Raw genomic sequence first — 55,096 nt, forward strand, 5'->3', positions numbered from 1 at the left:
CTTTTACTGAAAATAGTAAAGCTTACAAATCTTTTAATGCCAGTGTCTTATAGGTTCTTTGTAGAGCTATCAATTTTAGCACATGGCACACATGCACAGGCACACACACACAAAGAAACAAGCACACACACACACACACACACAAGCACACACACACAAACAAACAAGCCAAGTTCACACACACACAAACAAGCACACACACACACACAAACAAGCCAAGTTCACACACACACAAACAAGCCAAGTTCACACACACACCACACACCACACACACACACACACACACACACACACACCACACAACACACACACACAACAAGCACACATACACAAGCTCACAAACAAACCCACACACACACACCTATGGCATAGGAAGATGCTCAGCTTTAAGGAAAGGAATCAAACTACATACTGACTGAACCTCAATCACTTTCTTTCCTCCTTGGCTGCCTCATTCGTCCCTATATCGTCCCTATTAATGGCGCACACACACACATGAAATAACCGTCATTTCTCTTGCTTGCTTGTTGGGTATGAGGGTCAGCATGAGGTGAACCAGAGCGTCTCCGCACATCAATGCTGACCCTCACACCCAACACACAAATACATTGTCACATTTTGATCAACGGTTTTCACTAACTTGTCAACAAACTGAGGACGACCTGGGCAATTAAAAGAAGAAACTTTCTTAGAAGTTAGGTTATTATGAATCGTTTCATTGTAAAATGTGTTTAAAGTGTAAGCTTTTTTTAAAAAAAATCATTTTAACACTAAAATCTTTGTTGCCCCCAAAATATATATTAAAAAATTGTAGTTTTTGTTAGCAGTTTTTTTCTGAAGTTTTAAGTCTAATGTATTGAAAGTATTCTTGATATTGTAAAAACACGTTTTTTAATAATATTTTTCGAGCAAAATTTTACTCATTTTCTTAGTGAGAATATTACTTACCAATATTAATGATCTTGAAGCACATCTCTTACAATTTCTTTCCATGTTTACTGGTCGCATAAAATAATAACTAGAAAATTTATATAATTATCACACCACACAGGCACCACGTTCACATACTTTCATTAAATTTAAACAACGATCGTTTTACGTATGGCCGTCCCTGCCCAAAGGGACAATATAAATATAGACATTAGTCAATAAAGAACAGCAAATATCAAATCAACAAATATCGAAACAGGCCACACTTCTATCGCGACGGTCACACAACACTATTGCAGCTCACTAGCATGTTTTCTGTGTTTGCAAATATTGTCAACTCTTTGCCGCCTTGCATAAATACACTGTTGTGCTGAAGGTTTAGACATTAAGTTTGTTTGCTTACACTTGACGAGTATTGTCACAGACTTATTCTGTTGCGACCCGTTGCCTTCACACCTGACGACTGGCCAGTCATCTTCACACCGGGCAGTAAGAGAGTAGCTAAGGTGTCGTTCAGAACTAGTGGAGTTCAGCTTAGTTCCATTTTTATCCAGCAAATAGAAGTGAGCTGGGGGATTGCCCTTCTCAAAGAAGCAGGAAACATTGACCACCTGGCCCTTATCGATGATGACATTATCGCCCCCGTCCACAGTCAGACTCGTGACATTGGGTGGGTCTGCACACATACAAATACTACAGAAGAATATGACAGAGGGAAAAAGAATAAAACAGTAATATGTTGTGATCATTTATGTCTTTTTATCTGTTTAATAAATGTCAGATGCATTGAATTTCCGCCAACCACACACCTTGTCTATGTAAAGATTCTTATAAGTGTAAAACTGTTTGGATGATTACTATGACGATGTATTATTGCAGTTAAATTATTCATATTTTTGTAGGTGTACATGATTTGTTGTGCACATAGTTTCGTGTTACTAATATTCTTGATTAATTATTGTTAATTTAGGAATGAAGGCCGAATGCGTCGTAAGCACTGTAACAAAAGCATGTGTATAAATGTAATGCACAAGTGTCAGGTTTCATGAGCATTACTCATAACAACAGTCCTCACAATCCTAGCTCATCTTCAAACTTCCCTACTTGTCTTCGTCTCGATACTCACGATACCCTTGGGTCTCATTGCTCTATTCCACTTTGCTTTTTTTTAAATTTATTTTTTATTAGTTATGTCAAGGACCAGTTCGTGCCTCCGTGATTTTTAGATTATTTTAAACCCATTGCGACTGACGGACTGGAAGTGTACGTTGAATGTATGGGAGAATGAATGTGAACATTAGATGGGAAAGAGTTAACTGTGACACAAAGCGGCTGGTGAACCCCCATCACCAGTAGGTTTTGGGGGAGACGAGATATGACATTTACTCAGGCCTTGGATACCGAAGGAAGAAGACCTGCCTGAGTCACGACATGTAAATCTCGCTAGTTGAGATCATAGTAGAGCAGGGGTGTGTCCATCGATGATGGATGCGGCGCGATAAACTTGTGAATAAACCTCACCTATGCACGGTTTTTATTATATGGGGTGTTTGTGCTGAAGCCCTTCTGAAGGAGGAAGAATAACCTCCCCAGACTATCCCTTGGTCGCCTTTGGTCCAACACCCCGCAGCACGTGGGCTAGGAGCACCGTTAGCCCCGTGACGTCACCGTGGAATACCTCTGCTGTGACCACGGACACCACCTGACGTCACGGCCAGTGTGTATACGGCGTTCGCGTGTCGTCAACCGCTGAGTCACGCGGGGGAATCCTTACCCGCCCACCCCATCGGGGAAGGATTAACCGATTCTATGTGAAGTGTATTTATGTGATGTGGATTCTAGTTGACTGGAAATGCGTACAGCGACAACCCCAAGATAGTGGGGCTATGAACTGTAAACAACGATTGCTAGAGCGGTTATAAGGCAGGTAATTGAACCGAAACATTAGAACTGGAACCTTATTACTCAACAGTAGAAGAGAGTACGAGGAGTGTCAAATCTTCATACTTCATACTTTACTGAGATTGATCGTGGGAAGTATTCCGGATGTAAACATTGCATATATCGTTCAGATTTTCGTCGCCAGTGTTAGCGTAAATTGTTATGAATAAGTATTTTTGTCGTAGTCTGTTAAGTCCTGAGCAACTCGATAACAAAATTAACATGATGTGGACAGCCTCAGGCAATCGTTTTGTCGTTTGTTGAAAGAACGCGCACGTGTCTGGTTCGAGTGTGTTGTTTGAACCATCCGTGCAGTGACAATTTATCTTTAATCAGTTATAGATGCTGTTATCTCCATCCTTCGTATGTTGTTCAAGTCTCGTTCTTGCCACAAGGACTAAAAGTACAATCCTTTGTGCGCGAGCGCTATAAAAATCATGAGTTGATATTATTTTTCTTCAGATATCGTTTACCTCCCAGTGACACGTCACGTTTAGAGTAGGTCACTAGTAGCGTTTAATACAGCAGCCGACTAAATTGTAAAAGGAAATTCTAAGTTCCCTACGGGAGTAAAACTTCTTAGGGAGTTCGTCACCTTGATGACTTTATTCAGCAAACTGCTACAAACATAGACGGAGCAAAACAATAGATAACACTAAGTGCATATAAATCTACAGCATCTTAAAAGATCTTAGGTATTAGAGATGTAAAGATCACTATCTTCACAACCGTGCGCAAAAAAGTGTGAAAAATGAAAATAAGTATGCATTGTGGTCTCATTCTCTCGTTACAGTTCCCCAAAGTGTGTCAGCTGCAACATGTAGGCTATTTAGTCCATAAAAAATATGTTTAAGTTTAGATAGGACTAAAACACGACTATCTCCACATCAAAGCAGCTTTGCCGACTGGTTCAAATGACAGCTGAAGTTTAACACGAATGTGCCCTCTCCCCAAAACTGGTTTATGATATATATCAGGCCTTCTGCTTACGCAAAAATTGCGTACAGTACGCATTAAAAGTTCGGAGGACCCTTTCAATTTTCGTCAGTGGGGTCCCCTTCAAATTTGGGCAAAGAACAGGGACCCCTTAAAAATCTGAAGAAGGGGTCCCTGGGACCCCAAAGTATTTAGCCTTAGCAGAAGCCCTGCTTCCATAAGAGATTCACAAGAAGTAATAGCGGATTTTTTTGTTAAAAGAGTTGATAGCTTAAAGTTTGATGATGGCAGGAATGGGTTAGCTAGCAAAGAAAAAAAAGTTAATATTGACAGAAGGCTTGAAAGCCATCGTCATAGAGTAGTATAAAAATAAAAGCGCAAACGTAAAGACCAGTAAAACTAATGGTATTTGTATGAATATCAAAGCTAAGAGCAAGAATAAAGATAGACTAGGATAGACAGGGATGCCCAACCTACGGCCCGCGACGCGGTGCCATCCGGCCCGCGAAACTTCTGCCCACAGTGCAGGAAATCCTCATGTTAGTAATATAAAAAAAACGAAAAAAAAAAGAAAAAATGGAAGAAGAAGAAGTATTTATCCCTACGTAGGGGCGTTTCCCAATCTTTTTTTCGATGGACGAACATTTCGATTCAGTGCTCCGACTTGGTGTCTCTACGATGAGGCCGGACATTCAGAGGTTGGTTTCGGGTAAACAACTTCAAATATCCCACTAATTACTACATAATTAATGGTAAGTACAACTTGTTTCTAATAAAAAAAATGGTATCTGCTCTATTTTTTTTCTTTTTTATATTTTTGCGGTGAAGTGGCCCGCGATACGGCTGTCCGAAATGGATATGGCCCGCAGGCCGAAAAAGGTTGGGCATCACTGGATTAGGAGAATATACAGAAACATTGTCTGCCATCGTTAACCTATACAATCGAAAGTATTCCAAAAGTTACCAAACATTATATTTGATGAAACACAAATATGTGAAACAAACTAATCGCTACATCTTAATAAATTTCTTAGTACTGATCTTTTGTACCTACTAAAGGTTGCACTAATTTATAAATATTAAAATAATGTAGTTGAATGTTTTTTATTACTTACACAACACCTCAACACGTATCAGTCGGGTAGGTTTGGGATCCCCACCTCTGCCAGTGGAGATTATCATCGCACTCAGTGACCTGGTGACGACCTGAGAGATGTAGATGTCTAAAGCCACCAGAGAGCTGCTCACGTGTCGTTGTTCCCAGTAGCAGGTGACTCCTGTCCTCCCACTCACGTCCTTCTTAAACTCTTTGATATCGTTTTCGCCGTAAATAAATATACATGCAGTTCTCAAATAGTTTCCTTCACAAACCTGATAATCAGCGTTAAACGTGTCTGTAACATCAGGACTTGCAGTAATGTTGATGGTGTAGTTGATATTGATAGAACTATTTTCTTCTTTACTCAGGCTTTCGTCAAAGTTAGGAAACCCACCTAAAAAAATATTATTTTTTCAGAAAAATGTTAAGATTAGGAAAGAATATCTGCTTCAGTAAATGTCAAGTGGTAATTTAAAAATTATATTTTTGTGTACAATACATTAAGAATAACAACAGTACGGACGACATAGCAGTAGATAAAGTTATAAAGCATGGGTAACAGTAAGTAGTTTGGGTCATGGAGATAAAGCAATGCGCATAGCTCCGTGACTTTTGCGTTATGACTATTTCATTTACAAGACAATGTTAGTACATAACTTTAAACTGTTCCTCTCAATCTTTTACCCCGATTGGTACCTGACCTTTACTCATCGTGATTCGTTTCGTATGTAGTCATGTATTTCAAACGAATATAAAGCCTCGTACGCTAATTGCCTTTGTTTGATGACAATTGTTTGATGACTACTGTTCCCCAGAGCGTAAGAGATTTATTTTATTTATTTCTGTATTTGTAAAGGACGTAGAGCATAAAGTTGTGAAACAGTGACACTACTAAGCAGATATACGTATGGTATTGGCATTGTCCTTTTCCAATAATAGTTTGAATTTCACATCTCGTGCATCATATGCCTATGGGGATACATAATACAGATAGCTGTTTGATAGCCTATAAACACTGCAAATAATGTCATGACCTAACCTTTTCAGGACCAAGGGACATATTTCTCTCGTACTTTTAAATGAACCCCAAATGTGATTCAAAGAACTTAGAACAGTCAAAATTTGTATGTTGCTTCTTTATTCTTTGTTTATTTACCTTTTGAATAGATACAACCCTAAATGGAAACCGAAAGGAAGAACCCAAAGTCTTTGAGATATTTTTAAAATCCTGCGATTTATGGTTTGATAGCTTTATTTGTTGAGCAAAGTGAATTGTATCTGTAGCAGAAGGGAAGTCTTTCTAAACTGATGCCTAAGAAATCTTATCTGTGCTTTAGTGGGAATGAATTTTGTAATGGGATATCATGCTGTTCCATTCTTGATAGACTACTGGTCCACTGAACCGAATCTTTAGGTGTCATAATTTATTAGTGTGATGCCTTTGAATCGCTTTGAAAGTATGAAGGAATGCCTTACATTTTGAAAACAAATTCTGAAAAGATGTTTCCGAGAACAGATCCCGACTTTAATAGAGCTTCTTAAAATTCTGCCTCTGATCACTCATTTCAATCAATACTTCCAAAATGCACGTAATCCACGCAAACAACAGTTAGTTGATGAACACATGATAAAATTCTGGTGGAAGAAAGTCATGAAGCAATACAAAAATAAACCAATAAAGATGTGATAAAGATTTGAAATGAAAGTGAATCTACCAAGAAGATTATATTGTCATAGTCACTACTTACATGTCAGCAAAAGCACTCCTTTCGTCAGCGTGGAAAGAACCACAAATGTACAGGAAACTTTCATAAGCGTGTTCATGCTTAGGACTAGTTATTGTACACCAGTGTCAATGAAGTTATAACCGGAAAATTAACTCAGGATGACAAAGATCGCCTTAATATCCCGCAATCATAAGTTTCAGTTTCCGTGTATATTTTGGTACAGATTAACCACGTTGTGGTCAGTGTGGAATAAGGATTTGCCAGCTGTAAAGTCGTCTGTGCCTGTACTTCTTTTATTCTTAAAGTGTAAGAACACTGTTACAAGACAAAGAAAGAAAGAGAGCACGCGTTGCCTCTATGCTTGATTGCACCGTTAAAAACTCAATCTTATTTTTAACTTCATATATATTTTTGTTAGATTTGCTCTAGTTCTACAGGCTAGAATGATTTTTCTAGTAGTTACTGGATTACGTAGATACTTTTTTCTGTAAGTATCGAGGTAGGTGTTTTTTAATGATCGCCTGGTCAGTCACTGTAGATTATATTTGATTCTTACAGTTTTAATTTCCATTATTACTATTGAAAGTAAGGCGGAAAACCTTAATGTGAGGGTTTTAATTGTTTCCAGTTTTATATACAGGTCATACGATGTTTACCTATTATGTATGATCTAAAAATGATTTAAAACTGTTTTTTTCTGTACAGAAGAAAAGGTTATTATATGTTCCACAACGAGTTAATTAATTGTAGCTCATAGCATACACCTAGTGCAAGTATACACGTAGTGCAAGAATAAAAAAAATTAGTTTGTGCTCATTTATTCAGTATTTTAAAACTTTCGGGAATGATTTACAATGTAAACAATATTACAGAAGACGAGCTGTTCATAAAGCCAAACTCGTATTTTTATGTGTTTCATCACTGGTTCTGATCAACTCCTAATAGAAGAAAAAATTCCTATCGATAAAGCGCTGCTCATGGGAATTACCGATTTAATGAAGCAGATGCTTATGAAGGACGAACTATTCAGATGGGCCTAGGCTTTATTTTCTAGACTAGAAAAGACTCTGGAAACGCTAACTGATGCAGGCTTTTAAAAACAACTTCACGTCTACACATGGATATGACTTATTTTCGATTTTTAATATGTTCTTACTGGGTAGTATAAACACATGATATTGGTTCTGCGTTTCTCGTAGAAGATAATTGTTTATGCATGAAAGGTATTTCGGGAATACAACGGGATTTTCCGATTAAATTACGTAGAATCACGAACAATTATCCCTGGACTGCTGGCAGACTATTTTTTTTTCCCTCCAGTTAACTGCTAAAACGAGGCATGAGACAAGAAAACCTCCGGCTTATTCACATTTCAGATTAACTACTAAAACGAGACATGAGGCAAGAAAGCTTCTGGTTTAGTCACATTCTTTGTTGTGGCTCGCCGAGACTAACAGCGGATCACTTCGCAAGAGGCTAAGTGTTGGTCTTGGCAGACAGACAGCAGTCCTCCATACACGTCTTTGAGTAGAAGCTTATGAAAGATGGGCCTAGGCTTTATTTTATGGACTGGGCGATTGCGCTTCAAAAGGTAACTGACACAGGCTTTTAATGATAACTTCACATCTAGTGTGTTGTTATTAGTAATATTATTCTTTGTATGGTATATACTAATTGCTATAATTCTAGTCGTTTCGGTAATGTTTAGTAAAATTCATGGTTTGAGCTAAAAATAATTAATAGCTAATAACTCTCTGCTACTCTCTCGCCGTCTCCATATATTTGTCATATTTTATAAAATCCCATATTGTTGTGCCTCAAAAGTCAACCTAAACAAATTTTATATTTATTTACGACAAAAAGTGTGTTCCCACTAAAACATTACATTATTTTAATTAACTATTTTTGGAATAATACTTATGATATACTTGAAAAACCTTATCAATGTTATCTGCACAAAGAGAGGATGTTTACATTGATGACATGAGCCACTAACATATGTGTGAATACGTGTGTCATGTTAACAGTAATTTAATATGTCATGTTAAAAGATATACGGTCTTTGACGCCTATAACCTTTAATTTAGGAAAATTATTTTGTTAGATTTGCAAGACTTTTACACTGACTGGAACAAGAATACCTAGTGACTGAAGTTTAGAGTATTATTCGATTAGTCATTAGTGAGTGCTTTGTTGTGCTTGACTCTAAGCTTCATTAATATTTTGTTTGATCTTTAACTATGAAGTGGAACTTTTTTCAGGACTGTGTTGAAAATAAGATATCTTAGTCCAGGGCTTCTGCTAAGGCTAAATTCTTTGGGGTCCCAGGGACCCCTTCTTCAGATTTTTAAGGGGTCCCTGTTCTTCGCCCAAATTTGAAGGGGACCCCATTGACGAAAATTGAAGGGGTCCTCCGAACTTTTAATGCGTACTGTACGCAATTTTTTGCGTAAGCAGAAGCCCTGCAGTCTTAGATAATAATAAGGATTTTTGATGTATTTTTATTAGTTTCTGTAGTATAGTTGATAAAGAAAAACAAAAAAGACATTTTCTGAAGAAAAAAACGCGCAAATGTTTAGGCGTCTAAGTGTCTGTGACATCAACAAAAAAAAATGGTGCAGGAGAAGGGAAAGAATCCAAGTCGCTGGTTTCAGTTTCGAATTCCTTTGTCTTCCCTCTCACTAGCATCCATAACTGCCTTCAAGGAATGTTTGTTTCCTCCATCCCAAGTTACATTTTTTTTTTTTGGTCAGAGGTGTCAATTACTAACTCTGACTGTTCATTTATAGTATTTCTGTATTTTTCTCCTAATGTTTCCCAAGGTAATATATGAGACATTGCTGACATCAATCCCGCCTACTCAGAGCGCATAAAGCATCTTCACCTGACAGGTCAAACTGGTGACTCAACATAAGCTGAAGCTTCACACGACTGTCTTGTGATTAGATGTCCGTTTTCTGACAGGTAGCATTCTTTGTATATATAGGTTAGCCTTTCTTCACAACCTTTGTAATTTATTATGGTATTTACCATGGTCATTGTTGTTTAAACATATCTAACAAATGTTTTTATTACATATCGGAAATGCCTAAGTCTCTCTTTACCGAAATATACAACACTGACTAACCATCAAGTTTGAAGTAAACCCACAATTGCTTTTAAAAAGGGTTTTACTGTTTTACTAAAACTCTCCGCTTACTGTGATTTCAGTAAGATCATTTCTAAGCATTAAAAGACATGAAAACAGATTTACCTTTTAACATCAAGCTGATTTTCGGAACGTAATATTTTTATCTTATCAGTAAACTATTGTTATTATGAGTGAGCGATGTTCAACATGGCTGACGGCCATGCTCCTGTCTATGGGAGAGAAAATTTACCCTAAAACTACTTCAATCGATGTTGAAGATGTTTGAAAAATAGTAAAAACAAAAATCAGGGAATGTACAAATGAAAGATTTCTGCACCCACTGTTTTACAAAAGAATAACCGATTGTGAGACGTGGTGAGTTCTGCTTCTGCCGACTTCTTAAACAACTCTAAGCTTTGATGAACACAGGCCAGGTTATGGCCTCAATGAAACAAAAGGACAAAAAAAAAAAGAAAAAAAGAAAGAAGGCTTCAAGTTCTGAAGAAAGTGCGATGGAAAGCTCCGAAACAACGGACGGAGAAGAGAGAACAGGCCGTCTTCGTGAGAGATCGGATAGTAATTCCAAAAAAGGTAGGCCGTCCCAGTCTAGAGACAGGCAACAAACGCTACTTACACAGGCCTTTGTCGTCAAACAAGGCGACAATGCTGCTATTGTATAAAGACTTGAGGCCTTACAGAAAACTACCGATTCGATGAAACAACTGATAGAAAACAGCAGATGTTCACTTGCTGAGCAAATTGATAAAAAAATAAAAATTCTTACAAGCACTTTGTTTGAATTAAGAACAGAAGTTGATCATCTAAAAAAAATCTTAGAACAAACTCAAAAACAAGTAAAAAGCTTGGAGGAAGAATCACAAAGTTTGAGAATACAATGTGCAGAGCAGAAGGAACAAATCAACGTGCTGGAACAGTACTCACGACGTGAATCCATACGTGTGTTAGGGATACAGGGAGACAGAAAAGAAGAAACACCTGCAGACTGTGAAAAAAAATTACTGCATATGATTCTGCATGTGCTTGGTTTGACAGATATTGATAGTGCCAAAATTTCAACACTTCATCGAATGGGGAGAGTGACGAAAACAAACCTCGACCAGTGATCATAAAATTCGTGTCGCGCAAGGACAGAGATCAGGTCATCAAAACAAAAAACAGACTTAAGGGCTCAAATGTTGTCATCACAGAAGACCTGACTAAATTAAATTTACAAAGACTAAATCGTCTGCGGCAACACGATGGAGTGTTAGATGCCTGGTCAGCGGCAGGAGGTCGTTTATTCGTTAAACTGATAGACCTATCAATAATGGAAATCAAAAACGGTGACACAAACCCTGTAGAGAAGAAACTGGTGGGGGTTATAAGAGAGCAACAGCGACAAAGCAGGGAGCCAAACAGACAACAGCGATATCGTCAGGGGGAGCAACGACGGCAGCAAGACCAAAGACAACATCATCTGAGGTCAGGACGGATGGGGGACGACCGTCATGGGGCCTCACCGTCACGTTCCCACTTCTCCCCTACCACCTATTCGACGCCTTCAACTACCTGGATACATGCGCCGAAACCTGTGTTAGAGACAGATATGGTCCTCCATCAGCATGACGCTAACAAGGAACAACAGCCTTCCACAAGTGATGTGAGCAACATTGATATGCAAAACACAAGCAGAACATTGGATAATCCACTTGTGTAATCCGCTTGTGATATTCGGTATGTATAAACTGATAATTCATGGATATATTTGATTTCCCCTCGAAACCAGTGTGTACTTGTAAGTAACTTTCATATATATATATGTTCTGTACTCTTTGAGACCTTAATAAGGGGAGTGAAGAAGCTAGTAGGAATACGTAGAGCCAAGGATGGGTTACCTTCTTTTTTAAAAAAAAAATAACCCACCCTTTGAGACAGTTATTAGCGCATTTAAATTCTAAACTTCACGAACTTTTACTACTTAGAATTGAGTGTGCTTTCTTTCCCCCCTCCCATGTACTCGCATCAAGAAAAAGTACGCAGCCGTAAATAAAGGTAGCGCTTGTACACAGCAAAAAACTCACCGACGTAAACATAGATGCACAGTGGGACTTTTATGTCATCCCTTTCTGTAACAGTATACATCATCGACATCAATACATCTGTGAATACCGCTCATGGCAAAATGTTGTGGCCTTGCTGCGCCACCGTGCCAGCCTTTTTGTTTGTTGTTACATGTTGTTTCTCTGTACTTTGTTACTTTTTACTTTCGGAAGAGGAAACAGTGTAATTATGACTCTTTGGGCAGTCTAGTTTTTTTGGTTTTTTTTTCTTCTCAAATTAGAAATAATGGATAAGTTAACTATATGTTCTATGAGTTTCTTGATGGATCTAAAGAATCTTTTGAAGCAACTGTTTGGGAATTGGAGAAGTTTGCTCTGTTTTCAGGTCTCAATATTAACTTTGAAAAAACTGCTGCAATTTGGATTGGTATTAATCGAGGCTGCTTGACACGCTATATGACTCAATTAAAAATTCAATGGAATCCTGAAACATTTACAGTCCTTGGTATTACTTTTTCTCTAGACCTTGAAGCTGTGATAAATATTAACTACCAAAAGAATTTTACTAAAATGCACAGGATTATGATGGAATGGAAGGCGAGAGATCTCACACCAATAGGAAGAAACGCTGTATTCAAATCCCTTATACTGTCTTTATTTACTCATCTATTTATTACTCTTCCCTGTCCTGGTAAGAATATTCTTAAGAAAATTAGTCAGTCAGCCTTTGAGTTCATTTGGAAGAAGAAAATTCACAAAATTAAAAAAACCACTGTTATCAGGAAATACTCAGAAGGGGGACTAAAGCTGACATGGATAAGGAAGATTTGTACATCAAATGCAGGCTGGAAGTGCCTTTTGAATTCAATTCATCCACAGATTTTAAATTTTCAACAGTATGGAGGATACTTTCTGGAAAATATTACTGAAACAAATGTGTTTTGGAAAGATTTATTCGCTATTTTGTCAGACTTTTGCATTAGATTTACCCCCTTGTCACTTACAGAATTTCTGCATGAACCGTTATTTTTTAATACTTTTCTGTCAAAAAATGATACACAAAAAGCAGTAGAAAAATGGTTAAACTGTAATATTATGAAAATTGGGGATTTACTTGATAATAATGGAATATATATGAAATTTGAAATATTCCAACAAATACATGGCAAAAATATAAACTTTCTTGAGTATTACAGTAGAATCCTGGCCATTGTCAAATATAAAAGAAAGATTGGTCACTTATGGAAACAATCAGACAGAAATACTACAGGCTATGCACCACTGTTAGCCATAACCAAGCATAAAAAAGACACAAAAGGTATAAATAATAAACTGTTATGTTCACAGACGCCTCCGACATGCATTAGAAAATGGGAAAAAGTTTTTCCAGACCTTCAGTGGGGACAAATATTTGATCAATATTTATTGTTACAATGGATACAAAACTTCAGTGGTTTCAATATCGTATTCTGCATCGTGTTTTAGCTACAAACACACTATTATATCAAATAAAACTAAGAGATTCAGATCTTTGTTGAAAAATTTTGGAAGGATCTCTTTACTAAGTTATAAGAAAAATGTGCTCATTGCGAGCAGATAGAAGTAAAGAAACAGCTAATACTATTTGGAGTCCAAAATGAGCTTATGACAGATAATATATTCAGCCTTATTCTAATTATGGCAAAGTTTTATATTTACCGGTGCAAATGTTTCAATATTCATCTAAGTGTGAACTCATTTGTATTGGAAATAAAGAAAAGATATCATGTAGAAAAATATTACTACACAATAAATAGTAAGCCAGAATGTTTTTCGCTAAAATGGATACCATATAAGCAGCTTCTCTTCACACATTGAATGTTTTTGTCTGTGCATTTTTTTAAAGTGAGAATGCATTTACATTGTGGTCCAATGAGGAGCCTGCGAATCCTGTTCTTTTCCACATTCCTCTTCCTCTATTTTCTCTTTTGTGTTTGTGTTTTGTGACAATCCATAGTTTTTTTGTTTTTTTTTAATGTGCATAATGTGTAATACTATTTAATGTCTATTAATTTAGTATTTGTTATTTAATCTTCTAAACACATGTACATTACAATAAGTCAAGATCATTACCTTTTATGTAAGTTTTCGTAGCATCATTATCATTTCCATTGCTTTATTTGTAAACATATTTCAAGCATGACGGTGCAAGTGATTATTCGTATGATGAGGATCATGTGTAAATTTGTATTTAGATTTCAGAATATTTGTCTACTTTCATTTCTTGTCCTTATATTTGTCAAGACAAAGCATTGCTATTTTGAAACTTGTGCTACTAGGTGCTATTGATGTTTTTTTTTATCAAATTATGCAATTATTCCCCTTTTTCCTTAGTAAATTACACTTATGGTATAGATTGTGCATGATGCCAAATTGACATGTTTTAAACACATACACATATGCACTCACCTCCTCAATCACACACATATTCTATTCTATTCTGCTTCTATCTCTATTGCTATGTACAAATGATAAATAGACAATACATATATATTTAAAAAGAAAAAAAGGAGAGAGAAAGGGGAAGAAAAGGGGAAAAGGAGAAAGAGAAAGGAAAAGGAAATTCAAATTTTCTTATTTGTGAAATACAGGTGGTTGTGACATCATAGATTCAGTCAATGACAGAACCACATATATAGCACTGTAATAATAACTTTTTTCCTCTAAAAGGTATATAAATTTAAGAATTGTGTAAAATTGATGTTATGTTGTTTTTTTTTGTTTGTTTTTTTTGTGGTGAATTAGTAGGGATTAGGATGTGTAGTCTCTAGGGAATGTCAGTGGTAGCTGACATTGTAATAGTTGTATGCTCAATGGCATGGAAAATGTTTATGTCTTGTTTAAGACCCACCTTCATTGTTATGTTTATTTTTGTTGGTGTAAATCATAATAAAAAAAACTATTGTTATTATGATAAAACTAATAGCCAACTAATATTCATAACAGACTTTAAGTGTTTGTGTATATTGCAGCTATTCCCACCATGAGCTGTGAAATTAGGAACGAAAAGTGTCCGTTTCAAATACACTGCTCATTTCCCACGGCTGCTAATGATACACGACCTTTTGCTCTTTACTTTTATTCTTCCCAGGGACGTCAAGGTAACGAATCGGATATCTTTGTGCCTCACTGACCATCTATCTGATCCTCATCCATGCTTCTACTAAAATAATCAATTTTTAATTAGATCAACTTTTTTATTTCTACCCATAGCCGTAACAAAAAATTCCTCTTAAATGAGACTTCAAAAGGCCAATAGACTAACACATCAAACGCTAAATAAAGTTTAAAGCTCCTGGCAAGTTCATAAAACATATATCTATCATCAGTTTGTGATAAAGTACTCAATTTCTTCTTCTTCTGGGCGCGAGGGACGACAGTTTCGCTCAAATCTTCCGGCGTCTGTAAGACCCGGCTCTCAGAAGATGTTACATCGGCGACAAGTACAAATTCAAACATTGCTGCACAGACCAATCTAAAACTTCTACTAAAAATATATGATAAAGTAAAATATTAATCAGTGCTCTATCACCAAAGAACATAATAAATCCGATATGTGTTTTTAGCGTGGACAGTCAAATAATATCAATGAATAACAAATAATAAGTAAGTAAAAGGAATGAGACAACTTATAAGGCTAGTAGCCATTTTCCTTTAAAAATGTTTTTCATCAAGGTAATGTTTGCTTTTTTAATTTGACTTTGTCAGGACATGTACAGATTTTATAACTGACACCGACATTATCACAGATTCAGCTGCAAATGATACAGTCCCTCGATATTTCTTTCTAGCAAAATACAAGTGTAGACGTAAAAAATTGGTAATAGTAAATGATTCTGTTTTTGTGTGAGAGAGATAGTGAGACATTAAATTATACATCCTGGGTGTATGATGTATTCTACTTTTTAAGTATGTTTAAGTTGTGCTTAAATTGTCTTAAATTGTAAGAGATTAATAATAATTTCATACAGTACTTATATGTTGGGTAGTCTTCCTGGAATTTGTTCTTCCCATTTGAACTCAGGTGAAAGCACTGTAGTGCATGCTCGTAAGCAGAAACAGGAGTAACAAAATTGTATACTTCTTTTTTGTCTTTTAATTAATAATCAGCTAAACATTAAAGTGTCAATTCATTCTTCGTTGTCTGCTTTTTGTGCTTTCTTAGCATCTTCATCTAGAATCTGGGATTCTGAGATCCCACATTCCTCAGGTCCAAACCTAGCTAAATTCTTCAAGACTATGCAAACTGTACTGTTAATTTTTGCTATTGGAGAGATATTGAGTGAAATCATTCAAGGTGTTTGAAACATCAATAAGATCGTCAGGCATAGCGTGGGTGGGATCACAGGAAGTGACGTAGCACGTTCATCGCTCGCGGGAGAGGGGACTTTACAGGAACTGTTGTTACATATTCAAATCGCCCACTTAAAAAAACTAGTTAGTAAATTGCATTTCAGGTACCGCAATGTACAGAATATAATTATATTGTCTTTTTCTACCAGACCAGTAGTGTGTGTAAAACTCAGACATCAGGGAAATGTCACACACCTTATTGAAAAGTCTCAAATTGAAGAGAGTACTCTAAATTTTATGTTTTCATGTTGTTTTCATCTACTTGATAAACAATCTAGACTGTCTACTTTAATCGTTAACCATCTAAAATTCTTTTAATAAAATTTTTTTTTTTTTTGATTTCTTCCGCAGAACGAGTGCTGGTCTGTGGGTACAACGGATACCCTACATGCTTTCCCAAAAAAAGATTCGAGATAACACATGAAGGTTTTAACGATGTCACCATCACAGTTCCTGACACATTTGCAACAAGCAAAGGTTTATTTGGTTGCCAGAAAGGAGACATTCATATGGTTAAAAATTGTCTGTACAATCCTCCAGGTAAGATTTTCACAGGCTGTAAAATATGGTTTGGGAACACAACGATACAACTTTAAATGGCCAACAGACTAACACCCCAAACACTAAAGTTTGAAGCCCCTGGCAAGTCAATCAGAGTAGAATCTTCAAGGGTGAATCGTTATTACTCACCACGAACAACAGAGATCAATACATATTTATAGCTATAAAAATATAATTTTACATTGTGGGAATATAATCTAAACAAGAGAAAAGAACGAACTGTAATATCATTAGAAAAAAATGGGCGCAACAGAAAAAGGCGAGAATCTTTTAATGACTATTAGTTGATATTCTGCTTACCGATGCCTTGTTACTGGTAAGAAAATACGTTTATTTAAGAACGGAGTACGCAGTAAATTAATCCATACCAAATTACTTTTTTCAAGTTTCTTTAACACTTAATCAAAAAGAAACATCAATCACTAGAATGTCGTAACTTTTAATACTATTGTTAGTAGTCATTAGTCTGATGACAGAAAGAATATAATCTTTTTGTTAAATACAAATTTATTGAACTGTTTACGTTGATTCGTTCATCATGACAAATAATTTGCATCACTCATAAAATTATCAACTGACATGACACGAAATAAAGATTAGCACTTTTTTTTACTCAGACATGAGAAAATCTTTAATCCCTGACGCAATGAATATAAAAGTAATATCCCAAGCTCTCCGTGATTTGTGATGTTCACACATTTTGATGCCTTGTACTCTTTTCTGAATTATAAATTTTTTTAGAGTATCTTTTACAACTCAAAAACCATATTATTATTCTACACATATTTCTGAGTCTAATGTCCTAGGCATAATTTTCGCTGTCAAGCAATGCCATCAAAAGATATCTGGAACTATGTTAACTATACAGTGTTGGGCTTTCTTTGATTTACCGATATATCCTCCTTCGCTGTGATATATAATTTTTATCTTGTAATTATTTTTAAAATCATAGGTCAAGAAAGTCAACTGTCCAGCTTTTCTCTTTTTTTGCGTTTTTTGTTGTTGTTATTTTGTTTTGTTTTTTTGTCTATGATTTTAGAATTCCATTTAATGAATTATGGTAATCTTTTTTTTTTAGATATGGTTTTTAAATGTCTCTTTGTTGTAAAGCTTATAGCTTACTTTTAATGTGAAGTTTTACACACTTGTTAAAAATGCAAGAGCTTTCTTTTAATTTCCTAATTCTTGTAGATTATTTGCACAAAATTGCCTTTCGATCTGACATTGCCTAAAGTTCTCCCTTTTTGAGGTAAGAACTATCACAATTTTGGCAACAGAAAATGGGTATTTTTTCCGTAGTCAGCTGTCTAAATCCGTAACTGCTACAAAAAATGCGTGGCGCGATGTACGTCTGTGTTGTGTATATGTGTCACCTTTTATTTACAAATGGTTTTGTGAACACGCAATAGTAAAATGGCGCTTGGTCAGATAAACCTTGCTTACTATCGAACAAACCAAAGTAGCTGATTGGTTGACTTGTCAAGCTGTTAAAGAGAAGTAATCCCTGCTAGAACAAATCCTGAATATACCAGGAGTTTCCTCCCTTTGGTTTTTATGTTTTTAACGCTTTCTTTACGCAAGGCTAAAGGCAGGGTAAAATATGAAGTGTGTTACACGTGAAAGCCCAGCCCTTTGTTATGTGGCCTCTTTTTAAGATCTGATATATATCTGACGGCAAAAGAACTTTACTACGTGGTCAAGTGACGTCTGTTCTCTAATAATAAAGCATTAACTATGCGGATACAAAGAAGTGAAGAAGCATACATCATGTTATTTTTTGTTTTATACCATTGTAATGAAACCAGTTTTCCCATTTAGCTTAATACCCGGATCTAGTATTATGTATTGTTAATTTTTTCAGAAATCTGCAATACTATTAGCAGCACTGAATCTGGAATCGGTCATGGGACGACTACAAAAGGTAGGTACATATTAATAAAATTAATTTCTTATGTCTCTTGATGGTTTATGAAACAATGCCAAGACAACGAGTTCTTTCTTCAAAGCATGACTTCATTATCTGGAAGGCTGTCTAAACATTCCAACTCTGCTTACAACTTCTTGCTCTTTTCAAAAAATATTTCTTTTATTACTGAATTCATGCACAAGGGAACAGATTAAGCACTATTCACCATTAACTAGATAAATAAATAAATCACATCACAGACTTTATATGTTTCTGCTTATTAGACAAGGTTTATTCATCTGTAGTTGTGTTCTGCTGTTTCACATCACCGCCTCATCTTCGTGCTTTGTTTTTTTTTTTTTCACTGGACTGGGACTTCCTGTGCAGTGCACTGTGGTAACGGGGAAGCTCGCTGTACTAGTGTATTGTTATCACTGTACAACACCTTCAGTCCTGCTCATGCTGGAGGAACGCGCTTTATTAATACGCCTATTTTAAACATTTTGTCATCAACATACTATGTACATATTCAATTGTGTACAAAGTGACAAGCTCAAAATTAACTCTTTATTAAAAACTGTTAACTAAAGTGTAAAACATTACCATAGACAGACATAACATACTGTGCAATCAAAACGGAATTATTATTATGACAATTTATCTGATAAGCTAGGAACACATTTTATTCTCCCCCTTCCTCTTGTTCTCTCCCCTTTGCCCAATACTCTCCTTAGGTCAAATGTGTGTGTTAACAGTGTGCACAACGTGATAAAAAGACTTCTATGTATGAACAAGATAACACATTCATGTAAAGTTTTAAATACGTTTGATTTAATAAAATCCTGACTCATTATGTATACCAGTCACGGTGTACATGTTCTTTTCGTTCTCTACCAAAATACCTCCCGATAATACGTAACGATTTCTGTTTTTTCAAATGGTGCTTAAACTTTATGTTGTTTATGACACGTTGAGTTAGAGCACGCACTCACATACACGTCCACACACACCAACATGCCATTATTAACACGTGTTTATACAAAACAGGCAGCTGATGGTCGGTAGTCAATGCATTGACGTGTTCATGTGGAGACGCATGTGATACACCTCAAACTGATATTGATGAACATTGCTCTTTCTCCTCACTAATATTAATAGATGGTTTTTTTTCATTAAAGAGATAATGCAACTAATTTAACATTACACGTTTCAATCTATGACATTTGCGTCTATTTTTAGGCATTGACTTCCCTTTCACCACTGAGCAGGTCGGAAATAAAGGCAAGCAGTTCTAGTAATAATAATAACAACAATAACAATAATGGGTATTTGTAATGCGCAGCACCACCACCAAGGCAGATCGCACTCTCACTGAATTATTTTGGTTGAGATGAACATAGCATCATAATATGCAGAACGACAAATGTAACATGTTTATCAAGAGACATGTCAGCAGACATGTAACATAAGTTACGTGTTGAAGTAGCAAAAGGAACATTGGTATCGCCTGCCTGAATAGAAAAAGCAGTGATGGGTAAACTCTGGCTCTCCTATTTTTAAAAAAAATTAAAGCTTTTGTTTTTCCGTCATTTTCTTTTATTTTGTGGGTAATGCATAGTCTAATATCAGAAATACGGTCTTGGATGCTTCGGATAGCTGTGTGTATCTGAGAAGGAGAAGAGCTGATATACAGCTGAGTGTCATCAGCAAAGGATTGGTCAGATATAGAGTGAGATTAAATTAGAGTAGTAAGTGGTTTCATGTACATGATAAAGAGTATGGGACCAAGTACAGAACCTTTGGGGACCCCTGAGCGTATAGAGGTTGGTGGAGACACGTAGTCATGCAGTATAACTGAGTTTTATCAGAGAGATGTGACTGAAATCAGTCAAGTGTGGACCTGAGATGCCATAGAGAATAATTAATCTATGAATGAGAGTAGTGTGGTCTATAGTGTCAAAAAAATTAGACAGGTCTAAGATGGGGAGAAATGAGATGTCACCTCTATCAAGAACTGACAAAATGTCGTTTGTCACCTTGAGCAGAGCAGTCTCAGTGCTATGAAAAAGGCGATAAGTGGACTTTGATGGAGAAGCAAATTTTCAGAGTTAAGATAGCATAAAAATTGCTTGAGAACTATTTTCGCGAAGATTTCGAAAAGAAATGTCGTTTGAGACTAGGCGGTAATTGTTTCACTAAGGCTGTTTTGAAGGTAGTTGAGAAGATGCCAGAGGACAAGCTGTCATTTACTACTTTTTTGAGGGCAGAAAGTAGGACGTTGAGAGAGTCTACCAGTAATAGGGTTGGATTTGGGTACAGTGGACAAGTTGTGGGTTTTGAATGGAGTATGATGGTCCTAAGCTCACTTTCCGAGATCAGATGAAAAGAAGAGAAAGAGAACTTTGGCCTTGCCAGATTGTCGACGTGGGTAGCAAGAGCTGAAGGGTGCACAGGCAGTTGATCATTTTTAAGCCAACTGTGAGCTTAGGAGGTTTTGCCAATGGTATTGCGACATTTATTGCTGATGACCTTGTGCTGAACTGCTTTTTAAAATAATTAGTCAGCATAATGATGAATAACACATTACTACAAAGGTTTAAAAACGCAAACCGTAGATTTAACCAGATAATAGGTAGATAAAACTAGGTGAGCAAATACTTTCATTCCTGCTTTAGGTTTTGGATACCACATTAGGTTAATTGAAGGATTTTCTTAAAAAAAAATGGATACTAAGTCCAGAAGAGTTAATTTAGCAACTTGTTAAACTAAGAAAAAAATCAAAAGTACTTGCTTTTTACTGATATAAACCTTACAAAGTAAATCTAAAAAGTATGTGTTTATAGGCATTTGTCACAAGTACATGTACAGTAAACAATAAAATGAACTATTTAGAGGCTTTTTTTTCATTCCAGAGGTCTTTAAGAAAATGTTTTGCATTTTTTGGTTTGTTTTTGATGTGTGAGATTTTCTTCTGGAGCTCTAACTTTTATGACGATATGTGTTTCTGTTCTTTCAGGTATCGACCCTGCAGTTCTTGCTGGTGGAATTCTAGGATTAATCGCCGTCATTGCGCTCACTATCATTATCATCGTCTGTCTGCTGCTCAAGAAATACAGACCTAAGAGTACGACTGCATTTTCCCCACTTGATATTATGAAATCACAGTTTAAATGAAAACAGGAGTAAAAAAATTGGTTTCTTTATGATCGGGTCAATTTAATTTTTAAATAATAGTTTAACATCAGTAGATAATTATGTTTAATTTTCAATATAAGTCATGAAACATCAGCATTCTCATCTGTCATTAGAAAAGCATTGAAATACCTGCTGGGCAGGAGAGTTTAGTTGGGTACTATTAGTATTTTTAACAGGGAGTCAGTTAAGCAAATCTCTCATGTCTTCTCCTCAGAGAAACATCGCTACGGTTGTTGTGTTCAATAAGCAATTTTTCCCCAAAAAATGAAACAGCTGATTTTGGAATACAGATTTACAGATTTGAACTTTATTTAGAAGCTTTGATTTAAGGTAAAAATAAATAAAAAGGTCTATACCAAAATTCACTCGAGAGAGTGGTAAAAAAAAGCAAAGATCTAATCTGTTTACATCTTTGAACAAAAATAATCCAGTGGCATTTGTAGTCAGCAGCCAAGGTCTTTAGGTAATGACAGCAAATACAAACTTCATCTGAATGTCGAAGAGACCATTCAGCAACATTACATAGTGTGCTGGTCTGTTTTCTTTTACCACGGATAGCATTCTTTCTCTTTAAATTTAGCTTATTAAGATGCTAATAATAGCAATACCACCCTTTTCTCACTTTCTTTTTCTCCAATAATCTAAGAACGATTAAGAAAACATCATTAGTATGGTTACCATTTCTTTTCGTCCTAAAATACCACCGAAATATGTTTTTCTGATACTTTACCGTCTGTTTGCAATGGTTTTGGCCTACGAATGGGGTTAATTCTTATTAATTATGGTTAAAAACCATGCACATATAATTTCTTAATTCAACTAAACTTTAAATAATGGATAAGAGAAAAGCATATACCTTTCTAAATCTTTAGCACAAAGATCATGCTGCACATTTAGTCTTCAAGTAGCCACACATTAGTAACTAATGTAGGAATTGTATTTTGAAAAAAAATTTAACATTGAAATGATTTTTTTTTAGGTTGTAGCCGTTTCAAGCAACGTCTAATGTAAGTTGATTGCTTTCGTGTCTAGTTAACTGAAATTTATGTATAATGACCACAATAAAAATGTGATTTTACAATAATTGTACACGTGTATGCCACTCAGTAATTAAGCCTCTGTATTAGACAGTTTTTCATCAGATTTCTGATAAATCGACTAAAGTGTGACGTGACCCTGGTTTGACTACAATAGTATTTTATTTTAAATGAAAAAAGACAGAAAATGGTACAAAGGCGACATCTAAAATAGCATTACACTAGAGCAAATCAGTGAAGTACAACCAACCTCAAGGTGTCTAACAATGTCTATCAACCCAGTTCTCCCAACAAGCGACTTTTTTCTCCTCTCTAAACTCACATTCTAAACGAACGTCTAATCAAAGTGTGAAGAAGTCCTGATCAAGATGGGACAGTGCCAAAGTTATTTCTCCAGGTGCATAACACCATATACATGTATCTATACCCTTTAGCCAGTACTCTGTACACTCAATCATTCCAAATGACATAAATCGTAGCATATCATTTTTCACTAGCGCTGAAACATGTTCAGTAACCATACATCTTGCTTTATTTAGATGCGCCGATCCTACACCAGTCATCCCTATCGAGGAATACAACAAACCTTGTCTTGAGAAAGAAAACACAGACAACCATGTAAACCAAACGACGACCGACCCTGCATCATTTAGCTTCAATGGAGGCATTGTGGAAACAAAGAAAGTGTTCAATGGGTATGGAAAAACACTGTTTACAAATGGTTTAAATATATTGTAAAAAATTTGAATAATAAACGAAAGGGTTACCTACCTTGTCGTAAATTGTCCTTAAATAATGCGGAACTATAGATACAATATCTCTATTGTGTGCTTGCTTGTGTGCTAGAGCGCATCAGTTTGTGTGTATTAGAATATATTGATGAATGCAGGTACGCTTTATAAAAACTTTCTTAATATAATTAATTCTCTAGGGACGTAAGAGGTAAGAATATAAAAAGACTGTACTCTTCAGATGATAGATCTCGGTTGTTAGCCATCTTAAAATACAATGTAAATAATTGTTGGGATTATAAACAACTTGCAAAGTTATAGGTGCTCACCAACGTAGATAGCAAATACATCACAGCAAATATCCAGTTTTTGTTTCTCTCTTTCTTTTCAACACCAAATTGTTCTCAAACTAATCTCATTTTTCTTACTCACACTTTACCTTTGTCGTCTTCTTGCTTTCCTTCTAGCCCATAAGCTTTTAAAGTCTATTCATTTTGTTTTTAAATTGTTTTATCTCTTATAGGGATAACTTACCGACCATCAATGAAGACATGCCAACCGTGGACCAGGAGCACACATCTACTGACAACCAGAGCAATTGCGCTTTATCTGGGTTGCAACCGCAGCCTTCTCCATCCGTCAGTAGGTCATCTTTGTCAGGGAGTAATTCATCAAATGCGCCTCTCCTTCCAACATCAACTGCTAGTCGATCCCATCATAAACATTCCCGTAAAACATGTGACAGAGTTGGGAAAAATATTAAAAAGTATGTCCGAGGTGGGGAGGGAGTGTAAATAACACATTAGCGAACTTGATATTTTGTTCCAATGATAATTTAGGAACGCCTCTCCATCTTGCAATGTCTTTCATCACTTTGCTTTCTGATTTGAAGAACTGAATGATCTGAAAAATTACGCCGGAAAGACTATTTTAATAGATTAAGTTGTAAAAAGTAAAGCGGATTGCATAGAGGTATTTTGATGTTCAATTTTCCCGGAGAAAAAAGATTCAGTGATATATGAGGCTAATGGATGAATATTTTTTACCCAGAGAAAAACATTCTGTGACAAAACAGTACTTGGGAAAAGACGGCACACCTATTATCTTGAACAACGTTTTCAGCCGTGATGTCAGTTCTTCTTTACAAAGAAACTGAAACTATCCTGAGTACTTCCTACTGCGTTTATCTAGTCACTGTTTGACAAAATTGGTAAAGCACTTTTGATTGTAGAAATGACTCACTGTTTACAACCTCTTGAGATCCTCTGTTACAGATGTCAGATATGCATAAGTTGCAGGAAGATTTTATTACATATGTAAATATTTGAAATCTTGATTTTTAGCATGGTGCAGACGATTGTATTTCACCACATGATCGTTTCTCTGCCGTCTGTTCTTAAACCTGACTTTATCGCCTGATATGTGTACTTGATATGTTTGAGAGAACAGACTTCCTACTTTATCTCTCATACAATATCTTATACAGACTCTTGACCAGAGCCGTGGGCGGGCAATATACGGTACACTGGTGATGAGGTTAACCTGTAAAAAATGTCAGAATCGTCTGGTTTACTGAGTGCCCCAGGTAAAAGAGTGACTGTGATAAGAATCCCTCATGTCTTCTGGGCTAGGCATGTTCCAATTATTGCACTTAACACATTTTTCCTAGAATTTCTTATGTTTATGCTTTCCAAAATCCAACCTCTCTTCCATGGTCGTGAGATGTGGAAACGGGCAGAGTAAGGATTTTTATCTGAAATAAATGGCTAACGGGGCTCTGGTGAAACTTCTTCTGGCCTAGAAATCCAGGACTGGATCTCAAAATGCTCAGAGAACAAACAGGAGAAGAAAAAAGACGAATTAGGACGGAAATTGTCTGTCTCGGCTTAAGTAAAGAGGCAGAGATAGCATGGTTCACGTAAAAACATGACATATATCAATTTTGTAAATTTTAGACTGTATATTTCTTTGTCACTAGCATGTGGCACAGAGAAGGACAAATATTAACGGATAAATGAATCAAGGAAATGCATTTCAACTATGTACTAACATAGTTTGGAGTGGGAGAAAGCAAAACGCAGTCCAAAGTGTAGCCTGGAAACTAAAATGTATGTGCATGTATCTTTGAATCAAGCCCAATGAACTGCTCTTTGCCAACCACAAGAGTCTGATCAACAAGAAGCCACAATACCATGTAAAAGTGTGAGCAAGGAATGTGATTCCAATGACATAAAGATCAGCATAGAAAACGTTTCAGTAGATTACTAGAAACTTTGGACTTAAACATCAACGGCATGCTATTCAAACAAATGTCACAGTAAAACTATTTTACATTCATAATTATTACAGAATGGCAGGACAGAGAGACAAATACCGAATCAAAAAAAAGCAAACAATGTTAGAGACTTTTTTAATCCCTTCAGAATCTTTAGTCCCTTCTAAGAGGCACATAATCTTACCTACTCTCACATTTCTGTGCTAGAATACTTGCCAAGAGAAAAAAACAACAACAGGCAGAATGAGGTACCTCAAAAAATAGCAGATGATATTAGACGAAATAGAGACAAGGTGTGGGCCACACCACTCCCTATTAACATCCAGCAGTCAAGAGGTTAACTGGTAGTATACAACCTAGCTCTCAGGGACAAAACTCAAAAGAGATTTGTTTTCGGAACTAAATGACTACCCAACAGATGCTGGATTGACCAGGATTCTCTACATTGCCCTTCACCAAGCCTCTGGCTTCTCCACTTACCTACGACACCCCAGTCCACGTTAAAAAATAAAGAAAGCAGAAGATTGACAACTCCTTTTAAACCTACCAAATCCAGTAAATGTTGTCTAATTCCTTTTTTACATTTTGAATGGATAACATTTTTGTTAAGTAATTCAATTTAAGTAATTGTTATTGACTGGGGCTGCAGGAAAAATGTCCTTAAGTGGAGTTTTTGCAGGCTAACAAGATCACCGGCATAGTCAAAATCCGTCAGGTCGGTGAAAAAAAGAAACATTACTGTGCGCGAGAGATCGTGCGATTGAAAATTACATTAAGAAGAAAAACAAAGATTCTTGACTATCAAAAAACAAGGCATGCATAGTCTTGTGACTGGATTCATCTCTCAGGTTTATGAAAGATATTCTGTTTCCATTTTAACTGATGGGGATGAGGAATGGTGTCTTCCACCGAGCCAGCATCTAAACTTTTATGAGGGCAAGGCAGCCAGTCCTGTAAACAGATGCCACATGTAAAGAGAGAACAGCGTGCCCGAGACAAGAACTGAACCCAGAGCAACCAGCCCTCACTGTATTGGTGACAGACGCTAACCGTTGTACCTCGAGACAGCCCATTGCCACTGACAGCACCTTATCCTACATTTAATGTAGCACATGCTTTTATGATATCATATATACCAATTATTTATTCAGCACTAGGAGATAAATATGATTTCTTTTGTTGTGAAATTTTTAAATGTTTGTTGTAACATTTGTGATAGGATTTTGCAGTCCTTTTCTTCACAATGCATTTACTTTTCACTTTGTATTCTGTTAGTTACTGGCACAGCGTAAAACTCCAACTAACTTTTTTTTCACAATACTGACATGTATAACGCACACAATCATACATATAAATAGTTGGAGATTTAAGCAACATACAAATATCATAGTATAAACATAAGATAATAGAACATACGAACAGGGCAATCTACTATAATATAAAAAGTTTTATTACAAATAGTACCTTTATTTAACCAATCACATGACTAAATGAAAATAGCAATTTCGCAAAAGATGTTTGTGTGCTATTGTACACACCTTGTATTTTATAGCATTATATCTTTGCGGTTTGTTTCTTTAGTAGACTGACTCCATCTTCTTCTACAGTGTGTAATGTGTACAGTCTTTTTATGGGGAAGCGCTCATGATTGTACAGTTGAGAAGTGAACTCTCATGAGTGTACAGTATTTTGGGTCTGATTACTACTGGCGAAAGGTGCTATACAAATGAAATTATTATTGTATTAAATATAACTGCTGTTTGTATTGCCCATGTATTCTATAGCCTGAAGCTTAGTGATTAAGTGTGCTATATGTATCATAGTGTGTCACTATTAGCTCGTGTATTAATGTTATATCTTCAGTTAGCATAGACAGGGAAAACCGTTTTGCTTGAGAGGCTGTAGATATGTGTGTTGGAATGGGATGGAGGTCATTCATGTTTGGTTTTTATGCATGTAGGTACATGCCAAAATAACCATACATATATGAATGTACAATGTTTTTTAATATTATATAGATCATAGATCACAGAATCAAACAAATCCATGATGATTTAAAATCAACTGTATTCAGATATCACACAACAGAAGGAACTATTAAAAGAAGACTGGATTCATATTTTGATTGTGATGTAGATAATGTGAGATCAACACGCAACTCAGAATAACTTCTATACAGAACGATTAATAAAGATGATAGAAGTCTAAGAAAAAACAATGCCAGCTATTTTGTAATATACTACGGAATAATGGTAAGTAATACGACGGATAATCCTTTTGAAAATCTTTTTACGAGATTTGTAATGTTGAATCACATCTCATGGGTGTTAGATACTCCCTGGAATCCTTGGATAGACCTTATGTTCTCCATGTTGACATCTAAAAGGTGCATCCTTGGTTCACAAAAACACGGGGCCTTGGATTGATTTAGCCCATTAATATTAGTATTGTCTTCTGTTGGCTTACTCTGATTGTCTTAAGTGTGGTTTTGTATGTCATAGTGATGTTGACATAACATTCTGAGTGAAAGGGGAGATTGGTTGATTAACAGTAGATACGGCTGAATATATTCCGGCCAAGAAAATGGAGATAAATTGAAGACATGTACATTTTGTAGATATGAACAGCATTGCTTAAGTTTTTAAAATGTTCAACATAATTACAATCTGCAAATTTGTTCTGGAAATTAGTACAGGATAAGATTGTATACCTGCTTTTCTCGTAATAAATGTCAGCCAAAAGAAAATGAATCTCGAAATAAAATTCTGAAAGATCTTATGCACATTTTGTTATAAAGTTTGTATAATGTCTGAAAAAAACTAAGGAGTGTGAGAGAAGATGACAAATACTCTTTTGCCTATATATTACTTTAATGGACACCTCACCTAGAGGTAAATTAGGTTGTGGTTGGGCTAACAACCCGACCATGTAAATAGTTACTGTTACAGAAACCGCAAGCACGATAACTGTAAATCTGGAGCCTCGACTGGAAGATCCCTCTTCGGAGGGGCTTTTGACGCGTGCTGGTGAAAGCCCTCGGGAAGCCAGCTCGCCGACCCATCTTCTCACGGCCAAGGCAAAAACCAGGATAGGGACCTCCGAACCCTAAACGAGAGAGGAAAAGCAGCTCAGACAGCACAGGAGATGAAGAACTATAACATCAAGCTCCTCGGCCTGTGCGAGACACGGTGGAATGGCAATGGTCAGACCAGACTTTCGTCAGGGGAAACTATTATCTACTCTGGACATGAAGACCCTGACCATGACCACACACAAGGAGTAGCAGTACTCATGACACCAGAGGCTGCAAGAGCGCTAGTAGCATGGGAACCGGTCTCCCCACGACTCATGTCAGCCAGGTTCAACTCCAAAAGGAGAAAGATCACCATCATCCAGTGCTATGCACCTACCAACGCAGCTACAGAAGAGGAAAAAGAAGACTTTTACGACTCCCTACAAGAGCTGGTTGTTCGTACTCCAAAACGAGACCTGAAGATCATAATGGGCGACATGAATGCAAAAGTTGGAAATGACAACACAGACAAAGAACACGTAATGGGAAAGCACGGTTTGGGCAACTGCTACGAAAATGGGGAGCTGCTTACAGACTTCTGCCTGTTCGACGACCTTGTAATTGGAGGCACAGTTTGTCCACACAAAGCCATCCACAAGACCACCTAGACTTCACCCGATGGACATACAGAAAACCAGATCGATCACATTACCATTAATCGCCAGTTTAGAAGAAGCCTGCTGGATGTCAGAGTAACGCGAGATGCAAATGTAGCCACAGACCACCACCCACTGGAAGGACTCCTGGAAGAAACAGTGGCTAACCACTGGACAGGATTACAAGAGACGTAGAAGACTGCATGCACACATGTTCTGGGGAAAAAAGGAAAACAGCACAAGGAATGGCTGACTTTAGGGACCTGGCAAAAGATAGAGAAAAGGAAAGAGCTGAAGCAGAACATCAACCAATGTCAGGACCAGCAGGAAAAAGAAGAGCTCAGAGCAAAATACTGGGAGATAAACAGAAAAGTGAAGAAGAGCGCAAGGGACGACAAGAGACAGTTCGCACACAGGATGGCAGAAGTGGCAGAACAAGCAGTTTTGAGAAATAACACAAAGAGACTATACGAAATCACAAGAATTCTGTCAGGAAGGAAAAACACCAATGCGTGCAGGCCAATACAGAATAAGAATGGCAGCGTCATCACCGGGGATGCAGAACAAAGATCACGATGGGTGGAGCATTTTGATGAAATACTTAACCAACCACCACCAACAAACACTTTGGACTTTCCCCCAGCTGCAGAACAGCTCCAAGTAAATACCAACCCGCCAACCAAGACAGAAATCCTCGAAGCCATCAAGTCCCTGAATTCTGGAAAGGCGGCAGGCCCTGATGGCATTCCTGCAGAAGCACTCAAGGCGGACCCAACAGCCGCAGCAGAGATGCTACATCCCCTGCTGAAGAAAATTTGGGAGCAGGAGCAAGTTCCAGCAGACTGGAAGCTTGGCTACCTAGTGAAGTTACCCAAAAAAGGTGACCTGACACAGTGCAGCAATTGGCGAGGGATTACGCTGTTGTCCATTCCAAGCAAGATGTTGACCATAATCATCCTGGAGCGACTGAAAACTGCCCTAGATAGGAGACTTCGGCAAGAACAGGCAGGCTTTCGGCAGGGAAAATCATGTACCGACCAAATCGCTACTCTGCGAATTATTATCGAACAGTCCATCGAATGGCAGTCACCACTATACATAACCTTTGTAGATTTTGAGAAGGCCTTTGACTCCGTAGACAGAGAAACCATCTGGAAACTGATGCAGCACTACGGATTTCCTCAAAAGTTCATTGCCATCATCCAGCAGTTGTATGAGAACTCGACATGCCTGGTGATACACAAGGGAAAGCTGTCTGACCCCTTCGCAGTGAGGACTGGAGTGAGGCAAGGTTGTCTGCTCTCACCGACAATCTTCCTGATCGTCATAGACTGGATCATGAGAAGAACAACCTCTACCAGCAACACGGGCGTTCAGTGGACCTTCGCCAGGCAGCTTGAGGATCTTGACTTTGCAGATGACATCAGCCTGTTGTCCCACAAGCAACAACACGCACAGACAAAGCTCACTCGGCTCGCAGAAGAAGCAGCAATAACTGGCCTGAGCATCAACATCAAGAAGACGGAGGTAATGCGGGTCAGCACAAAGCAAGAAGCCCCACTCCAACTACATGGAGAATGTCTGACCGTTTCACCTACCTTGGCAGCATAGTCAGCAGCAAAGACGGAGGTACAGATGAAGATGTCAGAAGCCGAATAAACAAAGCCAGGCTTGCATTCCACTCCCTAAGACCTATCTGGCACTCCAAGGCTTTGTCTCTACACACCAAGATCCGCATCTATAATACAAATGTAAAGTCCGTCCTTCTGTAAGGATCTGAGACATGGCGGGTGACAAATGCCATCACCATCAAGATACAGACATTCATCAATAAATGTCTGCGCCGCATTCTTAACATCCGATGGCCTGCGAAGATCTCCAATACCGCCCTGTAGGAGAGAACCAACCAAAACCCTGCCAGCCTAGACATCAAGAAGCGAAAGTGGGGCTGGACTGGCCACACCCTACGAAAGCCAGCCGACAATATAACGCGACAAGCTCTGGGCTGGAACCCACAGGGGAGACGCAAGGTTGGGAGACCCAGACAGACGTGGAGGAGATCAGTCCACAGAGAGGCAGAGACAGCTGGCATGACATGGTCACGACTACAAGGGGATGCCCAGGACCGGGTCCGATGGCGGTGTGTGGTTGCGGCCCTATGCTCCACTGGGGGCGAATAGGAACGAAGAAGAAGAAGATTACTTTAATAGAGGGAGTACACTTTGTGTCCACACACCCTGTAAATGAAACCATAGCTACATCTAGTTGGATGTCATGTACTCCCCCTGTTAAAGAAATACAGAGGTGTACTAAAAAAAGTATACCTACATATAAACATACAGGACCGTGTAACGTTTTTGAGAAGAGTGTTTAAATGTGTCTGCGAGCGCGCGTAAACATCTTCATGTAAACCACGCTCGCCGCACTCTTTTACCTTTTTCAGCAAAAAGGTCCGGCCAACGATTAACACATTTAATGTTTAGGACATTAAATGGTGATGAAATGTGAATGAAACAAAATAAAATAGCAGTTCTCCCTTCACCGCCCAACCCACTCCTATGGTTGTCTGACGAGCTGGAGAGATGACCGACTGGACCAGCAGATTAAACCCGACGAGTTATATCACGAAGTTCGTGAGTCAAAGGTGGTTAATGCCACATCACTTGTATCGGCGAAGCTGAGATATTCCAATGGAATCAATACCTACACCACGTCCACGGTGGCCAATACCATATCACTTGTATGGGTGACGACGATACACTCCCATCGAATCCATACACCTCAGAATACTAGTGATATATTCCACAGGAGAACGTTGTATATAACGTTGAAGGCAGTTCACACAATGTTTACTCTCTACAGAGCTCTTGACTCTCACTGCTCGGTCTCGACTGTCACGAGAAACGTTAGATCCCGTGTGCGGACGTTTCGGAGCCGGAAGTTTTGCCGACTGGACGTTTCGCCGCCGGACGTTTCGCCGCATTATGTCAAAGAGAGAGAGAGAGAGCTTACTTACTTCTCAAAGAATGAAAGTAACTACTAGATTACACAATAATTCTTTATTTCAAACAAATTTTACACACAGACTTCACAGACAGTTCACTTTGATTGTCACAGATTATGCGCAACCAGCTTTGAGAAAAAAACATTGATACAATGGCGAGAGAAAGTGTGTGAGCTAACGGTTCACATGAGGAAGGATAGTGAAAGAGAGTTCACTGATACATTGATACAATGGCGAGAGAAATGTGTGAGCTAAGGGGCGTCACACACTTGACTTCGGCTAAAGGTCCCGCGTGAAATGCCGAAATGAAGTGCCCCGCGCCGAAACGTCCTGCGGCGAAACGTCCGGTCGGCAAAACGTCCGGCTCCGAAACGTCCGGAGGCGAAACGTCCGTCGGCGAAAAGTCCGTGTACCTTAGATCCACTTAGATCAACTTCACTGGTTCTTTTCCTCTGTTGACCAATCAGGTCCTTCGCGACCAGGTAACTAGGACGACCTGTTCACAGTCTCTCTTGGAGACTGTGCCGACCAATCATGAGTACAATGTTGCAGGGTCGGCGTGGCTTTCCCTCCATTGACTACCGTCGTCATAGTTACGCTGTGCCAAGCTCACTTACGTCAACTTCATACATGACGTGAAAGACCGCGTGCGCGACTGCCCTCCCCTGACATCAAAGGGAATTAAACACAATAAGAATCTAATTAGATTCGCCTGAATCGCGAATCGTTACAGACCGACACAATGCTAATCTGAAAATCAACTCGTAAGATTTGTTCCACATGCCATCATGTCAGTTTGTGTGTTTTAAAGCTAAGCAATAAACTCTGGTGTAGTTCTAACAATAAACTTTCAGCATAAAAAACAATTGGCCTGTACTCAGATCTTCTTCATTTGTCCTTTTGCATGTACCAGATCTTACACTTATATAACAGTTCCTTCACTATTCACAAACATTTCTTCAACAGTCAGACCTCAAACAGGGAAACGCTCTTTGACACTTGTTTTAAATTTATAAATCATTCATTACAACAAAACAGTAATCACGACCATTGCCTTTTAGCTTGTCTGTAACAGGCTGTACAGTGGCTGAGAAGATCTTTTCCCTCCAGAAAATTATAGAATATATTATTTTAATATTTTGTTTTTATTCCAGTGGCTCGGGCGAACTCGTGATTGTTTAACTAGGTCTGAGTTGATCAGTCCATCAACATCCCATTACATAGAAAAAACAGGAGAAGAAAACAGACGAATCAGGACGGAAATTGTCATTTTTTGGCTGAAATAAAGAGTCAGAGATAGCATGGTTCACGTAAAAACATGACATCCATTTTGGAAATTTGAGACTGTTTATTTTTTGGTCACTAACATCTGGCACAGAGATGGACAAATATTAACAGATAAATGAATCAAGGAAATGCATTTCAACTATGTACAAACATAGTTTGGAGTGGAAGAAAGCAAAATGCAGTCATATGCTAAGAAATAGTTGTAAATTATACAAAGGTACATTCTTTTGAAAACCTCTTTATAACATTTGTAATGTTGCATCACATCTCATGGGTATTAGGCATTCCCTGGAATCCATGGAAGACTTCATGTTGTCCATTCTGACATCCAAATGGTGCATCCTTTGTTCACAAAGCCACGGGGCCTTTACTCTGATTTATTTTAAATGCGGTTTTGTATGTGACAGTGATGTAAACATGGTGACATCACATTCTGAATGAAAAGGGAGAATTGTTGATTAACAGTGGATAGAGCAGAATTAGGCCATGCAAGAAAAGGGAGATAAACTGAAGACATGTACATTTTGTAGATATGAACAGCATTTTTTAAGTTTTGAAAATGTTTGACATAATTACAATTTAATTTGTTCTGGAAATTGGTACATGATAAGAATGTATATCTACTTCTCTTGTAATGAAAGTCAGTCAAAAGAAAAATACGATCTCGAAATGAAATTTTGCTATGAAGTTTGAATAATGTCTGAAAAAAACTGTGATTTGTACACTTGGCAGTGTGAGAGAAGATGACGAATACTCTTTTGCCTCTGTGGTACTTTAATAGGGGAGAACACTTTGAGTCCACACACCCTGTGTAAAAAGAAACCACAACTACATCGAGTAGAATACCCTGCTATACCCCTGTTAGAGAAATACATATGTGTAATACAGAGCCAATCATACATATAAACATATGAGACCGACACAAACAATTCTACAGTAAAAATCAACGCGTAAGGTAAGTTCCTCATTTCATTATATCAGTATATGTATGTGTGTGTGTTAAAATAATCTATGCATAAAGACAAGTTTTTAAATGCCCATGAACATAAGTGTCTGTAGTTGTATTTGCACATGGAAACAGACACTTTACCAAAGTTTGTGTTAAAAATTTCTCTACATAAGACTAAGCTTTTATCTCTTTATACAAGGAAGACAGTTCTTCATAAAACATTTGTCACCCTAGAGTCAAAACTTTCTTACTTTATTTTTAAATATCTTGGTCTAAGCTACTTCATCGTTTTGTTGTGCTTTTACTCTTTACAGATAGTTTAATGCAAATAATAAAAACGTTTCATGCCTTCATGCTTTGCTACCAGTCTATTATCACCAATCCCTATATCACACAAGTCATATTCTTTATAATTCATTTTATTCTGCTTATTACTACATCACTTTTCCCTGTCGTTTATTCATTTATCATGCACAGACAAATCGACAGAAAAACAGAATAAGGATAAGAAAGAAAAAGATCATACGATTTTTACTGTGGGTATAACTAGCCTTTTTACGGTGGGAAAATAACTAAATTTAAAAATCGTATTCATTCTTATAATAACAAGGTTAGCACTTATCTCTCCATGTAACGACTAGCAGTACTCACTGTTTATCTCGGTGTTTATACAATGTTTATACTTATAAACTATGCTGTCGCTCTTTAGACGCACAATGCAGGTCGGATAACCTTTGGGATTATCCTCCAGTTTCTCTTACTGGTTTTATATCACTCACAAAACCACATTAGAGCTGGTGACTCTCTATATTTTTAACGTATGTAAATAAAGCGATAACAAGCTAAAATAGAAATATATACTAAAATATTGCAATAAGCAATACTAAATAATAATACAAATAATACAATACTAAAAAGCTAAATTTAAAATAACTTAAACATTGTTTCAAGAGATTTTGTATTGAAACATTTAATTGTTAATTTTCTGAAAGTCCATTATTTCTTATGTTGAAAGTTAAATGTTAGAACTATGCCAGACTTCATATGTCTTTCCATGTATCCAATTTTATGTACCGGGCCTTTTATAACAGTTTCTTTACTATTCACAAAAATATATTTAACCAGTGAAACGTGCGCACCTTCCTCTGCCCAGAGTCTCACGCGCAAGTGGACTTCTATGGTTCTTGTTTGCCGAGACATACGAAGTTTCGGTTCTGTTACATGAGTGAATAATAATAATCATAATCATCATAATCATAATCATAAAAAATACTAAATTTGTAAAGAGCATACTTACACCCCTAAGCAGCATGCTCTTAGCGCTTAAGATCAAGAGCAAAACATGGACAGCATACGAGGGACAAAAAAACTAACAAATAACATATGAGCTAGAAATGAATAAACAACCGTACTAAACGAAGAATAAAATAAATGTAGATGGCCACGTTATAATTGTTCTTACTATAACAAAGCTTTGTGTGACTTGACTAATAAGGCTGGGTATTATACTCGTTATCTGTGGCCGGGAATCGTTTTGTAAAGATCATGTACGAGGGTTTGCTATCTTATCCGCTGTGTATTAAGTGTGTACTTACCAGACTTACCAGTCACGCTGAATATTCGACCTTGGCCCATGATCCTCGTCTCTTAGGCCGGTGTTAACACAAGGAAACAAACTTTCTCAGGAAATCCCTCTCACAAACAGCGGTCTTCTGATGCTGAGAAAGTCAAGTATGATTCCATAGAACAGACTTTTATTTTACTACAGAAATAGCAATTCAGTTTCTCACTCATTATCTCTCAGTCAAAAGTAAAAACTTTTATCTACATATCTTTAGTTAGTACTTTTGAAAGTTTTATTAGACAACACACTGTAGGTTTTAAGTTCTTATTAGCTTTAAATTCTGTGTACCTTATGTATACTATTCATGAACCTTTTACGTCTTATACATAAATGTTATAGATATATATATATGTTTAAGGCTTAACCCTTAAAGCAAATCCATCGTTAATTTCTTTATTCTTCTGTCCACTCCTGCAAACTTTTCGCCAAAAAAAAAAAGGAATCATGTTAATAAAATTTAATGTAGAAAACATGCAGTAAAGATAAGAAACTTGATAAAATGTTCACGGGACTATTTTTTTCAAATCTTTATTTCTGAGAATTTGTATTGGGAATATCAAAATGTAAATCTTTTGAGCCCAATTAAACAGGATTATACAGTTAAAACCTCGATTGTCACTTCAGTGAGAACTGAAACTACAAGGGTCACAATCTCACCTCTATGCCACTCTGCCATCCGACTTTATTTCAGGAAGTCTTGTTTCCTTCTCTTCTATCATCTCTCTCACTTTGTAGTGTGAATTGCTTCGAGCTGAAGGTCGTCATTTTCTACCAACAAACTATTCAATCAAGTAACCATACTAAGAGCAAACCTATGTATTTCATATGCCAAGAAATTTTCACACGTTTATTAGTTGATTAAAATACCTTGATACATGATTTATTTACGAAAAAAAAGGTTTTTGGAGAAAATTATTTCAAGACTTCATTAATAAGTCTAGATGTTAATTATGTTTGAAATAGATAGATACCATGAAAATTAAATGTACTTACCAAAGAATAATGTCGCTGGCGTTTTCCGTTCCTCATACCATGGACGCGTACAAACATCCAATATGTCTGTCGGTGTTCATACTATGCGGTGACTTATATAAATTATAGTAAACACACTTATAGCTCGTGGAGAAAAGGGAGGGTTAAGTTTCTCTTTATTTAACCCTGGGGCGCATAGATCGTACTTGATGATGTGCATTGAACAACAGTTTAATACGAACTCGTCTGATATCGCACTTTAGATACATAAAGCCGGATATTCTCTGGGGTTCTCCGCTACTTCTTCGCTGCCCCTCCCCCTAATTTTATCTAATTCACAAAAACAAACAGAGCTGGTGACTCTGTCATTTCAAAATGTATACATACAGCAATTACAAACAAAGACAGAAATCGAAACAACAAAATATTTAAAAAGTTAGCTATTGCTTATTTGAAAAAAAACTGCGTGTTTACTTCTTAAAATTACAGAACTAACAGTATTCAGGTATTATTAGAGCCATCTTATTGGCTACATTTAAAGTCGTTTATAAAGAACGTCAGTCCTTCCATTACCTCTTTTTAAAATCGTACCATATTTTTGCACTTTGACCTTTCTAATGGCACAAATACCAGCAACAGCGATCAAAGCTACAGCAGCCACAATGCCGCACACGAGTTCGATGTTTATTGTTGTCCCTGAAGTTAGCTCTGGTGCTGAAGCAACAAAAGAATTCTATTTCCTGATACAGGTCATGTTTTCATGTACATTGACATTGGTAGTTTAACATTACAGATTTATTTAGTCAGACTTTATTCTATCAATATGATCACACTAAAAAAAAAAAAATCAAAAACAAAACAGAAACAGCTTTTTTATTAGCGTTAGAACACATTTTTAATAACTATACTAAATATAAAAATTAATCATCTATCATGTTTCAAAGGTGACAGTTATAAAGATGAGGATTTTAAAAAATACTAGTGGAGTACATGTCTCAAATAGTATACCAAGTATATGCAGACGTATTCTTAATTTTGCGTTATTGTTGAGATACCATTACTGATATTATTCTAACTAGCAGTAATTAAGTATAGCCTTGCAGTTCTTAACTGTACCTTTTAACCGTCCAAATTGCTAAATATTGCACGACAGAACAAATGCACATCGATACCTCGACTGTGTGCAAAAAGAGTTGATTTTCTTACTCTTACTAACCTTTACTTTTCTAACTTATGTCTAAAATCTCTTTCGTTAACCTAAACAACTGGCCAAAATTAATCCTTAGTAATAGGTATCTTTTTAATCGTGTACTTACTTGACTCATCTAACACAATGAAAGTTGTGTTGGAAGAGCCCCAGTCATTGCTTAGTGTCAATGTCCAGTTTCCACGGAAACTGTCGTCTCTCTCGAGCTGAAGACTTAGGACGAGGTCAGGTGGATTCCCAGTAAGGATGCAGTTCACTTCCCTAGTGTTGTTTTCTTGTAAAGTGAGTAATGTCAAGAGGCATCCATTGACTGCTGTGGTGTGAGCCTTGACACCAAACGTTACAGTGTCAACACCATGATTGATGATTTTCGTTGACTTGTAAACAAACTGAGGATGACCTGCAACAGTTAAAAGAACACACACTTTTTTACAACTTATATAACTACAGTACTTATTTCAAACTTAACGAAATTTGTATTAAGAATATAAATCATTATGAATTGTTTCATTATGAAATGTGATTACGGTGTACATACATTTTAAAACTGACAGCTTTGTTGCCAGATTTCATTATATAATAAAAATGTATATTTTTGTCAACAACTTTTATCTGACTTTTCAGGCTAAATGCATTAAATTATAAAACTACGTTTTCTTTTTAAAAAATACTGTCTTGCAAAATGTCACTGTCTAGCTAAGAATTTATTTATTAATATAAATAATTTTCAGATATATCAAAATCAAAACAGACTTTATTGTCTGTCCAGGAGACCCAGGACAGAAATTTGTCTTCGCTCACAAGGGCAGGCATACATATACAGACATTTAACACACAGTTAGGAGTAAAAGTTAGGAGTAAAAAAGTGAAGATTGCACCAGTCCATCAAAGCAGTTTATGTTTATCCTAACAACAAACCTTGGGTGACCAAGGGCCTAAAAGCTGTGCGTAACAAAAAGAAACATGTGTTCTTCACGGGTTCTGCCCACGACAGAAAATTGGTACATAGAGAGGTCCGTGATGCTATCCGTTGGGTCAAGGTGAAGCACAAGTCCAAAATCGAGTCTCAGTTTGCTACAGGTAACATCCGAGTAGCTTGGCAGGGACTCAACAACATGGCCAATAGTGACGATCGGAGTAAGGGGTCGTAAGCCAAAATCTCGATCTCAGGCGTTGAGAGTACGGCCATGCGTAATGCTCTTAATGCTTTCTTTGCTCGTTTTGAGTCTCATGACTTCTCAGTGCAGTTTTACTTCTCAGTTTTACATGTAAGAGTTTCAATGAGCACTTTGTTTGTCGTTGTATGTTGAAGCATTTTTAAGAAACCTATGGCCAATATTATTGTCCTGTGGGCAATAAAACAAAATTTGAGTTTCATCTTCAGTGGATCCTACAAATAATCGACAGTCATGTATGTTAAGAGCGTTCTGATTATAAATAAATCGGTTCTTGTGAATATTGATGTCACTGACTCCCAATCGAAAACAAACGAAAGCATCCCTAAACATTTTACATTTACATGTTCAAAGTATAGCTCTGGAGTGAGAACATTTTTAATTCTGCGAAACCGGGGTACATTTGAACACCATGTTTGCCATCAGGAAATATTTTCTCAGTTATTTCGTTTATAGTAAGTGAGAATAATTTGGGGCTAGCTACATCCTTATCGGACGCCTCGAGGGCAGTGAAAAAAAATTCAGTGAGTTCGTTATTCGTTCGAATACATGCTTTTAGACAATCCTAAATTCATATTATTGCTTTAGTAAATAGTAGAGATGTTTTAGAATAGAATTAATTATAGTGCTCTCAGTAATGTTGCATGATGGACAGAGTCATACGCCCATTTTAAGTCCATAAAACAAGCACGGAGTTTGGCTGGTTTACTGAGCTATCTTTTAATCGCTCATACAGTGAGAATATATGGTCTGCTGTTGAGTAGCCCTTCCTAAGACCTGCTTTGGTTTCAGGTAAAAGCTTGTTTTCTTCTAGCCAATGGTAAAATCTTATAGTTACTATTTCCTACTGCGATACGTACCTCTCTCTCTCTCTCTCTCTCTCTCTCTCTCCTGATGGTCTCGTCAAGTTACTCTATTCCAGGCCGATTATCAAAATTAAAAAAAAAACAAACTTCAGGTATATGAGGGTTATCATCCTAGATAGTAGACACATGGAAACTGTCGAGACTACTAAAATTGTTCACCAAAGAACGTATAAAGAACATAAGTCAAGGCAAGAAAATGTTTTGTTGCAGGTCGCCCTCTTTTTAAGTGTACTTTTAAAATACAGTATTTTACGGTGTGCTGATATGTTGGCTACTATTCTCTATTACCTAATAATATATTTTTTGTGAGAGTGGTAGAGCTACTGTTGCCAGTAGAACGAGAATCGTAGTTCCTGTGTTTATATTATACGTTAGAGCACACGTGGACCTATTTATCTCAGCAGTAGTCAGCCGGCATGGTAGTAAAAATACTCCTTAATATCGGAACACAATAAAAAAAATACCTTGTGCATTGTAAGTAAATGGATATAATATTTACAGTTTTATTCAAGAGTAGCTTTAATTGTATTCCCCGAAGTCAGAAATATTTTAAATACTCAACTTTCAGACTGGGCTATATATAGTACACTGCTGACGTCAGCTTACGTTAGCAGCCGCTAAAGTAATGTGTGTATCAACCATGAATTTATTTATATGACAAAACTCTGTCGACATACAGTCCTTAAAAGCCCGACTATCTTCTTTTACACAAAATTCAAAGGTCCATTAGTTCGAATTTTAGAGGAAGAAAATTACACTCAATAGCAAACACAAATACAAACGTACACAATCGAAGGCACACAAAGGCAAACCCTCCTTAGAACTATTTTCACAAAGCCTTGTACATAAACGGGATCTCTCACACATTTCCATGCTCATATGAATGCAGGACGAGTAGCCCATGGTTGTGTAAAATACTAGTAAACGTAAAAGTTTGTTTACTTACACTTGACGAGGATTGTCACGGATCTATTGTGTTGAGACCCGTTGCCTTCACACCTGACGACTGGCCAGTCATCTTCACACCGAGCAGTAAGAGAGGAGCTAAGGCGTCCTTCAGAACTAGAGGAACTCAGCTTATTTCCATGTTTATCCAGCAAATAGAAGAGACCTGGAGGATTTCCATTCTCAAACAAGCAGGAAATATTGACCACCTTGCCCTCATCGATGATGGCATTATCGCCCCCGTCCACAGTCAGATTTATGACTTTGGGTGGGTCTGCACACACGCACACACAAGAGAAAAATATGACAAGGGGAATATAATAACAAACCAACATGGTGTGTATAAGCTTTTCTATTTTCTATGTACCTCAAATTTACGGAAGCTCCATATTCTTGATTCATTATTTAATTTAGGAATAAATGTTGATTGCGGTTTAAATACTCGAACAAAAGCATGTATATAAGAGTAACCCACAAAGGACAAGTTTCAGCTGAGAAAAAACGAGGCCAGCTTCAATATGACACTTCGCTGGTATTACTCATAACAATAATCCACACAATGCTAGTTCATCTTTAAACTCTCCTGTCTTCGTCTGAAGAATCACGATACCGTTAGTTCTGATTACTTGATTTCTCTTTGCTTTTTTTCTATTTTTCTTTTATTAGTCGTCAGTCTTGTTGTTTAGCCTTCCGTCATTCCTATGTTGTCCATGTCTCGTTCTTATCTCAAGCGATAATAGCACACTGCTTACGAGCGTAGGTGTGCTCTATAAAAATCATTTCTTTATTGTTATTATTATTATCTTTTTGTTTTTGTAGGTATGAACTCTTGGTCCGTGAGTGTCGCGTGTCAGTGATTGTAATTACGAAGTCAGCCCTAATATAGTATATAATATAGCTTAATATGTGAAATTATTACTTACATAACACCTCAACACGTATCAGTCGGGTAGGTTTGGGATCCCCACCTCTCCCAGTGGAGACTATCAACGCACTCAGTGACCTGGTGACGACCTGAGAGATGTAGATGTCTAAAGCCACCACAGAGCTGCTCACGTGTCGTTGTTCCCAGTAGCAGGTGACTCCTGTCGTTCCACTCACGTCCTTCTTAAACTCGTTAAAGTTTTTGTCGTAGAAAAATATACATGCAGTTCTCAGAGAGTTTCCTTCACAAACCTGATAATCAGCGTTAAGAGTGTCTGTAACATCAGGACTTGCCGTAATGTTGATGGTGTAGTTGATATTGATAGAACTAGATTCTTCTTTACTCAGGCTTTCAGTAAAGGTAGAAAACCCACCTAAAAAAAAAAAGATTCTTTCTTCAAAAAGTTTCAAGATTCATAAAGAATATATGGAATGTTTCATTGAATGTAAACTGTAAAGATGTTCATTTTAATATGTGATATCCCAAGAATAGCGAGAGTATGGAAAGTGCCTTTAGAATATGTCTGTTCTCTACCTATGAAGGAATGCTACCATCGAGCGTTTGAATTTCACAAAATCTCTTGCATTTCATGCCTATGGAGACTCGATATAAAGATGACTGTTGACTAGCCATAAATAGCACATGCGTTTAAGTTAAAAATTGAACACTGTAAAGAAAAACAAGACTTAATACCATTAATAATCTTTCGTGTCATAATGTTATTAAATCTTATCATTTTAATCATTTCATTTTAAAATCAAGTTTCGAATTTTTTGCAAGCTTTTCCACTTAAATTATCTTTGATAAGATTAAACAATGATCTGGAACACTTTCGTTATTAGAACTAATTAAAATAAATTCGCTACGAAGATAAGATTGTACTAGACATTCTTCTTACAGGTCAGAAAAAGCGCTCCTTTCATCAGTGTGAGAAGAAACACAAATGTACAGCAAAGCTTAAAGGTGTTCATGGTGATGCTCTCACTAAGGTCTAGTTGTTGTCCTCAACTGTCAGTGAAGTTATAACAGGACAATTATCACAGTATCCCAGAGTTCATCCAATCAGCCAGCCATCATCAGTTTCAGTTTCCGTGTATATTTGATTGCAGATTAACCACATTATGTCTGTGTTTCAAATCATGATCATTGTAGAAGAAGAATCTAAGAATCTACGTAGGTAATGGTATGCGCCTGTACTTCTTTCATTCTAAAAATGTAAGAACACCTTTAAAAGACAAACCAAGAAAATGTGTCATCACTGTGCTTCTTTCCCCCGTCAAAAATTTAATTTTTTGATTTTGCTTTCTTATATTTATAAGGATGAATTTTGATATTTTCCTCGGAGTTGGAGTGAATTTTTTTTCGGTGGTGGCAACTGAACTAAGCAACCTTTCTGTAAATATCCAGGTAGGCGGTTTTAATTATGGGCTGACCAGTCATTTCAGGTTATAAATGATTCTTACAATTTGGATTTTGACTTTTATTATTTAGAATCAGGTGGAGCCCATTTGTGAAAAGGTTATGGTTATCTCCAGTTTCATGTAAAGGTCGTGTCTCTCAAGTTTAGTAGGAAGCGAGGTTTACCTATAATGTAAACAAGTGTTTACTTTGTGCTTGTCAAGATCTTGTGACTTTCAGATTAAAATTAATTTTTAATAAAAATAATGTTTCGATGGTGTGTGTTCGTGCGTATATGTCTGATGATGGGTTCGCGTGCGTGTGCGATTAAGAAGTTTAATATATATAAAGTCTAAGGGTTAATTACATGTTCACACGTATACACATTGTCGTCCCTACTTAGTACAGCACTGCAGCATCATGGTGGCTGACTGTACAGTGGTCACGTGACATTAGTAACGCTTGGCTGGGACTGGAAATGACAATCAGGAAGTATTTTCAATGTTCCATTGCAGTCAAAGTGGTCTCAAAAGGGGAAAGGTCAGCAAATGTAAACCCATTACTAGCTGCAGTTCAGAGATGCTGTGACCGAGAGCACGCGCATAGAGAAATGGGAAGACAGGGTAGAGGAAAGTTCTAGGGTTAGAAGTTCAAAAGTTTGAGTGAGTTTATGTACCGTAGACGCCTAGAGTACGATGGAACATTGTCTTACCAGACTCGCTGAAGTGTTGAGGAAGAGATTGAGGAGACAGGGAGTGTGAGAATGGATGACAAGTTTCACATTCCCCGCTCTGTTCTTTTAATTCTTACCTAGGACCTAACAAAAATATGCAATCTTCAGAATTTACAGTTTTTTTCATTATCAATTTGTGTGTTAACTTTTAGTACCTTATAATCGTATCAGGCTGGAGTATATTTCGAATTTGCTCAATGTGAATTTTAGTTTATGATTATTACTTCAAAATCAAAATTTAAAAAGCGGATACTTTTTACTATTTTTTTCTGCCCACCCTGCACTGAAGTCTGTCGTCTAAACTATTGTTTCGTCTATTTTTTTACGACCATCCAACCAACCTTTAATTTTAAGAGCAAAGTTATGTATTTCCTGCTCTAAGAAATTTAAATCGTTTATTCATTCATTCTTGATGGGTGTTCTTTCAGGATGGCGTCTCTTGTTGAACATATAATGAAGTGATTCGTCAATAAAAAGCCTAGTTTCTCTAACGACTTTCTTATACCAAAATTAAAATATTGCAGCACAAGGCACACAAATTTATACACGTTCAGTGAAAAAAAAAAACTGAGTATGTAATGTATGTAAATATGTACCCAATGTGAGCAAGTTAGACAGAAACCAGATTTGCGTATACTCTTGTGCAAACCTAAACAAAAGTGGCTTTTACTGAAAATAGTAAAACTCACAAATCTTTTAATGCCAGTGTCACTATAGGTTCCTATCCATTTCAGCACATGGCACACACACACACACAAGCACACACACACACAAGCATACACACACAAACAAGCACACATACACACACACAAGCTCACACACAAGCCCACACACACACCCATGGCATAGGAAGATGCCCAGCTTTAAGGAGGGGGATCAAACTACATACTGACTGAGCCTCAATCACTTTCTTGCCTCCCTGGCTGCCTCATTCGTCCCTATATCACTGCTTGCTTGTTGGGTGTGAGGGTCAGCATGAGGTGAACCAGAGCGTCTCCGCAAGGAGCACATCAATGCTGATCCTCACACCCAACACATAAACACATTGTCACCTTTATGAAAATGAAGCAAGATAAAAAAAACTACTTTAGCAAACTCAGAGTGCAAAAAGAACACTAAACTGATCCGGAAGCCAGGAAAGTATCTTTGTTTATACTTTTATTTTCATTTTTCATTATTTGACGGGGTACTTGCCTTCTAGTAGATCTGCTGACACTTTGTCAGGAATATTCCTTTTGTCTGTTTCAGCATAAATAAATATCAGAATATGAGAGGTAATATAGTTTTTAAATTACTACCCTTAAAATGAGTGTAATACATTTCTGTAAGTGATCTCTGTCAGTGTAAATGTGAGAATCAACTCGAGGTCAAACACTGACCTTTGACCTGTTGTTATCTGACATAATCCAACATTTGTTCCTCACACACACATATGCACATCTCCCTTCCTCATACAAAAGACAGAAAATAAACAGTAGCAGCAATTAGCAGTTTCTTGCATGTAAACATCATGGCTATAATAACCTCAGCCAGTGTAAAATATACTGTGTTGATATAATAATGTAATTTACTGTTTTTAAAATGTATCCCTCAAGAATATATCTGTAGTTCACAACATTGAAGTCACTTTGTATCAGAACACAATATAAACTATATTGCTTTGGAAAGACTGTCAAATTTTCAACGAAATTTTACTATTTGTTAATGCTAACTAGATAAGCACTATACAGTACAGTGTAACAAGTAGTTACTCTCAGAAACATTGCACTGAATAGGTACCTGATGTGCTATGTCAATAATGAATTAATCAGAGGTCACACATTTTGCTGTTATGTTACAAATATATAAAAGTTCTTGGGAAACCTTAACTTGCAGGTGTAGCCCCTTGAAGGGTCACAGTAAAATTCCTGTAGTCGCCATTCAAACACCTTCTGAAACAAACAAAAGGATTGATTCGATGTCTCTTGCCTTTGACCTAAGATGTCAAACATTCAGACAATATTTTATAAACAATGACTAAAATTTTTTTCCAGCACATACCACATGTAAATAAATATGTGATTACAGGTCACATGCTAGCTGATTAGTTCTTGTGTAGTAGAGTTATTAAATTATCTCCCTTAGGACGAGAGAATGTGATTGTGTCAACACAGGTGTGGGGATCAGGATGAGGTGGACCAGAGCTCCTCCACTAAACACACATCAACCCCTGATCATTGTGATTTAAAAGTAAAAAATTATTTTAATAGAAAATTAGTAAATTACGAGATGAAATACTATTCTATCAAGCAAGTATTGTGAATTTATTTATGTCAAGATTTGAAAGATTTCGGGTTTGTCTTCCTTCTAGTTCTTTTTTTTCTTTGTTTTGGTTTTGCCGATGTTAAACGTCACATTTTTACTGACTATACTCTTTTCTGGAAGCAAGCACTCATCGCTAAAGATAATGAAGGAGACTAAGCCCTTTGAACGAACTTTACTGTAATTCTATTCTTTTGGAGATTCCCTGTTGAGTCAATTTAATAAATCATTAAATGAGCCTGGGCTGTTTTTACTAAAAGTTAATTCTACTCCACTTTGAATTCATATATGACTAGAAAACTTACGTTCGATTGGCTGACTAATTAAATAATTAAAAACAATCAAACTTGCTTACTGTGAATAACCCAACTGTCACACCCGGCAATAAATTTTATTAGCAGCATTTTTCTTCAGTCATGTAATAGCGGATTTTCCCTGTTTGGCTGTAGACCAACTGTAGCAGGACCTACATACAGCTTGCATTGTGTGCATCACTGTAAAAGGCCAACAGAAACTACAGACATGATGAGGATGAAATTCCGTAGGAAACCTAAGGTCAGAGCTACTTCCGTCTCTCACTTTGCCTTGCACCAAATGACCTGAGTGATGATGAGTCTCTTGTGCAACCTGTTTCTGACTAGTGTCTGTTCTCTATATAGCATCCGAAACAACAGCAGGCTTCCACTAAAAAATGTTAAAAATCCACAGTCTCCTTACCATTAATTCTAGCGGTCAATAATATTATGAACAAATATGAATAGTAATATGTTGAAAAGTAATTCTTGTAACTTTGGCGTTTTTGCTTGTTCAAGATGGTGACATTATATTCCTATGTTCAGTCATTTGCATAGGCAAAACTATTTTCCCCGTACTTTCAATTAACCTAATAAGAACTATTAATTACTTAGTTCCCATGAAAATAAGACATAATTCAAACATAAACCCTTAAATGATTTGTAAGGATGCTCGTAAAATCAGCCCTTCTCCAACCCTAGTGAAGAATATCAGCCCAACCGACGGATTAGTTCTTTGGAGAAAATAATAATATAAAACCCGGTGTTTCTCTTGAAGAAACAAGGTATCATAAAAATACTGGCCTTATGGTATGGGACTGTAAACAATTAAAAGTTAAGGAAAGCTAGGTCTTTCCTGAAACTTGTTGTCTGAGAGAAGAAAACAGCTGTTTATGTGAAAGTATTCCTGGAAGAAATGTTCTCCTAGGGAACTGCCAAGGACCTGATGGGGAGTGGTGTGAGATCCCCACAAGTGGGTGTTGCGTGCATCGCTTCTTCCGAGAAATTCCCAGTCTTGTGAAAACTTAGTCCGCATGATCTCCACATTTGGCCTGGCCTAGTGAATCAGTGAGTAGGTTCAGTCATCTGTGCACCTTAGTCACAAATACTCTCCTGACGTGTGTGGGTGTGTGTTACTGTGAGTGTTTTAAAAATTAAGTTCGTAATTACCACTTAGCCTAGTTCCTTTCCTCTACCAACCGTCAGCACACGTTATATATTTATAGATATCACGTAGTGGCAACACACTATAAATAGATGTCTAGTCATATACTTAAAATAGCTCTCAGACTTTCAGACAGAAAGTATACAATAATACAATAAGGACCTTGAGTCATGAAATCGTTCACTTCCTATACGACTAGCCTGAACACTCCTTGGCTGGAGTGAATAACAAATTATAATAAATGTTGGTCTCTCTTAGCACTACACTCTTTATGTTAAGAGTTACATCCTTACAGACTTGATTCTATTAACAGCAACACACGACACACCCTGATTAATTGCCAGTGTCACTTCTGTGAATTTTTAAAGAATTTTTAAATATTGTATAAAACTAATGTAAAACAAGCTATACAGTACTTGAATAAATACATACTTATAACATTATTATAATTTCTCCAAAATCAACGACCTAGCCAGTTTTTCTTTTTCTTACTGGAGACCGCTTGTAACTCGTATCCCACTCTCATTAGTTTGCGGTAAAGAGAATGCATTAAAGTTTTTAACCACAAAGTGATTACTTGTGGGAATACTTAGTGTTTCCGTTTCCAATGTTGGTATGGTTTTTTTTAGGAAATCCTATTTTCGCAATGCAGTTTGGGTTTTCCGTTAAACATATTTAAAAGCACTAAAGAACACTTCCTCTTGCTCATTATCTGATGCAGCGTGAAAAGGAAATTCGTATCATTTGGTTTTTGAAGCATAAATGCGAAGTGAACTAAGCTCACGGTCTTGCTTATTTTAGAAATGTTGATAGTATGTGCAGACACTTCAACTGTGACTCATCTAAATAAGATGAACAACCCTTTACTCATGAGGATGGGGATGTCAAGGACTAAGCCTTGGCCCGTAGTCCTGCTGTAAGGATCATCATGTCCGAGACCAACAAATCCACTTTGCAGTGGAATTAATTGTATTCTTATCTCCGACACTGAATGCTGGGCTTCGCCAATTACTTCAGCAACTGTTATCTTACAGTCTGCAAAACATTGAAGAAGATTGTGGCATTATTCAATTATGATAATACAAACCTAAGTAATTAAATCCTCCCTAGCAAACGAAAAATAATTGTCACGCATTCTATACTTTTGTCTTTGTGTTCCGTGTTTTATTTACTGTTTACTTGCTTCAAAACATGAAGAACAGGCTGCTGATGCTGCTTCTAATGATGCTGCTTCTGATGATGATGCTTCTGATGCTGCTGATGCTGCTGATGCTGCTGCTGATGCTGATGCTGATGATGCTGCTGCTGATGATGATGATGATGTCAGTTCTCATCACATGTAGATGTTATACACAAGTTTGTCTGCTACCGTACATTGTGTGTGTGCTAATGAGTCCTTATAAAGAGAGGACAGAATTATTTATTTCTCCTGTATTGCTCTCGTACGTCCAATAGTAATTACATTTAATTTTCAAATGCTTTGTGCCGTGGGTACAGCCTTCTCACCGCCTTGGGTGTGCTTTCAGTCATACTTGCAAAGAATCGCAGACACATTAACCTTCAGACCTACTGTCATTTGCCCAATAATAACGACAATCATGTAACAGTAGTACCAAGCCTACATTGCTAACATCATACTGAAACAACTGGACCATCGTGTGCTTGAATAGTAAATTGCGGATCAATTAACAGCACCGGGAGGCGACTTAATGAATATTTTATAGATTTCTGCTGCACACGAGGATCAGACACGCGAGTGTACTCAGGTGTGTCTGTAGTATCTATACCTGGTGGTCAACGAATGTCACGTGACCCGAGACACTACTTGATAAACGAAGTTTTGAGAAAAGGAAAAGTATGAAAAGACATTTTAAAAACTATTTTCTTCTGTTTATGTGCTTGTCATTTATAAAAAGAAAAAAGTCACAACGAAAATGTTTAAGGAATCTAACATGTACAAAAGTACTAACCTACTATTTTTAGATTTTCTACATCTACGAGCCCTTGTACCTACTTTGGAGCAAAAATAATACAAGACGATCTTTTAAGAGAAAATACGGTAGCATAAAATTCAAGAAAGCTAATCTTTTGAAAAATACTTGCACCGTGACAAGTAATGTAAGTGTTCTGGAAGATATGTGACGTGAACTGAACGTGAGCAAGGACCTGACGGGATGTGTCAGATGACTGGGCGTTGTCGGATCGCCTCTTCCGTCTAATGAAAACATAATCCGCGTGATCCCCACATCTGGTCCGGCTCAAGGGATCAATGCCTAGGCTTACAAATCTGAGCACCTTAGTCACAAATACTTTCCTGTGTGTGTGTGTGTGTTTGTTATTGTGTATGTCCGTGTTATACTGTGTGTGTGTGTTTGTGTGCATGCGCTGGCGTATTTATTCCGTTCGCTTAAATAAACTTTCAAGTACTATAGCAAACAACAAAGAATGTACATTACATAAAGTCATAAATTAAAGTCACCCTGGCACACAGCACACCCTGAACAAAAGCAATGAGGAATACGAGCATCAGATGATTTAATGTGATTTGAACTTAATAATAAGAATGTAAACTAACCCTTATGGGAGCTTCGATGGATACTTATTTATCGCGAAGCAACATATTCCATTCCGATTGTTCTATATTACATTTGTAACAGTAATAATAATAATAATAATAATAATAATAAGAAGAAGAAGAAGAAGAAGAAGAAGAAAAAAACAAGAACAAGAAGAAGAACAAGAACAAGAACAGTGCATGTCGCTGCTTGACAAAGAGGATGACAAATTAAATCACCAGATGCTTGAAATATGTATAAAGGAGACTTAAGATAAGCCGTGAATGACTCATAGATAGTCTGTGCGAGGTGTGAGAGGCAAGGCTCATGTAGGGCCTGGCAGTCAGCCAAATGTTACACAGATGTTACTTGTAGATAGAGGACAACGTGTCCTCGACGGGATCTGAATACAAGACATCCAGTCCGCACTTGTACTTACTAGTTCAACGCAGTATAAGAGAAGAAATGATGAAAGCAGCTGTTTAAATTATGGCCATTATAAAATATCATCTTTAAAGCACATATGTCTGACACTAACTAAAAGGAACAAAATCTCATAATGATCAAAATAAAAGAAAAATATGATACAGTAACACGAATCTTTGAGTTGTTTGACAAGGGTTGAGCTGCAGTGGGGTTAGCAGCCAAACTGGATGTATACACAATCTATACAAAGTTGGGTCACATGACTTGTGCCGTGAACCGTAACACGTGTGGGTCACATGATGCTTAATCATTACTGGGTTACACGTACACGTAAACGTGGGTGGTTTTCTGTAACCATCTAAGATGCAAAATTCTGTTTCCATCAGTTATTTACAGCAGGTGCCCCACGACACCTGGGAAGTTACATTGATCAACAAATATGTGCAACAAGGAAATAAATGTTTCGTGGAGCAAGATTTACAATTTATATGAGTGAAGATTATAAATAAGACGACTAGAGTAGTCAGATAGTACAATATGGAGTCCAAAGGTTTGGTATTCTTCAACGCAGACAAAATAAATACTGATGTTGGAATCCAATCCATGTTGCCCACGATTTGTGTCCACTGCATGATGTGTAGTCACGAATATGTGGCTGATCATCAGCAGTGTAAATACTCAGTGCTGAGTATTTGGAGCATGACTACAGTAGTTATTGTGCACAAAACTTGCAAACTTGTGTTTACTAAAGCAAGCTACAATACTGTATTAGTCCAATAAGATTCATGTTAGTGCAAACATATTTTAAACTCAAATGCCTAATTTCCAACTTTCCTAGTTCCTTTTTTCTACCAATCGCCGCAATAGTTCCTCAGTTGTTTGGCATGGATTAACTACATAAAACATCCTTCATACTAACCTCCTACTAACCTGTCAAAACACACACACACTCTCTGTAGATTATATATTTCAACAACACATGCGTTAATGGACAACACACTACACATGCGCTGTTACCTATAACTCATATACTAAGAGAGCTGTATGCTTAAAATAAATCTACTCAAATTACATTTTCATGAGCTACATATCATCACATCAGACAGAACTCGACACATAATATAGACCTAAGTTAGTCAATTGAGACTATTTCATTCGGATATTGACTAGCTGTGCACTCTTGGCTTGATGAATAACAAATATGATAAATGTTCGTCGTTTGAAAATGCTACGAGGAGGTCTTTTACAACAAATTCTAGACTTTAGCAGGCTAATTTCAGAAGTTTCACTTCTGTGCTTTTAGTTGGTATATATGGAGCCGTAGGAAGAAAGGAGGAGAAACCACAAAAAATCTTCAATCAGTGATTTAAAAGCAAAAGGGAAACATTTCATCATGCAACTTTCTTAATCTATCATACCCATTATATCCAACAATCACCTTGCTTCATCATGTATGAGTCCTGCCTTCTTTTCTGTTTGAGTCTCGGGCATCGGGAGGACGATGATCAAGGCGGTGTATTTATGTCGCTCGTATTCAGTCATTGTTCAGTTGCCAAAATGTGATTTAGCGAAAAATTCGTGGTTTGCTAAAAACCTGAGAGTCTCCGTAGATGAGTCTATTCTCTCTTTTCTCCTAGTACACAAGCAATAAACAAAAATTATTAAAAGACACATCTTTAAGTAACTTAATTACGATAAAAAAGCAAGGTTAAAGCAACACAATCAAAAATCGCATTGTGGGTATGTACAAAACAATTGTGAGGTCTTGAGGGAAAGTTCAGTTTTCCTCTATTGCTTATAAGTCAGTAAAAGCTTCCCCAGTGAAAAAAATAGATTTCTCGCGCTTAATTCAGTAATTTTCACGTGCCATCATCCACACTTTTTTAGAAAATATTCAATGATTCACGACAACAATGAATTTAGCATCACTTAAAAAAACATCCCATTCGTGTTCTGTGTCTAGAGAAGATAGACATACAACAGGACAGTATGTTGTCTCTTCCGGTCTTTTTTTTTGTTCTTTGAGGAATTTTAAGTTAATAAGGCTCATTTGTATACACGATTTTTCAGGCTCCGATTACACGACTAAAAAAAATAGCCTTTTATGTTGAGATGTGAGTAACACAATCGAAACACTACAAGCACACAAGTCCTATTAAGGATGGAACACGTCAAGACCATGACTGACATGGCAACCCTTCTTTAGGTGCTAATCATGTCCAAGAGTTACTAATCCTTTCTCGTGTAGAATTAAGCGGAATCACTTACAATCAACATAGAAGAGTTGGTTCACTGAAGCCATCAAGCAATAGAGTTCTTGAATTCTGCAAACAACAGTTAAAATAAAAATCATTATTTATTCATAATGTTACAAGCTCACCAAAAGTAACTCCAACGCTGAACGTCTACGAAGAATAATTTGAAAAGGGTATATTTCCATCCACTCTCATATCCGTGTTCTTCAATGTTATGAAATATTTATTATTATTGGTCCTTTCCTAGATTCATCGTTTCGCTTTTAAAAACCTTTTAAGAGAAAAAGAAGAAAAGTTCTGAAATAAGATCTACAAGATAAAAGTCGCAACAACAGAAACAGAACACCAAACTAAAACTTCACCCATGAACCGTAGTCTGAGTATACCTCATTATCAAGCACAAAGAAACAGACGATTTCCCTTAATTTAGAAAAAAGAGAAGGCCCTGTTGAACTGGAAAAGTGCAAATCACGAGACCAGCTGTTACTTCATTAGAAGGAAGAAGAAAGGCAAGCAGTTCTCAATTAAGCATCTGTCACCAAAATAAAAAAGTCCTAAAAACGTCTCTTCCGCTTAGCTAGCCTGTTTGTTTCTCAACAATCTTAGTGGACCGCTAATTACTTTGTAACATTCTCTTATCTGCTAAAATAACATAGTTGCTGGTTCCTCAAAAATCCTGACTCTGTTAAACATGATACTAACCTTCTTATCTATTCGCTCGCTTCTTTAGCATGCGAACGGAAACTTTGGTGAAAACATTAGTGTCACCAGCGGCTGTCCTATGAATGTACCTTCAAACATTGTACTCTGTCCCACTACAACTATCTTAAATCATGAAACTTTAAATTACACCCTACTCTTCTAATTACCTGATATATATCTCACTTAGCTACGCGTCTTGTACTAACGTATCTTCGTCAGGCGTACTTAAGTAATCTCAAGCCAATACCCTCTCTCTGATACAGTTGTGTCAAAGAGTTACAAGCACTAAAACGAACACAAACCACCAAGAGTCCGTCCTATTTGTTCATTTACCTCGCGTAGCGTGTCTGTCGTTCATCATTCTGCAGCACAGAGGTGCATCGTACACAGCGCTGTAACGAGATATCTCTCGGAGCGCGCGAGAGACGTCTCGCGACTGAGACAGACCAATAATACTGTATTTTATCGCTCTTAAACGAGATCTCATTCACCAGTACGTTCTCTTTAGAAATGAATAAAGGCAAATACCTATTTCACGCTGCAAAAATACCTACTAACTGAGATGCTTTCATTCATACCATTTGGTCACTTCTCTAGTCATGTCGATTGTGTTGTTATTTATCCTCTGAAGCACACCCAACATGTGTCTAGCACACGCATCGTATATGGAACGCAAAAGGATGGCGTAGCATCCGATTTCCTCAATGTGCCTATCCTGCTCTCAA

At 37.0% G+C, this 55,096-nt stretch overlaps 3 protein-coding genes across 9 annotated transcripts; 1 reads left to right on the top strand and 2 right to left on the bottom strand.

Moving 5' to 3' along the window:
- Positions 1-1,100: 1,100 nt before the first annotated feature.
- LOC112567435 lies at positions 1,101-6,725 on the bottom strand. The gene is made up of 3 exons (XM_025244128.1): positions 6,655-6,725; positions 4,923-5,300; positions 1,101-1,606 (listed from the first exon to the last, which is right to left on the bottom strand). Exons 1-3 carry the CDS (start codon positions 6,716-6,718, stop codon positions 1,221-1,223), a joined length of 828 nt encoding a protein of 275 aa, XP_025099913.1. The 5' UTR covers positions 6,719-6,725; the 3' UTR covers positions 1,101-1,220.
- Positions 6,726-8,062: 1,337 nt separating this feature from the next.
- On the top strand, positions 8,063-28,698 carry LOC112567428. Of its 6 annotated transcripts, XM_025244107.1 has the most exons (10): positions 8,073-8,224; positions 9,456-9,597; positions 14,835-14,963; positions 16,567-16,755; positions 18,638-18,697; positions 19,922-19,963; positions 21,699-21,806; positions 22,857-22,884; positions 23,454-23,609; positions 24,169-28,698. In XM_025244107.1, the coding sequence occupies exons 3-10, from the start codon at positions 14,846-14,848 to the stop codon at positions 24,437-24,439; spliced, it is 972 nt and encodes a 323-aa protein (XP_025099892.1). In that variant the 5' UTR covers positions 8,073-8,224; positions 9,456-9,597; positions 14,835-14,845; the 3' UTR covers positions 24,440-28,698. The 6 variants fall into 6 exon arrangements, with proteins under 6 accessions (XP_025099891.1, XP_025099898.1, XP_025099893.1 ...); XM_025244108.1 differs by lacking the exon at positions 9,456-9,597 and having other exon boundaries at positions 8,072-8,224; XM_025244112.1 differs by lacking the exon at positions 14,835-14,963 and having other exon boundaries at positions 8,074-8,224.
- Positions 28,699-33,595: 4,897 nt separating this feature from the next.
- On the bottom strand, positions 33,596-43,594 carry LOC112567426. Of its 2 annotated transcripts, none has more exons than XM_025244104.1 (8): positions 43,442-43,594; positions 42,542-42,916; positions 41,620-41,892; positions 38,742-39,032; positions 37,111-38,139; positions 36,434-36,547; positions 35,969-36,043; positions 33,596-34,687 (listed from the first exon to the last, which is right to left on the bottom strand). In XM_025244104.1, exons 1-5 carry the CDS (start codon positions 43,512-43,514, stop codon positions 37,961-37,963), a joined length of 1,191 nt encoding a protein of 396 aa, XP_025099889.1. In that variant the 5' UTR covers positions 43,515-43,594; the 3' UTR covers positions 33,596-34,687; positions 35,969-36,043; positions 36,434-36,547; positions 37,111-37,960. The 2 variants fall into 2 exon arrangements, with proteins under 2 accessions (XP_025099889.1, XP_025099888.1); XM_025244103.1 differs by having other exon boundaries at positions 36,425-36,547.
- Between the last annotated feature and the right edge of the window lie 11,502 nt (positions 43,595-55,096).

The sequence above is a fragment of the Pomacea canaliculata genome, linkage group LG7, assembly GCF_003073045.1.
Source record: "Pomacea canaliculata isolate SZHN2017 linkage group LG7, ASM307304v1, whole genome shotgun sequence".
Lineage (NCBI taxonomy): Eukaryota > Metazoa > Mollusca > Gastropoda > Architaenioglossa > Ampullariidae > Pomacea > Pomacea canaliculata.

Bases quoted from the DNA above. Each gene is read 5' to 3' on its own strand.
- LOC112567428 (XM_025244106.1), top strand. From the start codon at position 12,127: ATGTTCTATGAGTTTCTTGATGGATCTAAAGAATCTTTTGAAGCAACT.
- LOC112567435 (XM_025244128.1), bottom strand. From the start codon at position 6,718: ATGAAAGTTTCCTGTACATTTGTGGTTCTTTCCACGCTGACGAAAGGA. The intron at 5,301-6,654 runs GTAAGTAGTGAC...ATATTTTTTTAG, and splicing joins AGGAGTGCTTTTGCTGACAT to GTGGGTTTCCTAACTTTGAC. The intron at 1,607-4,922 runs GTAAGTAATAAA...GTATGTGTGCAG, and splicing joins GATACGTGTTGAGGTGTTGT to ACCCACCCAATGTCACGAGT.
- LOC112567426 (XM_025244104.1), bottom strand. From the start codon at position 43,514: ATGAACACCTTTAAGCTTTGCTGTACATTTGTGTTTCTTCTCACACTG. The intron at 39,033-41,619 runs GTAAGTAAACAA...TAACTGTTGCAG, and splicing joins CGTGACAATCCTCGTCAAGT to GTCATCCTCAGTTTGTTTAC. The intron at 38,140-38,741 runs GTAAGTACACGA...TTGTTGCTTCAG, and splicing joins CATTGTGTTAGATGAGTCAA to CACCAGAGCTAACTTCAGGG.